The 71,690-nt window shown below is 40.7% G+C and overlaps 1 protein-coding gene and 12 non-coding genes across 16 annotated transcripts; 1 reads left to right on the plus strand and 12 right to left on the minus strand.

Moving 5' to 3' along the window:
- Positions 1–1,680: 1,680 nt before the first annotated feature.
- On the plus strand, positions 1,681–34,848 carry LOC117251677 (alsin-like). Of its 4 annotated transcripts, none has more exons than XM_078174403.1 (41): positions 1,681–1,875; positions 2,991–3,143; positions 4,689–4,849; positions 5,229–5,453; positions 5,672–5,862; positions 6,114–6,146; positions 6,244–6,438; positions 6,639–6,766; positions 6,954–7,168; positions 7,480–7,567; positions 7,816–7,991; positions 10,028–10,196; positions 10,771–10,867; positions 11,065–11,142; positions 11,637–11,864; positions 13,316–13,487; positions 13,701–13,896; positions 14,651–14,716; positions 15,137–15,296; positions 16,151–16,282; positions 16,743–16,871; positions 17,198–17,221; positions 18,779–18,849; positions 19,831–19,897; positions 22,084–22,262; positions 22,951–23,016; positions 23,291–23,389; positions 23,669–23,833; positions 24,135–24,246; positions 24,873–24,950; positions 25,269–25,405; positions 25,716–25,871; positions 25,990–26,104; positions 27,695–27,852; positions 27,990–28,088; positions 28,845–29,027; positions 29,176–29,221; positions 29,345–29,406; positions 29,997–30,146; positions 30,402–30,498; positions 31,165–34,848. In XM_078174403.1, the coding sequence occupies exons 2-41, from the start codon at positions 3,124–3,126 to the stop codon at positions 31,201–31,203; spliced, it is 4,962 nt and encodes a 1,653-aa protein (XP_078030529.1). In that variant the 5' UTR covers positions 1,681–1,875; positions 2,991–3,123; the 3' UTR covers positions 31,204–34,848. The 4 variants fall into 4 exon arrangements, with proteins under 4 accessions (XP_078030529.1, XP_078030530.1, XP_033474066.2 ...); XM_078174404.1 differs by having other exon boundaries at positions 25,719–25,871; XM_033618175.2 differs by having other exon boundaries at positions 6,639–6,691.
- Positions 34,849–35,865: 1,017 nt separating this feature from the next.
- Positions 35,866–35,937, minus strand: trnaa-cgc (transfer RNA alanine (anticodon CGC)). The gene has a single exon. It is a non-coding gene; the product is annotated as a tRNA-Ala (tRNA).
- A 469-nt stretch (positions 35,938–36,406) lies between these two features.
- Positions 36,407–36,478, minus strand: trnaa-cgc (transfer RNA alanine (anticodon CGC)). The gene has a single exon. It is a non-coding gene; the product is annotated as a tRNA-Ala (tRNA).
- Positions 36,479–38,240: 1,762 nt separating this feature from the next.
- On the minus strand, positions 38,241–38,312 carry trnaa-cgc (transfer RNA alanine (anticodon CGC)). Its single transcript has one exon. It is a non-coding gene; the product is annotated as a tRNA-Ala (tRNA).
- A 461-nt stretch (positions 38,313–38,773) lies between these two features.
- Positions 38,774–38,845, minus strand: trnaa-cgc (transfer RNA alanine (anticodon CGC)). Its single transcript has one exon. It is a non-coding gene; the product is annotated as a tRNA-Ala (tRNA).
- Positions 38,846–39,097: 252 nt separating this feature from the next.
- trnaa-cgc (transfer RNA alanine (anticodon CGC)) lies at positions 39,098–39,169 on the minus strand. The gene has a single exon. It is a non-coding gene; the product is annotated as a tRNA-Ala (tRNA).
- Positions 39,170–39,568: 399 nt separating this feature from the next.
- Positions 39,569–39,640, minus strand: trnal-uag (transfer RNA leucine (anticodon UAG)). Its single transcript has one exon. It is a non-coding gene; the product is annotated as a tRNA-Val (tRNA).
- Positions 39,641–40,877: 1,237 nt separating this feature from the next.
- On the minus strand, positions 40,878–40,949 carry trnaa-cgc (transfer RNA alanine (anticodon CGC)). The gene has a single exon. It is a non-coding gene; the product is annotated as a tRNA-Ala (tRNA).
- A 475-nt stretch (positions 40,950–41,424) lies between these two features.
- Positions 41,425–41,496, minus strand: trnaa-ugc (transfer RNA alanine (anticodon UGC)). The gene has a single exon. It is a non-coding gene; the product is annotated as a tRNA-Ala (tRNA).
- Positions 41,497–41,755: 259 nt separating this feature from the next.
- Positions 41,756–41,827, minus strand: trnaa-cgc (transfer RNA alanine (anticodon CGC)). The gene has a single exon. It is a non-coding gene; the product is annotated as a tRNA-Ala (tRNA).
- Positions 41,828–42,435: 608 nt separating this feature from the next.
- On the minus strand, positions 42,436–42,507 carry trnaa-ugc (transfer RNA alanine (anticodon UGC)). The gene has a single exon. It is a non-coding gene; the product is annotated as a tRNA-Ala (tRNA).
- Positions 42,508–42,769: 262 nt separating this feature from the next.
- On the minus strand, positions 42,770–42,841 carry trnaa-ugc (transfer RNA alanine (anticodon UGC)). Its single transcript has one exon. It is a non-coding gene; the product is annotated as a tRNA-Ala (tRNA).
- A 164-nt stretch (positions 42,842–43,005) lies between these two features.
- On the minus strand, positions 43,006–43,077 carry trnaa-cgc (transfer RNA alanine (anticodon CGC)). The gene has a single exon. It is a non-coding gene; the product is annotated as a tRNA-Ala (tRNA).
- Positions 43,078–71,690: the final 28,613 nt, after the last annotated feature.

The raw sequence follows: 71,690 nt of genomic DNA on the forward strand, positions 1-71,690 counted from the left end.
TGACTGCTGTACACTGTTCAGAGGCAGCTGCAGAGTGGCCCGTGTTCAGAGGAGCAACCAGACGGCAGATTCAAGCATGGTTATTGGAGTGAGTTTGCCAACAGATAAGTCCAAGTAAAAAGTGTAAAGACAGTGTGACAAAAAAATAAGAGATAGATAAATGAAATCAGACAAAATGTTTGTAGCTATTAATACCTCACAAATTCAAATTCAGGACTATTAAGTTACTTTTTCGGCCTAATATTTATAAAGTTTAAGACATTTTAAAATGTTTTAAGGGCCTGCAGACACCCTAATGTATAATAGTTCCACCCTCCCAGTGGAACCTTTACAAACTTGTGAGCTCATGACTAAAATTAATACACCAAAAGTTCACTCTTAAACTTGCAATTAGCAGTTTGACAAAATAATCTTACATCAAGGTTCCTGAGCAAGTAGATGAAAACTACAAAAGAAGCTAAAATAAAATAAAACAAAGTAAAATAAATAGAATAAAATAAATTGAAATGAAATAAAATAAAGATAATAACAACAATAATAATGAGAATAACAAAAGTTGTCAAACAATATTATAACATCATTTTAACAAACACATTTGCAATTTACATGTAATAATGTATTAATAATAAAATGATTTTGCTGGAATTTTGGAGAATTATTAAATATCTATTTTTAAAAAGTCAATTTTGAGTGTTACAGTTAATGTTTCTCTGTTTTTTTGTTTGTTTGTTTTTAACAGTAAAATGTGTTATGGCTTTTAGTATCACATTAAAACAAGTCAATAGTAATTTGGGACACTTTTTGGTAGATTACTAAGAAATCCACCTAAAAGAGACTACTCCCTTGAATAGTACTTTTATAACTTGTTATGTATCACTGCTATATTTCTATAAAGGAAATATCTTGCAGAGTAAAATAATTTAGAAATTTGGGACCTTCAAACACATCAAGAACCCCTTCCTGATTCCGATGACATGGTCAGGTAAAATGGGACAGCTGGTAAGGTAAATTAGGACAGTCATATTTGTTTATTCTTTAAATGGTGAAACGCATTCTATGCTTTCCCTGTTCTTTGCAGCTTGTTTCCCTGGTGCCATATTGTGGATGTGTGTGTAACAATTCTGGCTAATTCTGGACTCCCTGTTTCATCTTTAATATAATAGTGACAAAAATAGCTACTAAAAATGGCTGTAATATTACAGGTGGACACACAATAGCATAAATAATGATTTTATGGTTCCTGGTAGCATGGAAACATGCTGGTTCCACTTAAGAAAAATGTCCCATTTTAGCTTCAATCACGAAGTACTCACCCACCCAGCATCTCACTACCGCTTTTCTTATTAAACCCTCATTGTTTGAGCTGCAACTCTTATTTCTAAACAGAGAAAAGTCTTTCTTTGCATGTTCTCAGAGCAGTAGCCTATTTTTTAGTATTAGGTGTGCCCACCCTATTTGTCACAGACCAATCAAAATGATTGTTTCACGTAAAGCACATTTATAATAATAATGCAATAACATGTTTAGCGACTGGCTGCTATAATTTATAGAGTTCAATGTCTAACTATTTAAAATAGTGACAGAGTGGAACATCTTTATTTCACTGTCGCCTCTGTGACATACCGAGCAGCAACAGGTGTGGCACAGCCGCAGCATTTGTCCCTGCCCGGCTGCCATCGGAGAGGTGCCTCCCATCAACAACACAGAAGTGTCAGAGACAACTTCTGCTTTCACTGCGCTGCACTGATTGAGACATTAAAAAATGTCATAGCTCAGTGTTTCTGATGTGACAGCTTCACACAGTTATCCGGACTCATTCAGAGTTGCCGCAACACAAACCTCCGCGGCGATATCCCGACCTCAGAGCGGCAGTTGGTAAGTTTAGTTAGCTTCTTTAGCAGCGGTAGCATTAAGCTAACCAACTTTAGTTTATTAGCTTTACCTTCTCTTAGCTTCACTGATAATACACGGCCTTCATGCAGTGTTTCAGAGCAAAGTAAACTTCGCTAACGTTGTATGTTAAAAAGCTGGCAAACGTGTAACGTTACTTGACAGAAAGTTACAGCTGTATCTTTACTCGGTGACAGAACATGTCTGCTGTTTATCAACGTTAGCTAATCTGTGTGTACGTAAATGGCTTTATCGGCACAACGATTAACGTCAGGAGCTCTGTGTTGGTTTAATGTGTGTTTAAAGAGATGTAGTTAATGTGAAGCACGTATGGAGCGTGGAGCTACACTGACACCACTCGCAAATAGTTTTACTGGTAATGGAGGTGTTGAGACCTGTCAGCATGCCATCATAGATCATAAGCATCCACTAAAGATCAAAAGAAACCACTCCTAGCGAGCTCATAATTAAAATTAATAACGTTACCCTGAAAATTCATTCTTGAGCTTGCAATTGGTAGTTTGACAGAATAATTTACCTCAAGGTTTCTGAACAAACAGATGAAGACCATAAAATAGCTAAGATAAAATAAAATAAAATGATAGAAACAGCAACAATAACAACAATCACAATAATATTATTAATAATAATAATGAGTATTATAATAGAAGTTTGGTCAAACAACATGATGACATCATTTTAACAAATGTAATTGCAATTTACATGTATTAATGTATTAGTAATAAAGTGACTTCACTATGATGGATTAATTTTTAGGTTTAACTGAGAAACTTGGATCATAGGCTCCCTCCAGCAATGCAGTTTAAGTAGGTATAATAATAATAATAATAGTAATAATCAAACACAAGAATATAACAGGAATGTGAGATGGTATATATATATATATACATATACATATATATATATATATATATATATATATATTTATGTTCATGCTTAGCAAGATTATTAGAGTTAGAGTTTGGTGTTGATTTTCATAGCACATTAAAATGAAATGAAAGTTTCTATAAGCATCAATAACTGCAACTATGATGAAGAATATTACTTTTATCCTTTTTTGGGGGGGGGGGGATAAACAGGTGTTTTACAGAGGACAAGCACGTGGAGCCAGATGAACCTAAAAAATGATTTATTGTTGAGCACGAACAGAACACCAGAAGAAATGTTAATAAAGATGCCTGCACTGTCCTGTGGAATGGAGAGTCTAAAGTGATGGAGAGCAGAGAGGAAAGGTAAACACACACACACACACACACACACACACATTCTTGAGCTGTCCCTGTCCTGATTATATCTCTCCAGTTATCTCATGGTGTTAAATGTGATGCAGACGAGATGTGAATTAAGATTGACTGATGATCTCCTAATCTGTCAGTTAAACTTTACATTGTTTATATTAGGGATGTAAGGGTACACAAAATTCACGGTTCAATAAAGCAAAAATTTATCTGTGCCAGAAAAGTTACTTTAATTTTTATCATTTTTAATTTATAAAATCTGACATCATAAAGTATGATGTGAGCAATGATGGAGCTATAGGCCTACCTGAGTGACCCATCTTCTGAGGTGTCTTCTTAGCAGCAGCATGTAAAACAAAAACAGATCCTTATAAAATGTAAAATTTAGTTTTGTAGTTACAAACACAAACAAAATAAGTTATTCCACATCTGAAATACCAGAGAAATGTCCTTGTTTTTGAAAATCATAATTTGGGATTACGGTTTGCTCATGAAGGAATATGTTACATATCTGTGGCTTTAAATGTTATGTTGTCGTCATCGTGGTGATTTCTTTTTCCCTGTTTAAATCAGTTAGGAATGGCTGCCTCACCGCTGTGGGGATAACGTTAGGTTGTAGCTTGTGTTGCTCCTTGTTTTCATCTAATTCTACTGATTGACACACTGAGGTGATGTCTGTAAAAATAAGTTGACATGTTTGAAGTATTCCCACTGATGAGTCTCACTGGTTTGGGGGTGGGAGGGTCAGACAGCATGTGACACTGAGTGAGAACATTATGTTAAACACAATTAAAGTTGTGTTTTATTCTCCAAATGTAACAGCATAGTTAAATGCATCGTTTGGCTTGTAATGCACATTGAACTTAAAGCCTTGTACCGAACAGCTCAATACAAATATACATGTAGTTACACCCTCAGTGTATATAGCAACTTTTATACTTTTATTTCAGTTCAAAGTGGGTTACAAGAGACTGATTAGCTCAATTTAATTACTAGTTGTTATGTGTTAAAAAATGTCTGTATTACTATTAGTCCGACTTTACTGTACAAAAGTTTTGATGAAAACCTCAAGTGAAACAGATCGTCTGGATTTATTACTAACTGGCTTCACCTTACGTATTCTGAGGGGCTGTTGCTGAGACATGCAGCAATGAGAACCACATCAAAAGAGTGTCTGGCCAGTGTTTGCACCTCTGCATTGCAGTTCTGCAATATACTTATGGCCAGTTCAGTGTGAGCGAGTTATTTACAGATGTTGCTCTCCTCCCTCAAAGCACGTCAGGGTCTGCAGATGCTCAACAAACAAGTCATGGTCGGCGGATGATTGAGCTGGAATTCAGTGAGCCTTTTTTTTGTGTGTGTGTGTGTGTGTCTTACAGCTAATTCCAAAATTAGAAATCTGCAGTGGTTTCAGGACCTGGCTGGTGTTCAGCTGGTTTGGGTTTGGACAAGATGTGTTTTAGCTGAGGTCAGGTTATGTCTATCTTTAAGGCCCATTTCAGGCCAACGTTAGTGATTTATTTGCATGCATTGTGGCAGCCCTGCAGATGAGCGGGCCCCCACACCTCCAGAGCGAGGACTGCTCCACATCTGGCAGTCAGCAGGCCCCACTGCACAGCAATGTCCAGAGAGAGTGCTGTTGTCCAGGCCTGTCCTGCAGGCTGCCCTAGGAGAACACCATGGACTTCTGCTGACACAGGGTGAGTGTGTGTGTTTGGTTTAACACACAATACATAATCATATTGTGAATTAAAATTCTCATTCTCAGCCTAGTGAGTATAAGATGTTGTAATGATTAGCGTGATTTTATTCGTCCATATCGCCCCACCAGTATTGAAAAGAGAGACTTGTCTTCTGTGTGGATCTGTAGCTGGGGATTGTAAAAAAAAAAAAAAAAAAGTTGCTGCAGTAAGCTAGGCTGTGGTTGCCATGGTTACATTATTACATCTTCACCCACTATATTCCTCCCATACATTTTTAAACAAGTATATGTTTCTACCTTAAGATGCATCACCTATGTGAATTAGAGACATTAAAATTAAGATGACCTATTTCCACTGAGTTGTTGTTGTCCTCCAGGTGGACAGGTGTATTCCTTCGGAGAGCTGTTGTGGAGGGATCAGAGCATCCCGGTGTCTGCTCCAGTGCTGGAAGTGTCTCTGCAGGGGAGGACAGTGGTGCATGTTGCTGCGGGTGGTTTCCACTGTGGAGCACTGACTGAGCAGGGCAGTGTCTACATGTGGGGGGAGAACACTGCAGGACAGTGTGGGCTGACTGAGAGGGGTACCGTCACAAACATCACAGGTTGGTCAACACTTTATCTCCTTCCTTCCTTCTTTTCTTCCCATATTTCCCAAGTTGTTTGTTCATCCAACCCACTGCTTGCCGTCCTTTCATTTTCCTTACATCAGTGCCCCTCCCATATGTCTTTCTTTAATTTTTCCTTTCACTTATTGATGCATTTTTTTTATCAATGGATAAATGTTGAGGGAAGATAAGTTATGTAAAACATCCTGTGTCAGTTCCAGAGCCTTGCCCAGTCACTGTGGTGGACAGTGAGGTCATTCCTCCAGCAGTTGTACGGGTTGTGGATCTGGCTCTTGGACGGGAGCACAGCCTGGCTCTGTCGGCCCAGAATGAGCTGTGGGCGTGGGGCAGCGGTTGCCAGCTTGGCCTGGTCACTAGCGCTTTTCCTGTGTGGAGACCACAGAAGGTAATTTGCGTAAAGCTCAATGAATTTAAGCATTCAAAACTCAGTCACATGTCAGCAAGTCAAAATGAAAACCATTGACACAATCCTGCTGTGGATATTGATACTATTGTTGAATATTGAATCTTTTGTCTTTCAGCTGGTGAGAGAGAAAATAAGTCTAAAAGTATGCTGACTGATGGTGAATTGATGGTGTTTTTGCATGTGTGTAAGCACTTGACTAAACTGTATTATTATTTCTATCTCTGGCACAGGTGGAGCACTTGGCGGGAAGACATGTAATTCAGGTAGTTTCTCTTCCTGTTATCACCATTGCCACATCTAAATGACAAAAAATACAATGTGCTTTATCCAGAAATACCATCTCTATTTATTTCCCCACAGGTGGCTTGTGGTGCCTACCACAGCCTTGCTGTAGTTCGCACTTTGCCTCCACAGAATACCCAGAATCCTTCTGAGAAGAGGGAGCGTGGTCAGTCACCTCACTATTCGGTGACAGAGAGGGAGGAGCCGTCTACGGTTGATGGTGGCCAGTACTGTCCGCTGGGGGTGGAACTGACTGAAGTCATGACTAGCGAGGTAACTATACACCAAGAAGTAGAAATTAGAGGAAAGAGATATGTGTTTGGGCAGCCCTAATACCCTGTTGCAACCAAAGAGCTATACAATTACAGAATCTAAAGGCTGTAAAAAGTGTTTTAGATCAAGTGTCTGTGCTCATTTAAGAGGCTCAGCTTTTTCAGCACTGGTTGATGCACTTCTGTGGTTTGCATTCTCAGCAAACCTCTCCCAGAAGAAGAGGCCACAGACGAAGGTTTCACCCTGGGGGAAGGTCAGTTGGTGGCAGTCCTGGCTCTGCAGCCGCTTCATGCCCATTTTCTGAGGATGGCAAATCTAACACTAAACAGTACAGTATTACGTAACTTATGCTTTGAAAGCTTGGGTCCATTTTTCTTTTTTACGTCACTGCTTTTTGCTAACTGCTGATCGAGCATTTCCATTTGAAAAAGATGGACCTGCCCTTTCAGTTGATTTCTATTTCAGTTTTTCTTTGCCTTCTCTCTTTTTCCATTCCCTCCTTTGCAAAACTTCAGGACGAATCCTCCAACTGGGCACACTCACCCTCTCACTGAGACAGATGGCAGCCCCAAGTCTTACCCATTGTCAGGCTGGAGAGCCAATAAGAACCCTGCTTTCCCTGATGAAACGCAGCTTCAGAACCTCCTACGTAAACTCTCTAGTCACTCACTGGAGATGCACCACACCACCGAGCCAGGAGATACCGACTCACTGAGCAGTTACACATCAGGTCGGTAATTCACCTCTTTTTTTCTGCCGCTGTTTTGAAGTTTGTTGTTCTTTTGTGTGTAACTTCATTCACATGTTTTATCCCTTTTTTGTTCCTAAACTTGTTTATGCTTTTTCATTAGTTTCTTTGTTTGTTCATAGCTGTTAACACCTTGATAATGTTGTTGTTCATTGCTTTGTTTGTTCCATTGTGTTTCATTCAGTTGTTGTTTTGTTCGTTTCATTGTTTGTTACTTTGTTCTTTAGTATTTGATCTATTTTCTTTCTCCCAAAACGTTTTAATTCCTTCCCTCCTGCCATTGTTCTCTCCAGATGACAGCTGTGTTTCCTCAACTCCTTCCATGGATCTGTTGACTTCCAGTTACAAAGAAGAATCGCCAATTAAGAGTCAAACCAACAAGTAAGACCAAGTTAACAGTAGTTGATGATGAGGCACTTTGTGTGATCAAGAATGTAAAGTATAGTGCAATTGATCATTCTTTCAATAGTCTCCAGTTGTCACACACATTTAGAATATTAAAGGGGATTTTCAACTAATGCAGACACACCATGAAAACTCAATTACACTGCAGTGACCACATACCAAGATGATTCTCATCTACAGTGTATTAGCTGCCTGACCATTGACCTTCTTTCCTTCGATAACAGTGGAGGGACTGTGGCGTACTCCTCCTCCCCTGTGTGCTTGGATGAAGTTCGGCTTTGTGTGGAGGCGGAGAAGCAGACACTGCAGGGGCAGAAGAGCTCCAGTCTCACAAATATAAACCAGAAGGGGAAAGCAGCCACAAGCAGGAGACGCTCCCTGCCTGGAACACCCAGCCGTGGTAGGAATGGAAGGGTGTGAACTTTACAGCATGTTCGGGAAATATTTACTGTCTTGCCAAGGGTTAGATGAGAAGATTGATACCCAAAGCCCTATATATGGAACCAGGAGGCTATTAGCTTAGCGTAGCATGAAGGCTGGAAGAAGCTGTCCCCCCAAGAAGTATTTAGCCATAAGCTAATTAACATACTGTAGTTAGGTAGCTTAAGAGTTGCTGGTCGGAGTATTTTTGAATTTGGAAACAGTAGGGCTAGCTTTCCCCCTGTTTTTAGTTTTTGTGCGGAGCTAACTGTCCGCAGGCTTGAGCTTTATATCAAGTGTACAGGTATGAGATTGGTTTTATTGACTCCAAGTGTGCCACCATCGGCCGCACAAATGCCCTTCTCATACAGGATCTGGTGCCAGTGAATTAAACAACATCTGCAGAATCACTGAAATGTGTGCCTTTGTGAAGGTGCAGCCTGGCTAACAAGGAAGAATAGAAATGTTATCATCAACAGAGGCACACAATACTTCAGCCTGTGTTTGCCCTTCACTTTCACACACTGAACAATAATGGGTTCTCTGGATTTGGTGTTATCAGCTCAGATCACAGCACACACATGATCACATGATAGAGTTATCACTGATATCTTGGGATAACCTTATTTGCTTTCTTGAGATAACATAATCATTAACTAGTTTTCAGCAGAAAATGAAGATAACCAAGATTAAAAATCTGAAAGTTCCTTAGCCACAATATAACTTGTATTGTCTAAACACAATGAGACAATTATTGAGATGTAAAGACCCCTCTCATAGCTCAATTAACCATTCAGAGTCTCTGTACACTTTATATATCCACAGTGCCACAAAACACAGGCATGTTTGAACAGTTAGGAAAATTCTGATCAGCAGACGCAGTAGACCAACTTCTCGTTTTCTGGTTTGCCAAAAGTTTCAGGAGCATCAGAGTGAAAGTCAAAACAGACCTTAAAACCATGCAGCACATAGACTTTTTTCAGTTTTAGTAATCACCAAGTCTTCATGTATTTTTCACATATATAGATATGGAATAGCAGTAAATAATTTATTACCTGTGTGGCTTAGAGCTTTGAATCTCTGCCCAAACCCGATTGGGCCCAACACTACCTGCGGGGTTTGGGCCGGGCGGGGCTATACTTTCTCAACATTCAGTCCAATTTTCCAGTGTTTTTTTGTCTTCCTGAATCCTTTTTTCTCATCAGAAAAGAGAAATGTTACACAATCTCTGTCTAATATTGACTGTTTGTTTTTTTTTTTGGAATTGCATTGGTTCACGTACACTGAAAAACATTTCAATGGGAAATACAAAGAGACCCACCTACAATATTTATGTTGTTAAGTTTGAGACAGCCTTAATAGGAAATATGGCTGAACGCAAGTTTGTGTAGAGGGTTTTCTGCCAGAAAGCCCTTTCACTCTCATTTTCTGTTTCTAAATCAATTTATTTTAACAGAAACCACAATTTATTTTTCCTATTGTTAACCAATAAATCCCTTAAAGCCCAAGCATAGCTCTAGTGTGGCTGAACAGTGGGGTTTATAACATCTCCACTATCTTCCACGCAACTTATCTCATGTTGATATTCTTCATTTTGACTTAAGTTACTGTGTGTTTCTTTTAGTTCAACCTGCTTTCCTCTGCTGTTGTCGCTACATTGATATCCTGCTCTGTGCCTGCTTACCTCAGCTCAACAGATTCACACAGCTCACTGCTGACTATTTTGAGGATTCAAGGTTTTACAAGTTTGTTGCAGGAAAGGTTACTAAGTCACTAGGGCAAGTCACTAGGGCGTGTTTATACCAAAATTTTTTTCTGTTCGTGTCTTATACCTCCTTTATTGCAGTATCATCATCATCTGCTTCCTCTGTTTGTAGTGGCTGTTGTTAGGTATGACAGATGAAGTGAATTCACAGTCTTGACAGATGCTCAAATGTTACTAGCAGGTGATGGTTCAGTTGGTTCGAACAACACTGTTACCAGGACTTTACATTAGATCATGTGTTCTTCTTTCAGGGTCTCCACGGCGACGGCGGCCTTGTGCCTGCAGGCCACCCTCTGCTGGTCGGACCCAGGTTGCAGCACCGGAGGAGGCTGGAGACGGGCTGCCATCTCTGGAGACAGAAGTGTGGAGCTGGGGCCGCGGGTCTGAGGGACAACTGGGTCATGGAGATCAGCTCGCCAGGTGTGGACACATAAACACACACATAGAAAAAAATATGAGAAAATAATATGACGTATGCTGTCGTTATCACAGTTTGTCCTGCAACCAGTTTGGAGGTTCAGTCTTTAATGCCCAATCTGAAAACTCCATGATGTTACAGTCATGTCAGCACTTTGGGTTAAGGGCTTTAAAGGCCCAAAAGGTTTTTGCAAAGAAAACAGGATAGTGATTCTCATAGTATTGCAGCTATATAACGGTATAGGGGTCACATCGCAATCGGGATGATTGAAATTCTTGTAATTGAACAGATACTGTATGAAGTGTGTTCATATGTCAGTGCTTGTTTGACAGGAGGGGTTTAGGACAGAGTTAGTTAGTTACATGCGTTAACCCAAAGCATAAAAATACACTTTAGGTTGCATTTATGTTTATATAGTAGGAGTGAAACCCAAGCGTTACATGGCCTGTACAGACGTGCCTCTCAGATGGACAACTTAAAAACGGGGCTGAAACGCCACCAGTGTAGATAAGCTGTCACAGTGTGTGTGTGTGTGTGTGTGTGTGTTTGTGTGTTTGTGTGTGTGTATGTGTCCAGACTCCAGCCTCTGTGTATCAAGTCTTTGACAGGCGAGGAGGTGATCAAAGTCGCCGCAGGGTCACACCATTCACTGGCTCTCACCGCTCACTGCCAGGTAACAGAAACACACACACGCACAGGAGATTGTATGAGAACTCTCACTGACATAATATGCTCCCAAGCCCCTGACACTATTCCTTAACCATCACAACTACATGCTTTACCCTGACCTAAGTGTAACCTTGAGCTTTAAATCAAGTCTCAAGAGCACACACACATTTGCACCAGCTAACTTACCTCGGTTTTTTATAGGTGTTCTCATGGGGCAGCAACATGTGTGGACAGCTCGGTCATGTCAACAGTCCTGTCACTGTACCTCAACAGGCAAAGGTACGGCAGCCTGTCGGTCAGGCATGTCTGTTCTTTCATTCATTCAGTGCTCAACCACTTTCAGACTGTATTTTACATGTTCACTCATATATTATTTATTTCTTGAAATGCTTATTTCTTCTTTGCTTATTCACTGGTATAACTTCATTCACAGAGCCAGTTAGTCAATAGATCAATAAATGTATGCCATATCCTGTCAGCATATTACACAGAAATGTATGACTGGAAAGTATAAATGAGCATATCAGTGTAATCACTAGGTGGGTGAAGATCATATTGTAAAAACATACTCGAGGTCATATGAATATTTATGCACATATGTAGGAATCACAGGGAGAGATAAGGAAAGAGTTAGTCTACAGTATACTGTATGCCAGGTAACAGGTAAAAATATACAGTAGATCAATCATGTTGTAGTCACACTAACAGATCTACAACAAACCAGTAAATCTCCTAATAGCAGTCTGTGTTTTGTCCCTGGCTGGCCACTGTAGCTCTCTGATGGTCTTCGGGTTTGGGACGTGTCCGCCGGTCAGAGCCACTCCCTTCTCCTAGCTGATGGAGAATGTGTCCAGCCGGTCCTGTTGTACTGCGGCCAGCAGCAAGAGCCAACGTCAGCGCAGACTGAGAGGTCAAAACAGAGTCAAAGGTCAAGCCAGAGGTCACCCAGCAGAGCAGAGAGTTATACAGTCAGACCCACCCTGCTGCCCTCATGTATAGAGGTTTGTGTGTACAAAACACAAGTGCCTGTGGTTTTCTTTCAACAGGACTGATAGTAAAGGCCTTTACACACAGGGGCACATCAAAATTTTTCAATAACGGCAGTGATGTGACTTTGCTACAGTTGCAACACTTGTTCTACAGTTTCGCTTTGAGTGGATTTTAGTGCCTTCTGGTAAACTTTTACACAGTTTATATGTCTAGGGCTTTAATTGTGAAAGGTGAAAGAACAAAAGGAGCAGATCTGGTAAGTGCTGCTTTTGTCAAGGTTAAGAGGAATAATAATGTTTGCGGTCTTGGTTTGGACTACAGAGCCTTCATGCTGTTGTTTGGTGATGCTACTCCACACGTTGTCCTTGAGTTCGCTGTCTTTATAATATTTATGTCCTTTGCCATATAGTCTGAGTGGGTGGAAGTTCGCTGCAGAGATCAGCCTCTCATTGGGCGGAACGAGCCACCCGCTGAAGTCCCGCCTTACCACCTCCGGTTGCAGTTTTCAACACGTCCTTTACTGACTTTTGAGGTGTTTGATCTTGCGGGGATGTAGCCATTTTTCTGCCATGGTTTGCGTCCTGTAAGCGATATTTTTGTGGGCGTGTTACACCAAAACCTGTTTCCCCCCGGCAATATTTTTGCAAGCGCACCGTTGCTGTGGCACCGCCAAGAACGATTGTGATTGGTTTAAAGAAATACAAGCAGCCGGGGCGGTTTTTTCTCCAATCTTAAAGTGAGAGTCAACCCAGCCAGACCTTTGTTTTCTTGAGAAAGGTCTGGTGAGCGAGACTATTTGCCATATGATACATGGTGCTGAGAAACACAAAAGATCAACAGGTCTGCCACTGTCATGACATTGAGATATGACATCTGCTTTACACAACATGATTAGTTGATGCCTTTATTCATGGTGCAAAATCTAAAAAAAAAAAATTACCTTGTTCTAAAAAAAATTGTCTTTCTTTGGCAATATAATATTCATGTTCTGTGTGAAAGTACTCAAAACAAAAATCACAGCTCAAAAATATATATTGACATGCAAATTAATCACACAAAAAATCACCCTCAATGTGTAAAGGCCTTAAGGAAGATGATGAGCAGAGCACTTTTCCAACTGCAACACTGGAGCGTATTTATTTGTACATATTTCTCATATTTCAGAATGATTAAGGTTAAAAAATATGACAAAAAAGATCATGTTTGGTATTGGCAGGAGTCTTTGTCTGACAACAGATATGTACATCACACAGGGACAGTAATTCTTCACAGGTGCCATTTTAAAATATTGTGGACACACATTTAACAAAGGGAGAACGTCAAGAGAAATCTGAGAAACATTTCAAAACATTAAAAACAACAGAGAGGATCCTCAAAATACTGGAGTGACAGAAAACTTCACAAAAACATTATCATGCTGTTATTATATGTCTGACATTTATTTCTGTGTGTGTGTGCGTAGATGGGTTACATCAGTACTGTGCGCAGCGGTGGTCAGACCTGTGTGGTGTTGGCAGACCAGAATATGATGGGTTTTATCTCGGCTATCCATGAGCTGGCCTCCAGAGAGAGACAGTTCTACTGCTGGTTGAGCAGCGTCAAGAAGCTTCTCCTCACACCGCTACGCAATAGAGGTGAGAGCGTCTCTCAACTGGTTCCTTCTTTGTTGACTCTACATTTCCACCTCTGACCCCCTGAATGTCGTGGGTTTTAAATATTGGAATTTGAATGTTTTTTTTTTTATAGGTAAATGAGTCTTTGACATGCATGATTTTAGCATCTAATAAATGCAGTAATAGTAAATGCATTAACTTAAAATGTGTGTGTCAATGTGTTCTCCTTCACAGAGAGTGTGTCCCCGTCATTAGGTGAGCCATGCACTCACCTCTTCTTCTCACTCTGTGAGAGTTTTGTTCGTCTGAGCATCCTGATCGGTCGACACTCCACGTCACTTAGCTACCTCCTGCATGATGTGCAGGCCTGTGATGTCACTTCCCTTTCCCTGCTGACGCACACTGAGCACTTTCTGGACATTTATAAAGAGTAAGGTTCACCTTTTCATCACAGCACACAGAAAGCCCACTCTGCAATTATTAATTCAAACATCCTCAAAATGTTTATTATTGCAAATATACATTTTTATTCCAGTCTGCCTGCTCTTTGTTGAATCTTTTTTCTTTTAGTATGCATTTTATTCTTAGTGTAACTCTTTCTGTGTGCTTTAATCTTACTGTCATTTATGTCATTGCACTTCATTTCTCTTTGTGCCAGTTCATTACAAAGACTGTATTAAACTCTCATATAACCAGGCAGTCACTCTATAGGCAAATGCTGTGGCTCTAATTATTATAAAAATATAATTTATTATTATTATGATTAGCAGCTTATATTATTTGTCTCAAACTTAAAGCATAACTTTTTAATTATTCTTTTCCAGACTGTAGCCAAACAACGTTGTTTCCTCAGTTACAGTATTCTACTCTTTGGGCTTGTTTGAAAGAATCTGGAAAATCATTTACATGGGTTTAAGACTCAAACCAGGAAGGCGGCTCTGTTTTTTCAGAGCAAATAAAATCAAAGTGTACAGTTTCTGTTGACAGTAGATAGTGCAAGGAGTGGACGTGTTGTTGGAAAATATAAAGTAAGAATGCTGCTGATAATAAAATGGAGGGCACAAGTTGTTTTCACCAAGGACTTAGTAGTTTTTGAAGTTTTATATTGTATCCAGTAGTTGAATTGAGTCTAAAAACCAAATGAACATCTCTCCGTCTCTCTGTGTGTGTCTGTCTCTCTCCAGGTATTGTTCTTCAGTAGGTAACTTCCAGGTGATGGGTGGATTCCAATCACTCCATAAACTCTCACTGTGAGCTCCTTTATTTTTCTACACACATTTCACTTGCATATTACAGCACACTTCACTTGGCCTCGCCCAAAAAATGCACATTAATTACTAGGCCTGTGCAAGTGCCACTACGGAGGCCTCCAGCAACTGTGCACCTCTGGTCAAAAGACAATTTTAATGTAAGCACAGAAAACATTCACCACACATTCAGATGATCATGCTCATGCTAAATAACCAGCTCTTCTGTAGTTTTCCCCCTAAACATATAAGTTTAAAACACAGTAAGCGATTCTGTGCAGTCAGAAAGCAAGTTTTCATACAAGAAAATGGATTAGCTCCCATCAGCTGAAAACAAACACACATTTAGATGAAAATGCTGAAGATAATGAGTCCTAAAAGTGTCCTATATCTCTTTGTATCTCTCTGTGTGTTTCTGTCCAGCGAGTGTTTAGGCTCTAAGCAGACCACGCTGGCTCAGCTGTGTGTGTCAGACCAGTCTGCCAGTGGTGATGTTGACCTGGTGTCCTTGTTGTACTGGCCTCTGCAGCAGCTCCACCAGTACAGTCGAGTCCTGCTCAAACTGGCAGCCTGTTACGACGTGGTGCGGAGAGAAATGCTCTTTTGATCTTCCTCCTTTTTCTCCTTTCTTTCACTTTCTGTAAATGTCTTTGTTTCCCATGATTGAGTAACTTTGGACATACTGTAATGTATTACTGTCTTTGTATTGGCTCAAATGTAAGATGCTCCCCATTTTGCAACACCTGTTTTTAGATAAAGACTTGAAAGAGATATAGTAAGAATGATTAAACAAAACAAGTTTTAAGTGTATTGTTACAATTAAACAAAGTTCCTGTGGGTCAAATAATATAACATAAATACTCAACAACAATTATCACATAAGTATTAGAGGTATTTAGCCTTAAACAAAAGACTTTTTTTAAAATGACAAATAAAAGCTTAACAGTCATTTATTTCCTTGTTAACATATGAAGAGAATGAGCCTTAACTTCTGAATTGAGCAGTTAATAGATTATTTAATAGATTAATTGTTGTTCAGTCTCTTCAACATACTCATTGTTCCTTCAAGCTCTTGAGAGTGGATATTTTAGGAGCAATGTGACGTACTGTATACTATATTTTCTGCTATTACAAAAAGCACATTTTGAGAAGGTTTCCGTCTTGGCCGAGGTTTACGCTTTCTTGTGTACTTTGTTGTTATTTTAATGAAGTTAGTCCTCATCATATTTATTACAGCGGAGTAGAAATATCCCTCTCTATCTTCCTCATTTTGTGGGCAGAATTGAAATGGCAGATTTGTTGCAGTGGTCAGGCTGAACTCTGATCTGTTAACAGATGTACACTTTTGTAAGAGCTGGCCAGATGGACTCTCCTTTATGTCCTCACATTAAAAAAGTGAATAAATTTAAACCTCTTTCACTTTGTTTTCCCCTGCAGTTAACTACAGAATATCAGTGCCTGCAACAGGGTTGTAGTCAATATGACTCCCTGTCCATGTCGCTGCTGAGGAAGAAGAAGGAGGCTGAGACAACCTTCCTCTTCTGGAAGACCCACTCTGGAAAAACTACTGTGAGCACAACTCTGTGTTATTTAAATCTGCTATCATTCTTCCTGATTGAACTGTGGTGAGAAGACATTTAGAGTTGCCAAACATTGCCAAACTACGATAAACAAAAGACGAAGAGAATATACCCTTAAAATGATCTCTGAGGTCTCAAACCAATTCACTAAGCAGATATGTTAAATAGAGGGGTGCTCAGATGGAAACCAAATGACAGCCTTCGTGGAACTTTAGTTGAAGGTCACCAAAAAGTGAAGGATTTCAGCTGACTGCATTGATATGCAGATTAAAGCTACAAATGTAATGATGTAGATTTTCTTTGACTAGTTTTCTGAGTGGTACAGAAAGTCTCAACAAGTGTCTAATTCATAAGTACAGAATGCCCCTCTACTAAATCTACTCTGAAGTGTAACGCACAGTTGTTTTGTTTGATTTGAATCAGCAAACATATGTGTGTTTGTTCATCAGGAGGTCCTGCGTCTCCCGCAGCGTCGTGTGGTGTGTGAAAGCAGCAACAGAACTCTGACTCTGCAAAACGCCGGGCGGTTCTCCAACCACTGGTTCATACTGTTCAATGACACACTGGTGCACACGCAGGTACACACACATGCAACACAGAAAACCTGTACAAAAAGGCTAAATGATGGTATTTTTTCTTCTACTTGGTGCGATGGACACCAGTAAATCTCTACAAAGAGAAGTTGATACAAAAATATGATTTGCTAACAGTGTCCACAGCAGGGCGGAGTGAGCACAATGGACCCATCTGTTAAGAAATATTTTTAAATTAACCTCACAATCCACAGGCTCTGTGTTAGTCTTGTTCAGATGAGACACTGGATCGGTTTTCTGGTGTTTCTGGACATCTGCCATGTTTTGCAGATAATGTTTATATTTGTACACTGTATCTTTCATTCACTCAGGGTGCCATTCCCTCTCAAAACCTTGTAAGTATATCTGACACCAGTTTACCCAGTTTAACCACACTGAGCTTTGTGCTGCAGCAGCATGGGTTGGCTGGCCTCTGTTCAGTGCTTACACTCTGACAGGTTCACATGGGATTAGTAAGCAAATAAATGAATGCTAACACAGGACTATATGTGATGTTAAAGAAACTGTTCATACAAAACCCAACACATTTTTCAGGTGCCAGTTTAGTAGGCGCATCTGCCCTAACTAAATCGTACTTTCATGAATAGTTAAAATGTTAATTTTATGTTTTACTGGAATAATTTATTGAAAGTAAGTGTTGTGTTATTTGTTAATACTTTGTCCACCTCACTGAGGGTAGACTAACTGAATAAACATCTGGCTTTGTAATACTGCATACCGTAGCATTGCAGATATCCTGTGTTAACATTTATTTTGTACATACTGCCCTGATTACTGGTTCTTAGCTTCAGCCGCTACCAAACAGGCTGCAGTGTGAGTGTGTGGATTTTAGTTTAGAGGTGTTTGCAACAGTAACGTTCATCAGTTAGTGGTGAAAATAGATTAGGTCATAGTTGCAGTAGCTCCTTCTGGTGTGAAAGGATGCAACTCACCACTGCATTGTAGCTTTCAACAGCATGTGATGCAAGAGACAACAACCTCACTGATGAGTCCACACGACAACTTGGAGGACAATATATTTACTGTTGACTTGTGCTGTGTGTATAAACCAGTTTGCTACTGATCCCTGACTAATAGTTTGCCTTCCTATGTGTTTGGTGTGGGCCGGTGTGTTAATAGACAGCAGATGATGGTGAAACCTGTCCTGTTTCTCTCCCTGTGGTGTTGGGTTCATGTCCTGTGTTGTGTAGTAGACCTTTGACATTGTGTTAATTCTGCATTGCACATTTATAAGCAGCTTGCCTCATGAATTTGATAGTTGACCACCACTTTTTTGAGTTAAACCGGACAAAGTTAAACTGAAAGGATCAGTGTTTGTCACATTCAGCACGTTATCAATGAATCACATATACTAGCCACTGATGCTAATCATTCCCTAAGCACACTGTACATTTTTAGATTCCGGATTGAAACTTACTTGAGATTAGTTAATCAACAAACCTAATGTATGCTTTGGGAAGTATACGTTTGGTTTAGTGTGTTCTGGTTTAGTTAAATTAACTTAACAAAACAGAAGTTATGTGGAAACATTAATGAAATAAGTCCATGGAGGAAACTATTGACAAATATGTGATTTTTGTAATAGAGTCAGGACGTGGTGTTCAGTGACATCTCAATCAACATTCCTCACATGCACATAAAAGTGAAAGTGAAATAACATTTGTGATGTTTTGTGTAACTTCCCTAATTCACTAGAAAATGCATCACTACTATGAGACACACGAAGAAGAATCTATTGGTCATTTCTCTCTCACTCACACACACAATCTGGATTTGGTAATTTCCAAAACACTGATTTGGTAGTCTCAGATAATGTGAAAACTATCAGTGTTTCCCACCTGCAGAAAGATGATGATAAAAAAGCTTAACCACTGCTCTGTCTCTCTCTGCAGTTCTCCACTCATCACGTCTACCCTCTGAGCTGTCTGTGGGTGAAACCAGTCACTGATGACAGCAGTGGACTGTGAGTCTTTTTTGTGTTTTTTCTGTTAATCCAGACAATGAATGTCAACATAACATGACTAATGCTGATAAAAAGTAGTGGATGTTACAGTAAAATCAGTGAGACATCAGTGTTTATGATGATGAGTAATGAACACAGGACATCTTACTCACGTCCACATGTATGGTAGTGTTACACTAAAGCCCCACCATGGTTTGGACACAGTGTGATGTCAGCCAGGTCTGAAGGGATTTTTTTAAAATCTTGGATTTTGAATTTACCACCCAGAAAATCCCTATCAGGTCATTGGTTTGAATGGAGCAGAAGCTGGTCAAGTAACAGGCAAACATTATGGCTGTCAACTAAAATAAACTTGGCATGAAACATACCTCTCTGTAAACCATATCCAGGTAACCATTTCCTCAGAGACACATATCGGAGGAAGTTAAATTAGTCCTCTTCACTGACTTTTTAATAACTCAGTTTGTGGGATTTAGCGTCTAGTGGTTAGTAGATGAACTGCAATATAAGGGACTTCAGTGCTCTGTGGTGGCTTGCTGCATCACTGATATCTGGATCTGTCCCTGGAACTACATCATATACAGTAGTTAAGGCTGATGCCTGTGTCATAGATTGAAAAATGATTTTTAGCTGGCTTACAGCAGCTGGATCTTGATTGTACCTGACGCAGGTTGAGTCTAAGCCCAGATATCAACATGCTTCAAATTAGATTCTGACTTGTTATATCCATCTATTTTGTCAGATTTTTTTTAATTCCCCAAAACTAGTAAAAACAGGTATCGTACATTTTTGTTCCAAATGACAACATCTCACACTATTTAGCTTACTGTGTTATCAACCCCAATTTAATATATTCAGTTCTCTTTGTACTTTGATTTTTTTCCCCTTGCATTATCTCACCTTGTAAAACATTTTGTGGCATTTTTTAAGAACTTTGATACAGATGACGTTTATTACTGCCCTTGTGTTGTGTGTCTTCAGCTATGCCATCAAAATCACATGTCCGGAGGAGAGTTTCACTGTAGTGGCCTCGACACCACAAGAGAAGGTACATTTATAGTTTATACACTTAATACCCACTTATCACAGCTTGGTGTGTCATTCATAAAGTTTTATTGCAAACTGTGTTTTGCAAATGATGCTCCAAATTTAGGAAAAAAATCAATATTATGAACAAAATATTGTAGCTAGCTGCTTGATGTAGAATAATATTGTCATTGTTTTTTCAATATTAATAAGTATTAAGAAATTTTGTGATAATAGTGATGGGACTTGGGTTTTGTATTGCTAATAGCTTTTTGTATTTTATTTGGTCATCTGCTGCAAGCATCATATTCAACAGCTGACAACAAAACAACTTTGCTAATACGCGGATAAATACTTTTAGTTTTTTATCTCAGAGATATTCAAGCTTCAGTGATAGATAGGGTTGGGTACCGAAACTCGGTACTTTTTGTACTTGGTACCGATTCACGTCGGTACTACAGAGTACCGATTCACTTAAAATGAAACGGTTCCAAATTTCGGTACCTGAGGTGGAGGCGGAGCGAGAGCGCATGACTCGCACCTCAGACTCAGCAACAATGGCGACAAAAACAATGTGCAGACAAAAGTTAACGTGCAGCACTGTTCCTAAATGTTCTCAATAAAATGTTGAAACTGAGAAGTTTAGACTATGGGCCCGAACGACGCATAGTGCGTCCAAATTCACACCCGTTCTTCTCTGTGGATTTTCTCCGCGACCGTGCGTCCTAGCGAGAAGCCATGCATATCAGCGGAAACAGCAGAATTGTAGCTTTCCGACAAGGCCAAGCACTTGTCGGTAATCCAATGTTTTCACAGCGAAAAATTACAATAAAATGATCTATAACAGAGTTTTTATACAGCTTTGCACACACATTACTCTTGGATGGATTACTCGCGAACACAGGCTCGCACAGAAATGCCACGCATATCACATGAAAGCGCAGGACCACACACATCATTGTGCTGTCATCCCATCACGCTATAAATCCAGATCAATTGTCTACAACATAAAAACCTGACGAATTTCTTTACAATCCATTATACAGATCTTGTTGTCAGTCACTTCATATAGTGAGGAATATCGTATCTTACCACGTCTTAGGCTTGCGTGTGTTTCTCCCTGTCTATCCACATTTGTAGTCCAGCTTTCAAGATGCAAACATCTCCACATTGTCCAGTTGACACTCCATCAAACTTTGTATGACAAGACCAGCCACTTCACCTTTGCGCACCCAGACAACTGCAGCCTAATTATGCATGCTGACAGGGCAGTAGTCACCATTTACATTGAGGGGGACATGTGTGTCCCTCCACCAATGCCCAAAATGTCTCCCCAATATATAACTGAAACTGAAAAACAAATATTATCTTGGAGGACATCATTGCACTTGGTTGACTATTTTTCTATGATCTTAGATGTAAATTTTGCATGTTTCGTTCAGATAAAACACATTTTTGACTTGTGAATGAGTCAATGGAATTTCTTGCAATAATGAAAAAATACTGGCAATCATGTCCGCCTGGCACAAACCACATGTTTTGGACAGCTGTGAAGTGACAGAATGTCCCAGCATCATGGTTCTTATATTGCCAGATTCCAGAGAGTCTCCTCTCTTCATATATGGCAGAATATGTCAACTTCCAACTTGCCATGGTGAGATACATGTAAAAATGTAAGATTTTAGGCACACAGATTTGTTTTTTTCATTGATATAAAATTAATATAAAATACAGGCACATAGAAGGACATGAAATGATGGCAAATCTGGTTAGCCCAGATTGTCCTGAAAAAACAAGATATAGCGTGTGTATGTAGTCTTTATAATGACTGTGATATGAGCTTAAAAGTAAAGGTAGTAAAAAATACCCCCAAAAAAGGCCTAGGGCCCATAGGGTTAAAAAGTACCGAAATAAGGTACCGTTTGGTACCGGTACTGAATTGAGACACACCAATTATCTGCATCTGATTTTCTTTTCTTAAACATCTGATTGAATTACTTGTATGAAACTGGCACCATTGGAAATGCAAATATGACCAGCAAATTTTTGTGACTTTAGTCAGGAGGCACTGAAATTTCTGTCTACGCATAATGATTAATATTTAAGATGTTACCATCTGTAATTCAGATTTCCCTGCTGTTTTCTGCCTGTTTTTCATGCGGCCATTCTTTCTGAAAAACTTCCCTTTTGTGTTCTGTCTCTCTTCAGAACAAGTGGCTACGGTCTCTTAACCAGGCGGTGGATCAGGTGCTGGGTGGTGCAGGTCAGGGGTCGTCGCCGGGGGTGACAGCAATGTCTCGCACAGCCTCCTACTCGTTCACTGGAGAGGGTCGGTTTAAAGACGCCAAGTACACCGGGGGCTGGCTGGCAGGACGAGTTCATGGCAGGTTAGAGAGCATGTTTGTTTCTCTGTGTGTATATGTGTGTGTGTGTGTTTGTGTGTATGTAAGTGTGCCTATCTCATCTCCATCTCTGCAGCTACAGTGTGTACTGAATAATGTTTGCATATGGGTGTGTTCATGACATGTATTTTCAAGTTTGTTCATTGTTTTTGTCAGCCCAATAGAACATACTGGACATCGGAGTGTCCTTGAATGCACCATGAGGAAGAATACACTTTAAAAACAGGCATTTTAATAACACATTGTTGTTGTCTGATTTTTATTTGATATGTATTTTTATACTTTCGCACTGTGTGGATTGTGGTGCACCAAAATCACCAAGTCAGATTGCTTGTGTGTGCAAACCTACTTACAATAAACCATTTCTGACTCTGATTCTGCTCCCAGCTCATACCTAGTAGGATAACAGTAATGCAAAACCACAGGTGGGGTACCATAAGATGGTTTCAGGGGCAAATAGAACAGTGTGACAGTGAATGAATGATCAGTCACAGAATGTGCAGGGAGTAAATGAAGTCAAATTTGGACTGTGAACAATGTCCCAGCATTGCTGAATACAGACTTTGTTAAAATAAAGAATCCAGTTTATTCTACCTTGAAGTAGCTAATTAAATGGCCACAGAGTGTAAAACTTGCTTTGTGCATAGATAGTTAAATGTATTTGCCTTTACAGAGGCACCATGAAGTGGCCGGATGGACGGACCTACAGCGGAAACTTCAAGAATGGACAGGAGGATGGGTAAGTACACATTAAACTGTTGAAGTACTAAAGAGCTGGTTAATGTTGTTCATTTCCAATATGACACAGAGACCTGTGATCAGAGAATATAATATGAAAATACTTGCAGCAACAGAAAATAGTGGAGGTGACCAGCTTTAATTTTTAATCCTGTTACGTTCAAACATCTAGAATGCCTGAAATAGTGAAACCAGATGTTGGTTGTTGTTACTCATATCTGTGTGATTAACTGCTGTTTCAACATTTCTGAACAATTGTTCTTTCTTTTTCTCAGCTATGGAGAGTGTATAATACCTAACAAAGCTCTGAACAAGGCAGACAGCTATCAAGGACACTGGAGAGATGGCAAGATCCATGGTTTCGGCAAGTACAAGTCAGTACACTGTTTTTTTACTGTCTTTGTAGTAACATAGAGAGAAGCTTGGGACAAAAGGCCTGTGTACGAATTGTGAATAACTGAGTCACAGGGGTCATGTCTGGTGTTAAGAAGCAGGACTTGACCCCAAGCAGGTGTGTTAAAGCAATATTAAGTCTTTGGTCATCATTCTGACTCCCACACCCACAAGCCTGTCAGCCTTAGTGGTTTCCTCCTCTTACATTAACATACAGTCGTCCACTATCTGTGTGTGTATACATGTCGTCTTCTGCTTAGGTATGCCAATGGTGAGGTGTACGAGGGCTGTTTCTGTGATGGGCAGCGGCACGGTTACGGCATGCTCAGCTCCGGTAAGCTGGCTAAGAAGTCCTCCAGTGTTTTCATCGGCCACTGGGTCCACGGCAGGAAGACAGGATATGGAGTGTGTGATGACATCACCAGGTCTGATTAATGGTTTTGACTCCTGTGACTCTTAGGAATGTTGCTCAATCTTGAGAAAAACAGCTATTTAAGAAAAAAAGACTATTTTCAATTTTAGGAGAACATGTGCATTTCCTAACATAACCTGAAAAATGTATTTGACAGCTGGTGAATTATTAGCACAGTTTGCTCTTATTATTAAATGTAAGTGTAAAGTCCTCTCTGCAAACACACGGTTTCCTGTCTCTACTGAATGTGCAATGACTGAATAACAACAACTCAATAACTGTCACCACTCATTGCTGTCATGTGCTCTTCCCAGAGGTGAGAAGTACATGGGACTGTGGTTGGACGAGCAGCGGCATGGCAACGCTGTGGTTGTTACCCAGTGCGGTGTGTACTTTGAAGGCTCCTTCAGAGACAACAAGATGTGTGTAAGTTCACCGTAAAGTACAGACTTCTGGATGTAAAGAGATACAAATGCACACAACAATTAATGACATTTGTCTGAGGAGCTTTAAACCTGGATCACCTGTAGATTTTGGTCCAGAAAATAGTGTTTATGATATAAGATAATCTAGATAGGTTTGCTGTTTTTATCATGTCATATTTATTATCTTTAATTCTATTTTAAGACACAAACCTATTAAATATATTAAGAAATAAAAGCAGGTGGATAATTTGTATGAGGATGCTTTGATGTGTAGTGCCACTTAAAGACAGGGGGTGGCGCCACTGAGTTTTGATTTTCTCACATGAGCTGTAGGTACCAGATGACTTCAGGCAAAAATCCACCCAAAAAATAAATTGAGCGGGGCGTCGGTGGCTTAGTGGTAGAGCAGGCGCCCCATGTACAAGGCTGTTGTTGCAGCGGCCCGGGTTCGACTCCAGCCTGTGGCCCTTTGCTGCATGTCACTCCCCCTCTCTCTCCCCTTCACACGTGTCTGTCCTATCAAATAAAGGCTAAAAATGCCCCAAAAAATATCTTTAAAAAAATAAATAAATAAAAAATGAATAAATTGAGCATGTAATTGTTCATTTATTTATTGTTTTCTATCAGGGTCCAGGTCTGTTGGTGTCAGATGATGACACGGCTTTACATGGGGAGTTTTCTGATGACTGGACTGTCAATGGGAAGGTAGGAATCATCTCTGTCACTTTTTATCTGTGTGTTGAGGCTATGTATGTCCATAACAGTATCTTGTCCATGTCTAATGATTTTTACAACTTTGTAATGTAACTTGGTTTCCTCGTTTAGGACACGAGTAATTGGGAACTAAGTTACTTGTCTTTTAGACTTAATCCCAACTTAAAATCTCACAGTTATCAAAGCAAAATGGTTTACGTCATTAGCAAGAGGTCCTATTCAGTAACCAAAAAAACTTGACTTCTACAACTGCAAAACGTTGAACATAACTTCCAACACAATCATTTCTCCTCTTCCCTTCTTGCTCAGGGTGTTTTGTCCCTGGCTAACGGTGACTGTCTGGAGGGCTTGTTCAGTGGAGAGTGGACTGCAGGGCTGAAGGTGGTTGGAACGTACATCAAACCAGCCGTAGATGAGCCAGAGAACAAAGAGAGAAACAGCCTGCTGTGAGTATTACTTTGTACTTTTCTTAAAAAACAACATGCATCCTGAGCTGATGTTTTTTTACAAATGTAATGTGAAGCACTTGTGTTGCGCTGCTAGTCCTGTGGTCTGTGAGCTGTTTATGTGTAGTCATCTCTGTGCCTTTTCTTTGTGCGAATTTTAATGTGTGTTGTGTTTATCTATTGTGAAAATTATTGTCAGGCTGGTGGGTGTTTCTGGAAACAAGATATTCAAGCCTAAGACAGGGTTTGTGTAATCTAGTGCTCGTGTTGTGTTTGGCATTTTAAAAAGGTTTAATGTGTGCGTGTGCAGCAGGACAGGTCAGTACGTGGTGCCAGCAGGTCAGAGGTGGCTCTGTGTGTTTGATGAATGCTGGAGTCGACTGGGCTGTGATGCTGCTGGGAGAGGAGAGAGGACTGCAGCCTGGGACAACATCGCTGTCACTATAGCAACTGCACGACGGCACAGGTAGATAAAGCAACACACACACACGCAGAAGGAAATGTAAATGGTGTCATACCATTCTTAAATATACAGCTGTATATCAGATTTGGTGAGTATATGTTTGCGTGTGTGTGTTTTGCAGCCCAGATCTTAGCAGGTCTCAGAGTAAAGTATTGGAGGGTTTGGAGTTTATTCCTCAGCATGGAGAACCAGTGACCACTGCAAACTATGACAACATACGGAGATACCTCATCAAGGTACATGTGGCTTTGTACATAAAAATTCTGTCTCCATAATAATCTGTGCATTGATTTGTAAGGTAGAAAGCATGAAATGCAGCCTGATACAACAGCCCTGAAGGAAATTTACTCGAACAAGAGGTGCTTCTACTGTTTTGTCCTCCCTTATTGTTATAACTTGGTGGACAAAATATTAGAAATACCTCTTAATATATCATAAAACAATTCAGCAGCACCACAAACTAGTTAAATCAACACCTTTAAACATATTGAGCAAAACTGAACATGGTAACCTTCATGAGGGTTTGATTTATTGCAGGACTGTTACATTGGACTGCATTAATTTTAGCTGGGTGTACTAAACTAATAAACTGTCAAGTAGATATTCTATTTTGCTTCATCTGATGAGAATAAGTGAAGAGGGAACCTTTGTAAGGAGTAGACATAAGGAAATGTACTTTTTGCAGAAGTATGTTCAAAGTACCTCAAAAGAAAACTTAAGTATTTTCAAACCTGGAACATATATTCCCATGTTTTTTGTGGCTCAGTAACTAATAGGCACAACAGTTTTTAATGCGACGTTACAGTAATTTGGCCTTCATCAAGGTTTTTTTGTTGTTGTTTTTTCGCCTGATGAAGGTCTAGTTACCGAAACATTGCATTAAAATCATTATTTTTGCAAGTTAAGCTTAAAACACACCGACACCACCGCAGCATGCCACATCATGTGACGCGTCAAGTGCCTCTAGCACACATTGGATGCATAGCACTGCAGCTTGTTAACAGATGACCACACAAAGTTATTACTGCTTTTACTGAAGATCTGTACCTCTTCCACCTCTGCGTTAGCTTAAAATCATGTGTGGAGAGCCCCTGATAAAAGTTGATTTTTCACCTGAAGAGTCGATCTCGAGGAGCTATGACTCGCCAGGCAATATCTACTTGGCCACCATCTTTATAATGACGGGATTGTGGGTCGTTTAGCTCAGAATATTTCTGGACCTCAACAAGTCGCTTGTCATCCAGTCTTTGACACCTGAGACAGCAACAGCAACAGTTCTTTTTATGCATCCATGGTGAGGAGAGGAGTCGAGTTGTCACAGGAGCAGAGGAGAAGATCTACTACCGGAGCTGGTATTAGCAGAGAGTGAGTGGGGGAAAAATGCATTTAATTCCAGGGTCAGCTAGGCTGGAAATAGGACAGTGGGGCAAAGTGCCGCTGGGTGGCACATCCAGGAGCACCAACGCATAATTTTTGACATGCAGCATTTGCTGCTGGTGTGTTTTGGCCTTTAGACAGTGTGGTGGGGTTTCTTTTTCTGCTCGTCCCTCTCCTACGTACCTGTTTGGGAATAGATGTGCGAAGTATTCTTTTTTTTTTGTGACAACAGTTTTGAAATTGGTCCAGTATTGACCATTGTCCCAAAAACATGGGGGGGAAAAAAGTCCAGGTTGAAAAATACTGAGGTTACCCTTTAAGAAGGGTCAGTACAGTACTGCCTTAGTCTCAGACAAAGGAAAACACCATTTGTTCTTTTGTCTGTTGTTTTGTTGCTGTAATACTTAAGTGTGCATGTCTCTGTTTGTATGACCATGATTATGTATCAGGCATGTGAGACCCCTCACCACCCTCTGGGCTGGCTGGTGGAGACTTTGGTGACAGTCTACAGGATGACTTACGTTGGTGTGGGATCCAACCGCAGGCTGCTCAGGCAGGCTGTCCAGGAAGTTCTGGCCTACCTCACACATTTCTACAGCATCGTCAGGTAGATTCAAGCTCTCTGTTTGAGTCTTAACTGTTCAGCCCACAGCCGTCTGTACACATGCATCTAATGTACTTTACATGGTCTATTTAAAAATTATTTCAGACACTTTACTTAAAAGCACTTATTGTTGCCTGTAGGTTTCTGTTCCCAGGGTTACCAGAAGATGGCGGCATCATCCCAGACCCTCCTGCCTCTCCATCAAAAAGCAGACGCAACTCTAACAAAGCAGAGCAATGGTGAGTGTAAAGACTCATTTATGCTCAACGTTAAATACGGATCCGGATACGGACGGAGCCTTCTGTCTGTGTTCCGCGTTCATTTCGTCCGTATTTCTGCACGTTTCCATAAAGCTAAACGGAGCAGTACCACCGGGAACCGTGGGGGCAGTGTTGCTGTCACTACCTGATACGTAGCTCTAGTGAGACACGAAGAAGAAATAACAATTCAATTTCTTTCATCGGCAGTACTAGAGAAAAGAATTCTCCGTCCTCCAGTCGCGATGTATTTAACGGCCTCACCGACCACCGCCTCCTCTGTTTTTGTCTTTTATGCAAGAGGTACATTATCAATATCTCCTCCACAGTCGCCATGTTTGTTTTTGAGTTTGTTGTTGTCATAAACTTTTGACTCTGGGCTGCCTCCTGGTGGATATATTGGTTAACATCCATGCCAACGTAAAGGGCGCATGGAAGTATGTGGGCAGTAACAGTAACATCGTTTGAAACGGACGTATACATTTTCATGTGTAAAGGGAGCATAAATGAGCCCTAAGAATACACACAGACATACATGAACACACACACATATGAAAATAGACCTAGAGGCAGTGATGATATCTGAGCAGATACAATGGTTATACTCAGTCAGAAGGATCCCTATTAAAATGTGTCACCTTGTCTCAGTGTTACCAAAATAAACAGGTTGTATTACTTAAAACCTTTATCTCCCTTTCTCTCCTCCTCCTCCTCCTCTTTCTCCACCATGTCCTCCAGTGGCGTTCTGGTGGTGAGCTGCTCCTCTCTGCTCCTCCCTCAGCTGCTCCCTAGACTCTACCCTCCTCTCTTTACGCTGTACTGCCTGCAGGAGGAGCAGGAGGAGGCCCAGTACTGGGAGCGCATCCTCCGACTCAACAAACACCCCGACCAGTCACTGCTCAGCTTTCTGGGAGTGCAGGAGTGAGTGTGTACATTCACACATAGACACACACATTTATTTGTACACCCACAAACGCTGTCTCGAAATGACATTGACATTAACAATGTAGCCCTGCATAGTTAAAATACCAGCTGAGAGCTGTGTGCTTACTTTTTGTTTGTCTTGTAGGAAGTTCTGGCCGCTGTGGATGTCAATTCTGGGGGAGAAAAAGCAGGTCAGTTAATAAATGTACTATTTTCTCCTCATGCTGCAGCTTTGATTCCTACACAGGGTTAAAGTGTGCTGTTGCATCTGTGGTGTTGTCGTCTATAACAGGTTATCTTTGCTCTTATGACAGATTGTGTCCAGCAGTAAAGACGCCTGCTTTGTTTCTGCTGTAGAGACACTCCAACAAATCAGGTAGCTGCCACGTGACCTGACATAACTTAAGTAGTGATGTCATTAAATGTGACATGACCTAATACAAGCAGGAAATCATTCAGACCCATGGAGCTTGTGTTCATGTCCAACATGTCACTTAATTCCTACTTTAATACAGCAGAATTTGTTGGTGGTGTTTAGATATTCTTTGCCCTGGCCGAAGCCTGTTAGGGACTGCTTGCTCCCAGGCCATGAACCACTCCCAACAAACTCCAAAAGTAAAAGTTTTAGTTGATGGTTAGACATGGCACAGTTCAGTTACAGTGTTTGAAACAGTTTGCATAATTAGTGGATCTTGTGATATATAGCCTGGAGTGTTTTTTTTCTGCATCAATCAAAACTTCATTTGGAAATGTGTGGTAAAACTTGCATGCAATATATGCCATCTTTTTTGTAGGAATATTGTGTTTCGACAAACTTGCAGATAATGATTTAAGTCTCATTCTTAAAGTTTTACCAGCAGCACTGAAAACAAAACTAGTTACACATATCCCCTCATCTGATGTGCCAAAATGTAAAGTGCATTCTCTTGTGTATAAATAATAATGTACGTCTTCCTACACATGCAGCACCACCTTCACTCCATCAGACAAACTCCTCGTCATCCAGAAAACGTTTGAGGAATTGACCCAGGAAGTCAAACCTATGCTGGATGGCAGCTTCCTGTGGTGCATGGATGACCTGCTCCCTCTTTTTCTCTATGTGGTGCTCAGGGCAAGGTGTGTTACCATATATATACATACACACACACTTTATTTATTGTTTACTGTCATTCAGTTAAAACACTGTATGCAGTTAATGTAGCCAAGTTGTAGCTAACTAGATTGTTGATCAGTGTGGTCAGTGTTACGGACACACTTTAAACAAGAGGCTTTAGTATTACGACAGTGTGTTGTGTTTCAAACATGGAGTGATGAGCAGACGTTGCAGGCTGCTGATATAACATGTTGTGTTTGTGCCGTTCTGCTCCGCAGGATCAGAAACTTGGGAGCTGAGGTCAGTCTGATAGAAGATTTAATGGATCCCAACATTCAGCACGGAGAGATGGGACTGATGTTTACCACACTGAAGGTGAGGAGCCTCAGCACACACACTCACATACACAGATGATTCTGAGTGTCTACAAAGCTTTTTTCTAAGCACCACTTTCTTTTTTCCAATTGCTCCCATTAAGGAAATGTGTAAAAGCACCACACCCACTATTTTCAGAGTGGTCCAGTCTTTTTGTGCATCCACTTTAAGCGCACTTCAACCATCTGCTAACGTATGTCAAATGCAGTAGGCCAAAAATACCAGGATGTTTCACTACATCTGGTACGATTTTGCAGTATGCAGGCCAGCATGCTTTTCTGGCTGTTCTGGCCCACAATCCTCTGCACAGCGGACGATATGTTACATCGACTGAGCTGCAAATAAACGCTTTAACCAGCTGATAATCATTCTCTATCTCTTGAAGGTAGTCCACAGTTGGAAACAAATTTAGAAGACACTTAGTCTTTTCAATTTTGATGGTATTGTGCCTGTAGTTGGTGCTAAAGCAACATGCTGATTGTAACTTGCCTTTGCCAAGTGCTCATAGGACCAACACTTTAATATGATTACAATATTTTTTAATTCAGTAAGTAAACAAAGTGGATGGTGCAGCCTTACAGAGCTTCTTTGTTTATATGATATAGTCATTATCATCAGTCGTTTGTCCTTCATCATTTAATCTTCAGTTTAATGACTCTGCTGCAGGCCTGCTACATCCAGATCCAGCAGGAGTCATCCATGTAGGAGCGGACAGAAAGACGCCATACAGTCAACAAACAGCAATGAAAGCACTGCCAGGAGAGACACAGTGCTTCACACACACGAGCTGCCAGAACAAAACCAGTCAAACCATCAGCGTCCACTGGGAAGCTGCGCTGACACATGGAGGGAGGGGAGAGCGTTACTCCTTCACCTGCTGTCAAACAGGAAAATGATGTCTGACACCTGTTTACTGTTGATCCTTTCAGTTTGTCACAGCACGCCAGAGTTCTGTCTTTTCTGTGGAGGGCAGTTTACACAGGAAAGTATCACACCGCCCTCTTCTGGACGTGTTAGAGAACTGCATTATCATCTTCGTAACATCTGGTAAGACGTAGATTTTCAGTTGTACAATAATACATCAATAATTCAATAGTATTCATCAGAAGTATTTATTGAAAGTCACAGTGGTAGAGGTGTCACAACAACAGTGCAGTTTTTATTACTTTACAGTGTTTTTTGATTTACAGTTTTCCCCTTAAAGGGTTATTCATTAGTATATACAGTAATGTCGCTGTGAGGTATCAAACTGCTCATTACTCAAGGCAAAGGGAACTGATGAACCACATGAAGTCTGATGATGATCAGATTTTAAAGTGAACAGTGTTCTCAATACTGTTTTAATGACCTCAAAGAAAACCTTACAGGTGTGATATCTGTCTTTACACATGTTTAATTCACCAGTAAAGCTCCACCCACAGTAGATGTACAGTTGAAAATATCAAAACTTAATGAAGACTATGGTGCAGGTACCTGCTGATGTGCTTATGATCTGGTGCTGGCTTTGTAAAACTGCACTCGTAGAATTGACAGAGTATTGTGAGTGCCGTTTTTTTATTACTTTTGACTGGTCCCAGGGCAACAGCAGGAGACACAGGTGGAGTTAATACAGCAGGGTCACACTGCCTCGGTTCACCAGTACGCAGCTGAAGAGCAGCCTGGATGAAAGGTTTTGCTTTTCTAACAAGATACAACTTAAAATTCACAAAGTTGGTGAGTTTTACTGTCTGTGTGAAAACAGAGCAATCAGCTGAAGCCACTTAGCCGTGGTTTGATATTTCTTCCTCAGAAGCCAAACCAAAATCACCAGGTCAGAAAGCTCAGTTTTTCATGTAACCTTGTTCTCCTGCGAACATAAATGAGATGCAAATCGCTTTACTTTGTTTGCATATGGATCAGATATGCACCATTTCAGTAGCATCCCTAAAACTAATTTAGACCCTTTTATATCTTTTGAATGCAGAAGAGTCAGTTCAAAACATCACACTAAACAGACTGTGTGAGACTGTTAATACATTATTTTTATTTATTGTTTTAACACTTGTACTCTCCCGTAGTACAAAAGCAACCTGTGCATGCTCCTGCACACTGAAACTAACTGTGGAGCAGTTTGTCTCAGGTCTCATAACTGTTAAACAGGAAGCTGAGCTGTAGGACAGAAACATGTCACTACAGAGGGAAAATATTTTTTACTTTACTTAAGATAATTAATGAGGGAACGCTGATTAGCTATGCATCGAGAATATATTCACGCCTGTATGGATACTCTATTCAGTCTGTTGTTCTGTGGAGTGTGTTTGTGTGAGTGTGTGTGAGAGTGAGCATGTATGAACAAGTCTGAGGAGGAACGCTTTTAATGGTGCACTGACAGTTTTTAAATTTAGATCAACAAACAGCCAGGAGAGTGTTTGAAGATAGATTAAAATGACAGCTGTTGAGTTCAAGATACCTTAAAGAAGAAATATTCCAGGATTTATTCTGACATCCATCAGTCATGTTAGTCTCTGAGCAAGGTTTGTTTAAAACTTGTCACAGATTGGAGTTATATTTGGTGGAAGGTTGACCCTGAAAAAGTGATGACTACTTTGTGTCCATCTGATATATTTTTAAAGATTAATTCACATTGCAAGATAAGACATTTTAAACATTGTCACTATTTTCTTATGAACTACTGCACTTACTTAAAGGGACAGTTCACCCCAAAATCAAATGTAAATGTTTTTCCCCTTACCTCCGTACAGTTGGCGGGTGTAGTTTGGTAAAAAGAAAATAGTTCCTACATGAAACTGCTCACAGCAAAGGCTGTGGATTATCTTGAGTAAGCAGGTCTTGATTTTTGGAAAGAGACATTGCTGTTGGGTTTTAAATGTATTTTTTGGCACTTTGAGCACCACAAGCTGAGTGCCATCTAGTTCCATTATATTGGAGAGAAGGCAGACATCTCTACGGCTGACATCTCCAACACTCAGCAACTCACTCCAAAACAATATGGATTGATAAATAGAACTACAGATAAGAGGGAAATATATATATATTTTGTTTGGGGGTGAACTGTCCCTTTAAATGAAAAAATATGACATAAGTATTCCATGTCAGTCTATCACTGTCTGTTTTAATGTTACAAAAAAACATCAAGGTACTTAAATGTTTTTTCTATCAGTCTGTTTTGATCCTTTGAATCCATCTGTATGTTATAAATGACTGTATTTTTAGATCCAGGTCCTTCGGGACATCAAACTAATAATTTTCAGTACTTTCCTTAATCTGCAAAAGAAAAAGTTGATGGTCACTATCTGGCATGTCCCAGAATTTCCACGACCCCAGCAGCCGCCATGTGTGTTTGAGCACAGGGAGGGAGCTTCAGATCACTTCTAACGGAATATAACTTAATTAATTTATTAATAGAAGTAATATAGATTATTTATTTGAGATATATATATTCAAAGTATAAATCCTATGCCAGAAAATTTCCTACAGCCCTCACTCATGGGGTCAAACTTTAAGATTCCATCTAAAATTCATAGGAACAAATATGTGTGTTTAAGGCGACCTGTTGTCATGTTACTGACTGTAAATGATGTTAGCTTGTTGTTATGTTTTCAGGAATGAAACAAAACTGCAGAAAGCTCAGACTGAGCTGTAGAGTTCAACAACACCAACAAAAAAAACTTGCCAAAATGACAGGAAAGCAGCTGATTATTCTCTCTCTTTCAGCGTTACTGAAATGTGTTTGTACTGTATTTATTGTTACTCAAGCTGTTGCAGAATGTAGACATGTATATGTTGGGATAGGTTTATGTCTTTATGCTATTAAACCACTGCAGTGTGTGTAGTGTGTAGATGTAACAACAAGGGATGTTTGGGACAGTTGACCTCTCTGCCTCCGTTAATACCAGGTTAGAGGACAGTACAGATGTTTTACATGTCTCAGCTCAGTATCAACAAAACCACCTGCAGTATCACATATAGAATTCCATTATGGTGTTATTGTGCTGAAAAAACTAAACTAATGACTCAGAAAATGTAGTCATGATTTATAAGTGATTAAAGAGAACATTTCTTCTTCATGGGTTCAGACATGTAAAAAAACATGTTGTGGTCTTCTGTAAAAAACCTGCATTTCTTAGAGTTTTCTCACCATGAGGTTATAACCTGACTGAATTTATGACTTGAGTTTTATTATTTTTCTAACTAAGTGTATATTTTTGTAACTTCATACATTTATAGACAGAGATGATTCGGGGAATAGATCGAAGAATGTTTGATTAGTTTTGATGGGAAAATGCAGTGAAATGGAAAATGTGTGTTTACTCAGAAAAGGGCAATAAATTTGGTTTAATTCTGGAAAAATGGCTGCTGATGAATTGTTTTTACTTGATCACTATTGTTTCTTAATTTAACAGATTCACTGAGCACGGTTACATGCGCACAATAATCAGATAACTGGGAATAATCAGGTAATTGTAATAATCCGATTTGACACATTTACATGCACTTCAATAATCTGATAATCAGAAAAACCTGGTTTACATGATTCAGTCCTTCAGTTGGATTTCTCCCAAAGTACATGACATGAAACTCAAACTTCCTGTTACAGTAGGTACTCATCCTTGGAAAAACCTCGAAAAGTATGCAAGTCATATATTTGCAAAATAAAGCACTCATCATGCTGACAGCTTATATTCTTACAGTACTGTTTGTTTTTATCATTAACAAATACATGTGAAAGCATTCTAATGTGTAGTTTATCAATGTGGAGCCAATTTTACATACTTTGGGTAGATTCGGAGTAAAAGTACTGCAAAGTGCAATATACAAGTGTATTGTATATAAACTTGTCACACAGTGCATAACATGTAAGTAAGATAAAATAAAAGTGACAATTTAAACACTGAGAATATAAAAATATATTATTTTATGTAAAATCAAACAAAAACTGTCAGATTAACGTAGTGGAGTAGAAAGTACAATATTTCCCTCTAAAATGTAGTGGAGTGGGAGTATAAAATAGCAAAACCTGAAAGAAACCAGATTAAAGGGTATACATGCACCGAATAATATGACTATTGGGGAAAAAGCTAGATGTGTTTATCTGATTTCTCATAATCAGATAATGGCTTTTGTCTGATAAAGCACATCGGATTATGCTGTTTACACGACCACTTGAATAATCAGGTAACTCCAGAAATCAGATAATGATCGGTTTATTAGTGTGTATGTAAACGTGCTCATTGATAGGTTGACATATTAATTTGCTTTAATAGCAGACTGAATCTGCCCTGACTGTCTCTATACAGTGTTAATAAGTGTCTGACTGCTGTGTATCAGGCCCCTTGTAGTAGTGTTAAAGGAGTCAGTCAGTCATGATGGAGATGCTGGGGATTGATCCCAGGACCTTGTACATGCGAAGCACACGCTCTCCCACTGAGCTACATCCCCCATGTATGGTTTTGAGGCTGCCTGATAATTTATTCTTTTTTTAAGGCCCAGTGTGCACGTGAGCAGTGAGCATCTGTTGGCAGACATGGTATATAATATTCATAACTGTGTTTTCATTACCTTAAAAAACCTGTTAGTATATCTACATACAGAGCAGGTCCTCTTGCATGGAGAACACCATGTTCTTCTACAGTAGCCCAGAACAGACAAATTAAACACCTCTAGTTTGTCATGTTTTCATGTCGGCCACTATAGCTCTTGTGCATGCCTGGTACACAGGAGAAGTTTTAGCTCTGCAACCTCACTGCTAGATGCTGCTAAATCCTATACATGGGACTTTTAAGTGTTTTAGTTGTTCAATTAATAAATCACTAGTAAGAGCCCTTCCTCCTTGTAAACACAGTTGTAACTGGGATTAATCTGTGTTAGCTGCATAGATTGATAAAGGAAGTCATGACTTGTCACATGATGGAGATGCTGGGGATTGATCCCAGGACCTTGTACATGCGAAGCACACGCTCTACCACTGAGCTACATCCCCACTATGTGAGTGATTGAAAATCCCTTTCAGACTGGACATGCTGTTGCAGGTTCAAGGACAGCTCTGGCACAAGAATCCGGGGATTTACAGGCTGCATGTCTGGCCCTTGGACGGGAGCCGCCCTGCGGCTTGAGTCCTGCCGTTATGGCTACCCTGCAGGCAGCTAGGGCTCCCTCTACCAGGGTTCTTTATGCTGGCAGATGGAAAGGTTTTGCCAGTGGTGTGCAGAGAAAGGCTGGAACCCGGTCTCTTGTGGGACACAAGGGGTCCTCTTGTTTTTGCAGTCTCTGTTGGAGAGAGGGCTGACTGAATCCACCTTGAGGGGCTATGTGGCGGCCATATCTGACCGTCACATCCCTATTGAGGATGGGACGATGGGCTCGCAGCCCCTTCTTGGCCAGTTTTTGAAGGGGGCTAGGTGTATCCAGCCATCACGGTCCCCCATGGTCCCGTCATGGGATTTGCAGTTGGTGTTGCAGGCTCTGTCAGAGTCTCCTTTAGAGCCTTTGTCCTGTTTGGGGCTGGAGCTTCTGTCCCTCAAAACGGCTTATCTTCTTGCCGTGTCCTCAGCGAAGCGTGCCTCTGAACTGCATGCCCTGTCTGTGCATCCATCCTGTTTGAGGTTGGGGGAGGAGGGCTCTGCCATCTCTCTCCTTCCAAATCCAGCCTTCTTACCTAAGGTGCACCCTCGATCTTTCGTGGTGTGGCCCTTGGTTCTGGAGCCCTTTCATCCTCCACCACATGACTTGGTGGAGGCAGCACGGTTACACTTGCTCTGTCCAGTTCGGTCCCTGAGGGTGTACATCGCCCGTACGGCCCCGGTTAGACAGACTAACCAGGTCTTTGTCTGCTATGGGGGAGCCAGGCTGGGCCACGCTCTGTCCAAGCAGCGGTTGGCCCGCTGGGTTGTCCAGGCCATAGCTCTGGCCTATGATAGTACTGGAGTCCCTCCCCCTGGCAGGGGGGGAGGGGGTGGCCACCTCGTGGCCGCTCTTCAAGGGGGCTCCCTTGGAGCCGGTTGGGCCTCTTCTGGGACCTTTGCAAGGTTCTACAGGCTAAATGTTGGCTCGTCAATATCCTCTGCTGTCCTGCAAGCAAGACAGTGAGGTGTGTGGTCCCTGCTATGCTGGGCCTTTTTCTGTCCATAAAAATGGGAACAGAAAAGGTGGATGGTGTTTTCTTTTGCAGTAGGTGACCTTCATCGGTCTTGGCTGTAGTGCCCCAAGGCTTTATTTTTCTTCAATAAAAAAATGTGTTCTGATCAGTTAACTGTTGTCCTGAGTGTTTTTAGCCTCACTACACCTCCTGCCTGACCTTATTTGCTATTCAGCTGACCCATACGGTGGCGTGTTGACCTGATATGAAATAGAACGGATGGTTACAGAAGGTAACTGTGGTTCTATGAATGAAGGTCAACATGCCAGCTTGCATTGTCTTTCAGTAGGCTGCTTTGGCCTCAGTTGGAGAAAAGAGACTGGGCAGGTGATCGCACAGCTGTATTAGTAAGCTCTGATTGTGCCCAAAGGGCAGAGGTGTTAATTTGCTAATTGTCTCCTGAAAAAGCTCACCCTCTGAGAGAGTGACCCATACGGTGGCGTGTTGACCTTCATTCACAGAACCACGATTACTTTCTGTAACCATCTGTTTTAGTTGTTCAATTAATAAATCACTAGTAAGAGCCCTTCCTCCTTGTAAACACAGTTGTAACTGGGATTAATCTGTGTTAACTGCATAGATTGATAAAGGAAGTCAACAGACCTGATGGAGATGCTGGGGATTGATCCCAGGACCTTGTACATGCGAAGCACACGCTCTACCACTGAGCTACATCCCCACTATGTAATTAATAGATTTATACTTTTTTAACGTTCAGTGTGTGGGGTTGAAGAGCATCTATAGGTATATATTGGTAGTATATAATATTAATAACTATGTTTTCATTATGTTAGCATAAGCTGTTAATATATCTACATACAGAGCAGGTCCTCTTATATGGAGTACACCATGTTCTTCTACAGTAGCCCAGAACAGACAAACAAAACACCTCCAGATATGGCCATTCATGTTTTCATGTCGGCCACTATAGCTCTCGTGCATGCCTGGTACACAGGAGAAGTTTCAGGTCTGCAAACTCACTGCTAGATGCCAGTAAATCGTACAAATGGGACTTTTAAGTGTTTTAGTTGTTCAATTAATAAATCACTAGTAAGAGCCCTTCCTCCTTGTAAACACAGTTGTAACTGGGATTAATCTGTGTTAGCTGCATAGATTGATAAAGGAAGTCAACAGACCTGATGGAGATGCTGGGGATTCATCCCAGGACCTTGTACATGCGAAGCACACGCTCTTCCACTGAGCTACATCCCCTTTGTTTGTGGCTTATCCAAAGATGTGCTCAGGCGAACATCTGATTTTCTGATTGCTGGAAAATAATCGTAAATGTCAACTAAATTGAAAATGTTTGTGTTGATAGTAAAAGACAAGACGAAGAGAGTTTTCCAAGGCACAAATATTGTTTCTCTACTGCATTTTACTGAAGAGAAGAGCAACAGTGCTCATATTTCATCCATTCAGACTGGGTGCTGAAAGGTGGCAGTCATGTATATTATCAAATTACAATGGAGATGCTGGGGATTGATCCCAGGACCTTGTACATGCGAAGCACACGCTCTACCACTGAGCTACATCCCCATATGTAACACTTAATACCACCTGATTAATTATATTAATTACTTTACTTTTTTAAGGTCCAGTGTGTAGGGTTGAGGAGCATCTATTGATAGAAATGGTATATAATATTCATAACTTTTCATTACCTTAGAATGAGCCGGTAATATATCTACATACAGAGCAGGTCCTCTTGCACGGAGTACACCATGTTCTTCTACAGTAGCCCAGAACAGACAAATTAAACACTTCTAGATATTACCATTCATGCTTGCACGTCGGCCACAGTAGCTCACCTGCATGGCTTATACACAAGAGAAGTTTCAGTTCTGCAAACTCACTGCTAGATGCCAGTAGATCCTACACATGGGACTTTTAAGTGTTTTAGCTGCATAGATTGATAACGGAAGTCAACAGACCTGATAGAGATGCTGGGGATTGATCCCAGGAACTTGTACATGTAATGCACATGCTCTACCACTGAGCTACATCCCCACAGGCAAATGTGTCATTCTAATACTCAATTTATTAATACCCCCTTTACCCCCTGGACAGCCTGCATTCTCGATGGAATGGATTTAACAAGGTGATGGAAACATTCCTCTGAGATTCTGCTCCATGTTGACAATGATAACGTCATTCAGCTGGTTTGAGACTGTTGAGGCCACTGGAGTTCACTGAACCAGTTTATTGACTGAATCATTTGTTTCTTAGTTCATTAATTTATTTATCCTTACCTGAAATTGCTCAATCAATAATCAAGATTGAATTGATTGGATTGGATTGGATTAACTTTAATAATCCCCGTGGGGAAACTGGATTGCCACCATGGTCAACATACAGTACAACAATAAGACATAGACAAAATATACATATACAATAACGTCACCTAGGAGTGCAGTGGTCCAATACAATAATAGCAAAATAACCAGAAAAAAAATAAAAAATAAAAAAAAATAAAGATTAAAAAGAATAAAAACAGTACAATTGCAGTTTAAAAGTGCAATGTACAAGGACGAGTATAGCAGCAGGTTATAACAGCAAGAGAGTATAGCTGCAATTTAAAGTGCAATGTACAAGCAAATATAGCAGCAAGTTATAACAGCAAGAAAGTGTCGCTGCAATTTAAAGTGCAATGTACAAGGACTAGTATAGCAGCAAGACATGACAGCAGCAATCCAAATTAAAAAGCCTGGTTGCTGCAGGAACAAAGGACTTCCTCAATCTTTCTGTGGAGCATCTGGGCAAAAGAAGCCGCTTACTTCTGCCACTTCTAACAAAAGTGCTATGCAGGGGGTGATCATCCTGAGACAAGATAGCTCTAAGCTTCCTCCTAGTCCTCTGCTCTGTTATGACCTCCAGAGAAGCAGGGCTCATACCAATAACAGATCCCGCCTTTCTAATAAGTTTGTTGATCCTGTTCCTGTTCCTCCAATGTTAGGCTGGCACCCCAACAACCAACCACATAAAAAAGGACACTTGCTAAAATACCATTATAAAAAACATTTAGAAGAGATCTGCTGATGTCAAATGATCTGAGTTTCCTCAAGAAAAATAATCTGGACTGGGCCTTCTTAAAAATAGCATTTAAGTTCTTCTTCCAGTCCACATGCACACCCAGATATTTTATGAGGATACAATCTCTACAGGAGATTGTCTTAGGAGCTCTTATTTGCCACTGTACAAAGAAGTCCCCTTGGTGTTTTTTAGTAAAGGAAGTTATCAGACATAATGGAGATGCTGGGGATTGATCCCAGGACCTTGTACATGCGAAGCACACACTCTACCACTGAGCTACATCCCCTTTATTTGTTTAATACCCAAAGTTGTGTGTTGATAGTAAAAGGCAAGTCCGGGAGAGTTTTTAGTAAGGCACAAATATTGTTTCTCTACTGCATTTTACTGAAGAGCAACAGTTCCTCATCAGCTCAGACTGGATGCTGAAAGGCGGCAGACATGAAAGCAGTTATGCATATTATCAAATTACAGCGGAGATCCCCACTTCTAAATGTATTATTCTAATATTCCATTCATTAGGACCCCCTTTACCTCCTGAACAGCCTGCATTCTCAGTGGCATGGATTTAACAAGGTGCTGGGGACAATAAGCTGCTCCGTGTTGACGATAATAACGTTATTCAGCTGGTTTGGGACTGTGGAGGACCCTGGACTTCACTCAACCAGTTTATTGAAATTGTTCAGTTTATAAACAAGATTCTTTTAAGAGCTGTTATTGCCACTGCACAAACAACTGCTCGTTAGGTGTAGTAGTAATTACATTGGAGATGCTGGGGATTGATCCCAGGACCTTGTACATGCAAAGCACACGCTCTACCACTGAGCTACATCCCCTTTGTTTGTAGTGTACCCAAGGATATGAGCTCCGACAGACGAGCATATGATTAACTTCTGGAAAATAATCTGAACTGTCAACTGAATTGAAAACTTTTGTGTTGATAGTAAAAGTCAAGCCAAAGAGAGTTTTGCAAAGGAAGGTGCAAGGCACCAACACTGTCTTTACTGTATTATACAGAAGAGCAGCAGTGTCCACATTTCATCCATTCAGACTGGGTGCTGAAAGGTGGCAGTCATGTATATTATCAAATTATAATGGAGATGCTGGGGATTGATCCCAGGACCTTGTACATGCGAAGCACACGCTCTACCACTGAGCTACATCCCCATATGTAACACTTAATACCACCTGATTAATTATATTAATTACTTTACTTTTTTAAGGTCCAGTGTGTAGGGTTGAGGAGCATCTATTGATAGAAATGGTATATAATATTCATAACTTTTCATTACCTTAGAATGAGCCGGTAATATATCTACATACAGAGCAGGTCCTCTTGCACGGAGTACACCATGTTCTTCTACAGTAGCCCAGAACAGACAAATTAAACACCTCTAGATATTACCATTCATGCTTGCACGTCGGCCACAGTAGCTCAACTGCATGGCTTATACACAAGAGAAGTTTCAGTTCTGCAAACTCACTGCTAGATGCCAGTAGATCCTACACATGGGACTTTTAAGTGTTTTAGCTGCATAGATTGATAAAGGAAGTCAACAGACCTGATAGAGATGCTGGGGACTGACCCCAGGACCTTGTACATGTAAAGCACACGCTCTACCACTGAGCTACAAACCCTTTAATTGGAGGTTACCCAAAGATATGAGCTCAGACAAACAAACATCTGATTATCTGTAGGAAAACAGTCTGAACTGTCAGCTAAATTGAAAATTTTTGTGCTGATAGTCGCAGTTGTATATAATAGCAGTTTATAATGGACATGCTGGGGATTGATCCCAGGACCTTGTACATGCAAAGTACACACTCTACCACTGAGCTACATCCCCACTGTCAAATGTATTTGGCACTTAAGGATTCTGCTCCATTCTGACAATGATAACGTCATTCAGCTGGTTTGAGACTGTTGAGGCCACTGGAGTTCACTGAACCAGTTTATTGACTGAGTCATTTGTTTGTTTGATGATTTTTTTATTTATTCTTACCTGACATTACTCAATCAATAATCAAGATTCTCTTAGGAACTCTTATTTGCCGCTGTACAAAGAAGTCCCCTTGGTGTTTATTAGTAAAGGAAGTTACCAGACATAATGGAGATGCTGGGGATTGATCCCAGGACCTTGTACATGCAAAGCACACGCTGTACCATTAAGCTACATCCCCTTTATTTGTATAAAACCCAAAGTTGTGTGTTGATAGAAAGAGGTAAACCCAGGAGAGTTTTTAGCAAGGCACAAATATTGTTTCTCTACTGCATTTTACAGAAGAGCAGTATTTGTTTCTCAGTTCAGACTGGGTGCTGAAAGGTGACAGTTATCAAAGTACAATGGACATGCTGGGGATTGATCCCAGGACCTTGTACATGCGAAGCACACGCTCTACCACTGAGCTACATCCCCCTACCTTTGTATACTGTTCTAATACTAGTTTTATTAGGACTTAACAGCCTGAATTCTTGGCAGTATGGATTTCAGAATGTGCTGGAAACATGACTCAGATTCAGCTCCATGCTGACAATGATAACGTCATTCAGCTAGTTTAAGACTGTGGAGGACCCTGGAGTTCACTGAACCAGTTTATTGACTGAATCTGTGAGTTTGTAAAATAAATAAATAAATGATTAATTACATTTGTAAGAGCAAAATATGTCATTTCTCTTACCAGGCATTCATTGTATTTAGCATGTGTGAACACTGGGTGGCGTTAAATTGGTATTTTGGCTTAGTGAATAAAGGGAGGAAGGACACTGCAGCCGTCAGGTGTTTGACCCTGGAGGGGCAAATGGTTTTTGAACACTGTGGCGTGAAACATTGTGTGACATGCTGTAAGTTGTGTGTGTGTGTGTGTGTTGGATGAAAAATGAAGAAATTGACATTTAGTCAACCTTATGCATGCCACTATGAATAAATATGATGATCATTCTGCAACTGGAGCCTACAGGTCATTTTCTGAACACAACACAACCAAGGAAAGCTGTGGTGTCAATTTCTATGTTGAAAAACAAAAAAGTCATTGAATATTGAAATGGGTCGTATTGCACTTTTAGGACGATCCCTAACAACACCCATAGTCACAGGTGCGTTGGACAGACATTCAGTGGTCACAAGTGGTTTAACACGTAGAGAATAACTCTTATTATACTTGTACCCACTATACTGTTGTGCTCTCAACTGCATCATCACTTTTGATTATTTCTAGTTGACTAAAACTGAAATATCTGCCTAAATTAGCTTTCCAACATACCCAAAAACTGTGAGAAATCGAGGCTTTGATGGCATATTATTGAGCAGCTGATGTTGTGTCTTTCACACATATTGCACCCTCTTATGTGGATGTTAGTGTGCACATAATCCAAAATCAGCAACCTGAAGACACACATCCTCAACTCCTTTAACAAGAAGGTCTCAGACTAAACGTTTGATGATTTGACTTTATTGTTACAGTAAACATAGTAGTACAGAAAGTGAGGGGTGAAAGGTGACCCTGAAATCCTTAAACTCAGATATTTTAGTGACACAACCACATCTCAACTCAGCAAAACGCTGCAGGTCAGATAATGGCAAAATGTCCACAAGAGGGAGCCATTTGCCTTTATTAACGTGGAACACAGTGATGTGTACAGTGGCACAGTATCCAGAGAGATACACATTTGGCAGAGCAGTGACACCAAAACATGATATATTTTTCTAGCCTGGGTCTACAACATGGGGTCCTCAAAGTTACTGCTTGATCATTTAAGTTTTAATGTGTCTGAAAGAACACATTATTATGTATCCAACATATTATTGGCAAAGAAAAAAAATTACAGTACACAACATTAATGACATATTAACTGTTACCCATGAATCCATGTGCACTCATGTTCACCAGCTAACACTAAATTACTGTGTGGCACCTGTACATGACAGTGAGGCAAATGATAGCGAATTACAATTACATACTATTGAAATATATTGGCCAGTTGGCTTAATACCATGTCAAGTGTATGGACATCCCTGTGAGCTACAATGGGTCGTTTCTTAACTTTTCAAGCAGAGACTCTGAAATACCGTCCACTTCAGACACAAATATGATGTATAAAATATATGATTCTGCCAAAAATAATAATTAATAGCTTAGTATTGTGTGCACCATTAATGGTGTCTTTATACGTGGCATTTTGGCTGCCTTATACATTATTATAGGCCCAGTTTAAAATTCAACTCAACTTTATGCAATATATGTAGTAGGAGGTCCCTGCAGGGGTCTGCAACTTTAACTTCAACTTTTTATAAAATAACCATTTTTGGCTAAAAAAAATAAATAAATAAAATGCCTGGAGCCACAAAATTATCAAATATTTGAGCCTTATAATGAAGGCAACACAGCCTATTAAGTCTAAATTAGCCAATAGATCTAAATGAACATTCATTAATATGTTGAAGTGATCTTTGATAATGAGTGTTTGGTTCTTTAACTTTGCAGTGTTGGTGGTGAAAGCAAATGAATCTGTCCTCACACTATCAAATTCTCAATTTTTTTCTCCTTTTGGATTTATGATTCATAGCTAGCTTAGCGAGGGAGACTCAAGGCCGGCCATTGAGATTGAGGTTTGACAAAGTTTAGATGAAAAGGCACCAGGCTTTTACATTTTAGAATTTAAGAATCACTTTCGCCCACCACAGTGATGAATGAAAATTAAAACCTTAAAAATAACATTATTCATTTCCATGTGTTTTTTTCAAGTCTCAGGGAGCCGCTGGAGAGGGGCCACAAAGCCACATGCGGCTCTGGAGCTGCAGGTTGCTTACTCCTGAGCTAAAGAGCCAATGGCCTAAAGAATGCTCTATAGTCACTATGTGCAAGTCCTTTTCACTTAACACAAACTCATTTGATTCAAAGTTAATTTAAGAAATACTAATTGATACAAGTTAAGTTTTTCAGTAAATCTGCTCCACCACTGATCCTGTTGTTGAAAGTTTGAGTAACACAAATACAGGCCAGTAAAATAGTGTCTTTCCTTACTGAGTAGTATGATGATTGACTGAGATGCTGATGTACTGGAATATTTGAACTTATCAGCTCGGCTTGGAGAAAGTAGTTATAGTCTTACTCTTGACCCGCAGGTTGTTGTTTTTTTTTTTACAGTAATGCTATAATTTAGATTGACTGGTGACTCTAAATTGTCCGTAGGTGTGAATGTGAGCATGAATGGTTGTCTGTCTCTATGTGTCAGTCCTGTGATAGTCTGCCGACCTGTCCAGGGTGTACCCTGCCTCTCGCCCAACGTCAGCTGGGATAGGCTCCAGCCTACCACGACCCTCAAGACAATACGCAGTTACAGATAATGAATAATAAATGAATAACGCTTACCATGTCAGTGTCACAGAATGCACATTATTATACATCATGAAATCGTTTCAGGTTTTTGTCTTTGCTTAACTCTCATGGACCGTCTGCAGTGTTCCTGTCATAGATCACTGTGTTTGACTGCAGCTCTAACCAGTGTTGATTCAGATCTGTTCCACTTATACAACAGATGCTGTCAGTGCCACTGAACCCTGTGTAACCTACATGTCACGCCTGCCTGTGGAGTCTGATCCTGGATCAGCACCTGTGCTGTAACAAGAGCTTTTTCATTATTAATTCATGCTGCAGTTACTCACTTAATGACATCATTTGCGTGTGAAAGACAGTGTGTGTGTGTGTGTGTGTGTGTGTGTGTGTGTGTGTGTGTGTGTGTGTGTGTCCCTTCATTTCAAGGCTGGATCTCTTATGATACCAAAGACTTCTTAAGCATATTTGCGTCAGCTGGGTGTCTGAGCAGCATATTAAGTGAATCTAATACTGCACATTTTAATTTTAGGTCAGGAGGTTTCTTTGCTGGTGGTTAGATTTGATTAAAGTCATCAGTGAAGGAACATTGAGTTAGATGCTGACGCTGTATTATTCTATGAAATCACAAGTCATTGCACTCCGCACAGAGAAACTTCCAAGTATTGATTATACTAAGGGTAGGATTTAATTTGGGTGAATCTGCTGAGTCTCAGCGAGGAGCGGAAGAAGTTGTTCCCATCTCTCGACTGTTAGTTGGTGGCCTTTCACAAGACAGAGAACAGACACATAACAGCTTTCATCTGTGCTCCTACAACATTTTTATTTTTGTATATTGCTTTATTTTTAAGTGTTTACTGTCCAGTTGAAACGCGCTGAGAGGTAATTTCTGCAAGAGCAGAGGGATGTTAATATAGCACTTGAATGAAACAACATGTGGGATTGTTATAACTTAAAGAGAACTTTTTTTTAAATTTCACAAACTCTGTAGTAAAAGCTCAAGTTCAAAATCCATGACAAAGTAGTTTATGTAAACTTACCTCAAACATACTATAGATTAATATAACGTTTGCAAGTGACTTAAAAAGAACAACAGTAACCCAATTTTAAGCTCTGCTGCAATTAAAAATGGCCATTTCTGTGCATGTGACAGCACTCTCTTCCCACTGTCAGTGGCCTGCAGCTGGGTGTCAAAGCCTGCAGTTACTCATGGGGAACAGGAACTGCAGAGTGTTTAAAAAATATCAAACCTGCTGGTTTGTGTTTTGGAAAGACAGAGGCAAAAGAGACAGTGGAAACTGTTTTTAGTAGATGTGGAAACAGGCAGGGTGACCTTTAGGAGCTAAAGCCTGAATTTCAGAAAAAAATGTTGGCAAATATGTTGGTTAACGTGTGATTAAGTTTAGACACAAAAACACTTGGTTATAGTTAAGAAAATTCATGTTTTGGCTTAAAATACCCGCTTTTAATCCCTGCAAGAAAGCGGCAATGTGTCTGTAAAGAACAATCACTTTTTGTGGCACTATTCTACCAACAGGTTGCTACTAAACATCCTTGTTTTGAGCCTTAAAAGCTGCTAGAAAAACAGCAATTGTTGTCTCAAACAATGGTCTGCAGGTATCTCGCCTAGGTTACACACCATCCACCATCTCCTCCACCCCCTGATGACAAAGTCAGCTCATATACTACATCATATTAGAAGTGTTGATATGATATCTATGAAACGTGTAAATGTAAAGTATTCGTGGTTTGCAGAAAAATACAATGAGTATGTTTACAAGGTCTTTAGTATCCCGGTTTTGATTGGGTTTTTAAGTATCCCATTTTTGTGTTTGTGCATGTAAACACCATATCCCGAATTCAGAAACCGGGTTATGCCCTTTTCCCGTTTTCAAGAAACCGGGTTTTGCCACCTGGAGTCTTCCGATAGAAGCTGGGATACTGGAGCATGTATACGCCTTATCCCAGTCTCTGACGTCTGCCCGCCATGTGCACAGGCGCCAGAGTGACACACCAGATATACAAGCAACATAACAGCAACGAGAGCTTCCCATTTTTGGAGTGACGAAGAGACTGAATTTTGCCTGAAAATGATGAAAGAACTCAACCTAACTACGTGTTTAGACGGCAGAAGACACAGAAATGACAAGCTACGTGACACTGGTCACTGAATGTCAATGAATAACCGGGTTTCTCTGTGTTCCATGTAAACATCATATCCCAGATATGTTCAAAGCCGGGATAAGTCTCAAAACCGGGATACTAAAGACCTTGTAAACGCAGTCACTGTCAACATTTTCTTCTGGTGACTTGGCCAGTCAAACAGGCAGAACTGATTCTACCACATGTTATGATGTCATCTATCTCATCATCCTTCAAGATTTCTCCATGCTGTGTAGTGAGATGAACCTCTTGCACCTGGAAGTTGATCCACAGCAGGAACAGGACAGCACCTCACATCCCCAGCATCACACCAATCCTTATTCACCATAAAGCACATGCCTCTTCTCCTTCTTTCAACACAGTCCTCCGCTCTGTCGGATCGGCATGTAGAAAAAGAGTCATCTGGTTGAATGCTGCTGTCCAGGATTCAGGCAAGTTTCAGTGAATCCAAGGATATCACAGTTCCTGCACAGAGGTCGTCCAGTTTATTTCCGTCTGTACAGTGGCTAGCAGGATGGTAACTCAGTTGATGCCTATTCTTCTCCATCATGTTTACTGATGTTTAAATTTGAAAGCTAGACCTGGCTAGCAAGCAGCGAGCTGGGTAGAAGTCGGCATAAGGAAACTTCACAGACTGGTGAGTTCATCCTGATGTTGCAGCCAAACGCCACCACCGTCCAAAGCCAACCACAAAAAGCACCACCAAGACTTGCAAAATAGACAGGAGTGTAGATTTAGCACAAATTTAGTGGAGCTGACAGAGTGGCGACTAGAAGCATTTATGCCTATGTTATATGAAAAAGAACTCTCCAATGTTTATAGTATTGATTTTACAATTTCATAATTAAACTTAAAAATGGCCTCACTTTTTGGGTGTGAGAGAGCATCTTTATACCATTAAATCCTCTTATCTGGATCGAAGCAGACTTGACGTGACATTACAAAAGATCCTTCTCTCTGTTCTATACTGATTTTTCAGATGAGCTGGATGAGATCAGTGACGTAAAAAAGGATGTTGAAATCTCTGAAATTATGTTGAATAATTTTGTGATGCAGTATCTTGTCCTTTTCATGGTTTTAGTCCGTCTCACTAAGACATGTGGGTGTTGCCAGGTTTAATCAGTAAATTCAAACCCGTGGAGTTCATCTGCCATATCAAGTTTATGTAATATAATAATGTGTGCCAATATAACAAATGGACTTGTTTGTGTTTCTGGCTGTATCATACAGTGAGTGCTGACGTCCAACTCATCTGCAGAGAGGGAGAGCTGAGGGTCTGTCAAAGCTGCAGTTCAGCAGGTTCAGGTTGGCACAGCTTCTAACACACACACACACACACACACACACATTTTGGTGGTTTGCCCATACCTCAGCTGTGTTTGTCTGCGGAGAGGATGAGAGAAAGTAAAGCGGAAGAGAGACAGACAGGGAGAGCACACAAGAGAATACAAAGCAGGTGGAGAAAGAGGAAAGAGAGAGATATCAAGTCTAATCACGTTAACCCTCGTACTTCTCCTGCTGAAAATCTTCCTGCCAGCAGGAGCAGAATATATCTGTGACAGTGAGTATTTATCTAATGGAGAGATTAAAAAACAGGTGTTACTGTAGTCAAGGTTCAGACTGAAAATCTGAACACACCACAACCTCCTGTTTTAAAAGAAGAAGTCCAATATAATCTAATATCTTCACACATCAGCAGCTGCAGATGGCAGTGGAGCTTAATGTGCTGGAAAATGTTTATGTTTGTTTGAAGGACAGAACGGTTTGACATTACAGGGGACAGAAAGCTGTTAGAGTGGAAGCACGCACACAAACAAGAAATAAAGGGCCCTCAGCAGCACCGAGCTGCTGTTGGTGCGGGGGAGTCACTTTATACACAACAAAAGGCTAATTTGTCCTCTCCTCTTTCTCCGGCCCTGTGTCTTTCTCCTCAGGGTTGAAGGAGGACACGGGGGATTCATGATTACTGACCCACTTACCTGCTGTGACTAAATGCTGGCATGCCTGGAACACAGGCTTGGCCAAGCCATCCGGCCTGCAGTACATAACTCTGCCATCAACATTCATTCACCAATAAACACTTTCAACACTTTCCATCTCACTGAAATAAGTGGACATTAATGATGTGCCAGGGACATAAATTAACAGGAACTCACTGAACTCACGTGAGAAAATGCACCTCCAGGTAAATCTGTATGTGTTTCCAACGCCAGCATATTTTAAACTGAAGCTGCCAGTCAGGTCAGTTACATTCAAATATGTGCTCTTAACACCATCCATCATAGACAGGAATGCATGTTTTATTTTCTAAGGCTTAAAGGTACAATTTATCCGAAAAATGAAAATGCATAGTTCAGTCAGGAACACTTAAATCAAAGAAAACTTTATTTCCATTTGCAGGATTATATTTGGCAGTATGGCTCTGTTCTGGGGCCTACACAGAAAGCCTTTTCCAAGTGCCTTTGTGGAAAGCCTGAGGTAGAGAGAGCAAACCTCCCTGCCCTTCCATGTGCAAACAAGGAGAGCCTGGAGCAGAGAGAGCAAACCTCCCTGCCCTTCCATGCACCTACATGGAAAGACTAAGGCAGGGAGAGCAGCAGCAAAGACCCCCTGGAACAGAACAGAGCAGCATCAATGACAAACAGAAATGACATTGATAAGTCAGACACAACATGAAAAGGAGGAGCTGGGGTGGAGGCCAGTTTCAAAGCGACTTGCAGAGCAAGCAGCAACAGTAGGCAGGCCAGAGCAGCTTAAATAGGGCGCCCTGAATGAGAGTCACCAATTGGTTGCATAGAAAGGAATCATGTGATCTATCAGCTGACTCCCTTCCATCAGTCAGCCGGTTCATTAGATGATTGCACTGTTTGAGATCAGCTGATGTAGCTGGGATGTGAGCTGAGCTTGACATTGCATCCTAACAATATGCTCAATTTTTCCAATCTGATGTAGTGCTATTAATCAGTCTAGATTGTTCTGGTGTGAGTTGCTGAGTGTTGACGATATCGATCATAGAGATGTCTGCCTCCTAACTTATATGAGGGAACAAGATGGCACTCAGTTTGTGGTGCTAAAATTGCCAAAAAAATATATTTTAAAAAATCTCAAAAGCAATGTCTCTTTCCAGAAATCATGAATCGGTTACTCAAAATGATCAACAGGAAGCAGCCCACAGGAACAGCACCAAGCTTTGACGCCAATTTTACATAGTGGTCAAAAGTGAAATTACACTATCCAGATCCATCAGGTAATGCCATTGGGCTAAAAAAGACTTTTTGCCACAGATTTACACTGTGAAAGAGACGTCTATAAATCAGTGGATACATAATTTTGACTGTCACAACCCCTGTGGGATGACTTGTTTTACTATCAGGATTTGATCCATTTGGTTCGAGCCACACAATTAAATCATTTTAGGGTTTAACCAGAAGTCAGCCATTCAGCCGGCAGAAGTTGGCTGCTCAGCCGCATTCAGCTGCAGCCACAGAGTCTCCAGTGTGCTTGCTCTGTGGTTCCTTTAATGTGGAAGAACCGGGTAATTTCATACCATGAAAATTGAGCTTTCTTGGCTTCATGTTCCACTGATCAGCCTTTAGAGGAATGAATGGGGGCTGGCCTCCAAAGCTGTATCCAGTTGTCATTATACATCCATGCTATTCATGGACAAGAGGCTACTGCCAGTTCACCTAAGCTAGCTAACATTACCAGTCAGCCGAGGAGGACGCCATAGATATGTGTTTACATCTCATGCTGTCACAAGCAGGACCCTCTCGACCATGACCATGCACGCTTTCTTCTGCACGGTGAACAAGGTCTTTGGATTATCTTAAGTAACCAGGTTGTGAATTTCAAACGTATTTTTGGGGCATTTTGAGCACTACAAGTCAAGTGCCATCTAGTTCCATTATATTCAAAAGAAAGCAGACATCATTTCGGCAGGTATCTCCAACACTCACATCAAAACAATCTAAATTGGGGTGAACAGTCGCTTTAAATGTCTTAGTTTGTCTTTTCTTGCGTCTTTTTTAATTGCAATGAATTTTAGAGGGCGGCACCGACCCAATATGAATACTTCATATAGTGATCACATTTAAACTGGATTCATATTTAATTTATAGGTCATAAACACTGTGCTCCTCGTTGGCTTATCTCAATGTTACAGGGGAGAGTTTTAAATAACTGACCTATGGCTAAGCCACGCCCCCCTCCACTCACTTGGACAAACTATCAACATTCAGTGACCGGCGCTATGGCAGGTGTCACAGTACACGGCATTTCGCAGGAGGCAGTTGATGATTTTTGGGGACATAACGATCAGATGTCATTGAGAAGTAACCAAAAGGGCCTAAACTACGCATTGGAGGGATATATTAATCATTTTATTGTTGAGAAGGTCGATGAAAAGCTTAAATTACAAGCCGAAATTTACAGGTCACAGTGTAAGTGTGATAAACAGCATCTGGTTGCCATCACCATCAAAGACAACAAGTTAAAGTGCCACTGAAGTTAAAGTTTTTGGCTCAGAATATGAGAAAAGGATAATGACCTTTTCACCATCTTTACCAAGAGTGTCTCTCCGTTAGTTTGGTGCTACAGTATTTACATTGAATCATTCAGCATAACGTTTGCCAACCTTTGTTATCTCTGAGATTACAGATAAATTAATGAAGCTAAGCTCCAGAAGTTAACGTTAGCTTAACTAGAGCCCTTTGGACAACAGCTAACAATGATGTACGATCACCAAAGTACAAAACTAGAACAAAATAGGCTAATGAACTCCCAGCAAACAAGGTGACATGATGAACAACGCAGCTAGCAGCTAACGTTAGGCTAACTTTAGCTAACGTTAGCTAGAGATGTTAAAGATAACTTTATATTTCTTTCCAGCAAAGTGACAATATGTTGCCTCAAACACAATGTTGACTTACCTTAAAACAGATGTAGACATCATTGTTAATCTTATTCACGTTGAGTTGATGTTGTGGTCTAACGTTACCACACAACTTTATCCAAAGGAGACACTTTTCTCGGTTGAGATGTGGTTTAAAGTGTAAAAAATACACCTCGTCGCCCAGCCTCTCAGGATACCTTGTGTTGGAGTTGCATGTACCCCATGCACACTGTTTGACCATTTTTAAACTTCAAATCTCCGAAAAAGCTCATAAAACTGAATGAATCTGACTTTCTGTAATGCATTTCAATGAACGTCCAGGCAGAGAACGTGCGAGTGTATGGGAATGGCTATACGCACTGTGATTGGCTCATCACGTTTGAGGGTTAGATTTAGTCACTCTGTCCTCTGTGTGAAGAAATACAAAGTGAAAGAAAGTAAAACAAGTCACTGGATGAGAAAAGAAATGAGAAATGTCTCACCTCTGTTTGGAGAGAGTATGGCTCCAACATCAGTTTGTCCGTGTGTGTATTTATGTGTTTTTTTAGCCCTCTGTTGATCTCACCAGATACAGGGAGTGTATCGATTAGCTTAAGTGCAAAGTCATTGAGTGCATTAATCAGAAAAAATGCTTATGAATACTGACTGTATTATGGATTGGCTTTTGCACACGGTATTTTGCTATCAACCCACTTCACACATCTTAAAAAAGGGGTCAGGTTTTGCCCTTCTCTCTCAAGCTCTTTTTTTCCACACAACTACTTCATCACTTTTGTATATTCACAATGACTTTCTCTGAAGAGAGACTGTTTGAAAGTGTGCCCTCATCCCCATTTGTACGATTAATTGTTTATTTTGCGTACAGTGCAGTCTTGACACAGAGTTCTTGGAGAGTGATCAGGGAGGCAGTACTGTACATAGTCAGGAGGAGGTTATGACAGCAGACCTTTTGCCTTTGGCCTGCCTGTGGGTGTTAAAGGATAGGTTCTTAAAATAATACCCATATGCCCATATGAAAATGTTATTGGTGGCTGCAGTTGTTCCTTCGGTCCATACTGGCCATGAAGAAATCCCCTCCTCACACAATTCCAGTGTAAGAGATGGAAAATCCACGCTGAAATATACACAAACACATTCAGTTTGTATTAGTCACAATGATGCCTGCGGACACTACAGACAACATTTTCCATCAGGGCGGAAACAAGTCTTTGATCCTCCAAGCAAAGTTTGAACTACGACGTTTCACCCTTTCAGCCTCCACGAAGATTTTAAGTTTAAGTCAAACTTCACAACCGAATCCTGTAGGGACATTTGGTACATGTATTTTTTCCTCTTTCAACCCAAGCCTTGTGTAAATGTCACCATTAATCGCTCACGCATCTTGTGTTTCCGTGTGCACACATCCTGTATATCATATGCATTGGTATATTTGGAAGTGGTCTGAAGGAATGTGGGTTGTTGCTTGTGAAAGGTTAAGAGGAATGTTTCTGCACACAGATCCTAAACAGAGTATCTGTGTGTGTTTGTTTGAACAGTTTGGTCCAGTTCTATACTGTTACTCTGCTGGATGTGATTTTGTGATGGACAGTTTTATTCTGTTTTTTTGCAGACTGTGGGTCCACATGAAAACAGACACAGTTTCAAACATATCACACACATCACATCAACACATGCATACAAATGATCAAAATGAAAAAAAAATTGTCCCCATCACTTATTCTCAACATGGACAAACCACTGCATCATTATGTGGGGAATAGGGAAAAACTTTTGATTTTACTGTAAATCTAATGTTGTTACTGTTGTCCACCTGAAACAAAAGAAGAAAAATTTTCTAAACCAATTTATTCTCTCTCCGACCTCGTCACATATCGACGTTTGGTCATGGACTTTCCACGTCCAGATAAGACTTGTAAGGTACCCTGGGTGCATTGGTTGTTGATGTTCTGGGACATGCACTGCCTGTTCTTCTTTCAAAATACACTTCCGTTTTCAAAGGAAATTTAATGTTTCATACAGTCTCTTTCAAAATAAATGTACTACGTCAGTACAACACTGTGAATTGACTTTTTTTTTCCCCTTCAACATCAAACACACATGGTGGGTTTAGGCAACAAAAGCACATGGTTAGGTTTAGGAAAAAAGGACAGGGTTTGGCTTTAAAATCTTACGGAACGCGAACACTGCTCTCTCAGGTGAAGGTTGGTATTTGTTGGACCCATCCACCACCCCTCCTACCCGCCTTAGTTGGACTTTCACCGCCTTACTTTTCGCCCTTATGTTACCACATCACCAGATGTGTGTTTAGAAATCCCGATGGCATAATTTTTTAATATCGTCACAAATACAGAAACTGTTATGCTGGAGAGGCCATACTGAAGATGTTTAGCATGTCGTGCACATCAACTGCAAGTGGTGGGGATAACGCCACAGGACCGACTGTAAATAGCTGGTGGTGTCATGCCCACAACAGCAGAAATAGAGTACAGAGACCGCATGAAAAACAGCTTATGTTCACATCCAATTCAGTGAATTAAGGGTTTATTACAACCAAACCAGAGGCCGTGATTGTTTGAACAGTGGACTAACTAATTAAATGACTAACAAGACTAGCTAAGACAGTTTTGGTAAATTTTCCACCCAGTAGTTGTTCAAATTGCCTCATAGTGTAACTAGAGGAAAAGTCAGAGGATCACCATATTTAGTAGGGTTCATCCAAGCAGTAACCCCTGGGGCTGAAAAATAAAGCCAACTTGGAAGTGCCAAAAACTGCAGTTTTTTGACACTGACACTTGACACTCAAAGCTGACTCCTGAAGTCAATCAATCCCTACAGACCACCATGTTAAAATGCTCAACTCTACAGCAGAAATAAACATGTTTACAGCCTGGTACAAAAAACAGTTTTGGTCTCTATATCTAATATCCCCCTTCAACTGTGGGGAGGGTGAACTCACTCATTTACATTATATCAAGGCTTAAACTTACAAATATTTAAGAGTGGGCTGTCTGTCGAAAGAATCTCAGCTTCTCAGTCAGATCCGCCCCTTGCTCCTCCACAACTCCAGCCTCTCACCAAAATATGGCCACTTCTGGCTCAAAAAAAACCCAATATGGCAACAGCTGAAATGCCAGATGTGAGACTTCAAAGTGGGAGTCCATACACCAATGAGTGACATCATGGTAGCTACGTCCATTACTTTTACAGTCTATGGGTTCATCATCTGGGAAACAGTTCTGTCAGTACAATATTTCATGGCAGTCCATCACATAGTTGTTGAAATAGTTTAATACCATGCCACTTGCATGACTAAAAGTAAGTATGTAATATTTAGTGTATCAGTAATCTATGTAAGCTAACCTGGCAGTCCTATATAACATTAGAAGGTGGCATTAGCACTACAAAAAAGAAACATTTGAATACCCTGTCAAACAATAGTGAGTCCATCACTGTAATGCAACACTGGTCTGCAGTGCCTCAATGTGTTTCTGAGAACATGTAATTAAAACTAAATGTTTAGATTAAACATATTTGCTCCTGGTAGCTAAGACATGTCAAACATTTTTATTGGTATGTTTACACAACTCAAACACATGTCTAAGGGAGACACGAGATCATATTTTTGGGTACATATTAGACACTAATGTGAAGCACGAGATGGAACACAAGTCATGCACTTGTACACCAGACTATCCCCACTGTGACTTCACTGCAGTACGAGTACATAATGTTACTCCCTGCAAAGGAACAAAATGTTGCCAGTGAACGAAAATTAAGTTTAGATTAGGGACGGCAATTTCATTTAATGTTACTGACTTTATTTGAGTAACTTACACATTGCTAGGCTGAGGGAGAGAGCAAATGGGAGAGAGACACAGAGACGAACAGAATAAAAAACAAATACAATTAAAAGTTTATTTGACACAATATTTGCAGGTCTATGGTTTTAATGTGGATAATATATCGTTCAGCTCAATAAAAGATTGATGTATAATTCCACTGTTGATTATTAATTGCTCTATTTTTAACAACGTCAGTGTCGGCTCCAGCTGTATTCTCCTCACATGTCAGACTCCAGTAACTAAAAGAAAGGAATGAGAGACAAAGAGGGACTTTGGTCAGCTGGTCGGTGTGCATTAATTAGCTGTTCCCACGCCATGTGCTCATTACCTCTACTTTCAGTGATGACTGCAGGTGTCATATATCACTCCCACAAGACGCACACGCAAACACACACACCACAGCCATTTGAGCTACTGGATGAGAGCCAAGTTCGTGAGCAGTGTCATCTACACGACGGTCTGCAGCCACAATAGCTCTTTGTCTGCCCAAGTGAAACCAAAGCACCTAAACATCACACGAAAGACTTCGCCTGAGATGGCCCATGCAGAGCTCTGTATGTCTCTAGGTTGGTGATTGTTAGTGCAGTAGGAAGGATGTTGCTTTGCTCTAAGAAAACTTGTGACCCAAACATAGTTTTACAAGTTTGAGCCCCTCAGGTTTTTAAAAGCATAAATAGCATTCAAATTCTTGGAATAATTTCTGACTCTACAGGCAGCAAATAGTTTAAATTCTTTTGACCTTCCTGTGTTTGCAACATCTTAAGAATGGCTTACTGAAGCAGGTTTTTATCTTTATGATCAAAGAAATATTATAAGTAAAAGACATTTTTACACAGGGTACATCAACAATAAACAATGAAATTAAAGTGAGGAAAGTTTGGTGGCAACATTATTGTATCACAAATATTTCGGCCTACATTTACCATGATAGGAGCCAGCACCTGTGCACCTTCACCAGTGTTCGGCAGGAACAATTTAACTTTCCCCAGTAACAAGTAGTCTAACTAAGTGCTAAAAAAAAAATCAGTAATAATATTATAGTTAGCCCCAAAACAAATAATTCATTACAACCTTACTTTTATTGTCACCCCTTACTGATTTGAAATCCAAGTCATATTCATTTTCATAATTATCACACTGCTCCTTCAGCTGCTGGAAATATTCCCATTACATAAATTTTGTCTGGAGGATAGATATCAAAAACATTGTTGTTCCAGGTAGTGGTACTAAGACTTTTTCCACTGCCAGAAAGCTCAAAGACCTCAAACCTCCTGAAACACCAACTAAAAGAGCACACCTACGTGAAGCTTATGGATATACACCCCATCAAAGCTGAGCCCTCCTTCGCCGCAGAGGATGGATGTAGCCCTACACTGGATAAACAACCAAAACTGGATTTAAATCATAGCTGCAGGCTACAAGCAACAAATAACTAATGAAGCTTGTGGCTGGCAGCCCATTGTCACTCCCAACTTACTGTGTCAATATACTGACACTTTGTCAGTGATCTGCTCATCAGATATCGACTCACAAAGGCACCTTTCAAGGCAGTATGCTACAAAGCATACACAGCAACCAAACTCATCAAATACCGCTGCATTGTCAGTGAATGTGTGTAACCAAATGTCAATGGAGTTTTTTAAATAAGAACGCAGCATGCTACAGCAGTGAGGTTTGTCACATGACGTAGGTCACATCACGTGACACCACGTTAGTAAAAACTGTTATTTCTAAACCTACCCACGGACTTTGGTTGCCTAAACCTAAGGAAGTAAACCTAAGAAATTGAGACACTTTCCAAAACTGACACAGAAGGGTACCTAGTGTGTCATATTTTGGCATGTAGGTCCACTGACAAAGCGGTGGTATTTTGAGTTGTGATGAGAACAGGCTGTGGCTGGGTATGTGGTGGATGAAATGTTGCCTATCTCCACGGCTGACTCCATCTTTCAGACAGATCCTTGGGAAAATACTGGCCACAGGCAACAGAAGACCCCCAGGTAAAAAAATTGAAGCTATGTAGCTTAGCTGCACTAACCAGAGATTACCATTCAATTACAATTCAATTCAATTTTATTTATAAAGCCCAATATCACAAATCACAATTTGCCTCACGGGGCTTTACAGCATACGACATCCCTCTGTCCTTATGACCCTCGCAGCGGTTAAGGAAAAACTCCCCAAAAAACCCCTTTAACAGGGAAAAAAAACGGTAGAAACCTCAGGAAGAGCAACTGAGGAGGGATCCCTCTTCCAGGACGGACAGACGTGCAATAGATGTTGTACAGAACAGATCAGCATAATAAATTAACAGTAATCCATATGACACAATGAGACAGAGAGAGAGAGAGAGAGAGAGAGAGAGAGAGAGAGAGAGAGATGCAGGTAATAACAGTAGCTTACAACAACATTATTGAAAGTAATAATATTATAGTTATAGTTCTGGCTACTGTGGTACAATATGTTGAAGGTATGTATTAATATCTGGCAGTATACTTGTGTGACAATAGTCATATGTGTATAATAACAGTAGAAGTATGACTAATGACTAATGATGGCAGCAGCAGCAGGAGGCATCTGGCAGGACCACGGCAGCAGCACAACCACACACGTCACACCATCCAGACACCGCTGTGATATGAGTTAATCTGAGAGACAGTGGAGCACAAAGGCTCCGGAGAAGAAGCCGAGTTACTGACATCCAGAATGGCCGAGTTAGCAAGATGCAGTAATGGGATACAAGAGAGAGAGAGAGAGAGAGAGAGAGAGAGAGAAGGAGAGAAGGTGCCCGGTGTATTATAGGAGGTCCTCCGGCAGACTAGGCCTAAGTCAGCCTAACTAGGGGCTGGTACAGGGCAAGCCTGAGCCAGCCCTAACTATAAGCTTTGTCAAAGAGGAAAGTCTTAAGTCTAGTCTTAAATGTGGAGACGGTGTCTGCCTCCCAGACCGTAACAGGAAGATGATTCCACAGGAGAGGAGCCTGATAGCTGAAGGCTCTGGCTCCTGATCTACTTTTGGAGACTTTAGGGACCACGAGTAACCCTGCGTTCTCAGAGCGCAGTGTTCTGGTGGGATAATATGGCACTATGAGCTCTCTAAGATATGACGGAGCTTGACCATTTAGAGCTTTATAAGTTAACAGTAGGATTTTAAATTCAATTCTGGATTTTACAGGGAGCCAGTGCAGAGAAGCTAAAACAGGAGAAATATGATCACGTTTCTTAGTTCCTGTTAGTACACGTGCTGCTGCATTCTGAATTAGCTGGAGAGTTTTAAAGGACTTACTAGAGCTACCTGATAATAGAGAGTTACAGTAATCCAGCCTTGAGGTAACAAAAGGGTGGAGCAATTTTTCTGTATCTTTTCGGGTCAGGATAGGCCTAATTTTTGCAATATTACGCAGATGAAAAAATGCAGTCCGTGAGGTTTGTTTTAAATGAGAATTAAAAGACAAATCTTGATCAAATATTACTCCGAGGTTTCTTACGGTAGTGCTAGAGGCCAGAGCAATGCCATCTAGAGAAACTATGTCATCAGATAAAGAGTCTCTGAGTTGTTTGGGGCCAAGAACAATAACTTCATGACAGTCATGCAAAGTCTATATTTTAAGAAGAAAGGACGCAATTACCAATTTTGTGGGATCTAACTTAAAAGTAACGTAATGAGTAGTGTGTTAAATTTCTTTGGCATGGAGTAATAAGTAAAGAAGTAATTTTACTTTTCAAAAGTGTAACAAGTAGTAACTAATAAATGACTTTTTTGGGGGGGTATGGAGCCCAGCGCTGACCTAACTGAAGGTAACTGTGCCATAAAGCTGTTGCTATGTGTGACTGCTCTTCACTGGCTGAGTAAAATGTGACCTTGTATGCGCAAGTCTAAGTTAAAGGGCCTTCGACAAACTGAAGATGTTAGGGACGTTCATATTTTGTTCCATGTTACTTTATCATTGTGTGTCGGACGAAGCAATGGATGAATCAAACTCTCTTTACTATTCAACAGCTGACATTCACCACTCCCTGAACACACCTGAGGGAAGAGTTTCCAAATCAATCTCTGCTCACAGCTGGTTATTAACAAGGCAAAATAAAGACCGCTTTCCAAACTGTGATTACCTTTTACACTACTGTATGTATATATGTCAAGTTTCAAGTCTGTGCAGGAACCAACAGCTGGGTTTTATTAAAGAACGTAACAACAACAAGGTTAAAACTGATGTTTACGGTGACAACATGTTGTGTTGTTACAGTAAACCGTGAGTTTGTATGCACTTGTGCAATGTCGTTCTGACATTCTCGTTCCATCTGAATGCACCATTAGACATTTCATCACTTCCTGTACATATTGACCTGACCCACATCTCTGGTGCTGCCCAGGAGGGCCTTTTAAAGGGACAGTTCACCCTAAAGTGAAAAATATTTTTTTCCTCTTACCTGTAGTGCTATTTATCAATCTAGATTGTTTTAGTATGAGTTAGAGTATTGGAGATATCAAACAAGCAGGATTCATGAAAATAACGCATGTCCAACTGTTAAACACAGGGTGGATCGATCATGCTTTGGACTTGTGTAGCAGCCAGTGTCGCAGGGAACATTTCACAGGTAGAGGGAAGAATGGATTCAATTAAATTCCAGCAAATTCTAGAAGTAAACATTATACCATCTGCAAAAAAGCTGAAGATGACGAGGGGATGGCTTCTACAAAAGGAGAGTGATCCTAAACACATCTTGATATCCACAATGGACAACCTCAAAAGGAGCAAGCTGAAGGTTTTGCCATGGCCCTCACAGTCCCCCGACCTAAACATCATTTAAAATCTTTGGATACACCTCAAAAGAGCAGCGCATGCAAGACGGCCCAAGAATCACTTAGAAGCCTTTTGCAGGAAGAATGGGCAAAACAAGAACTGAGTGACCCCCAAATTCCACCAGATGCATGTTGGTTGCGTCTGCGCTCCGGAACGGCAGCAGAGCCGATATGTTTCAATGCTAATCAATGTGTGTGCTTCCACCGGCTGCGGCTGTGCTGCGTTCCGGCTCCGTCACAGCTGCAGCGGTCCGGAGCCCTCTGCAACAGATACGCAGGACTTCTATTTTTGCCGGACGCACAACACAGCAATTCAGCACAGAGCAGATCGTGCGGGGCAGGAAGTCATGCACAGAAACAAAATAAAACATCCGGTTAATTCTCAAAATAAAATACACAGTTTCCACGGCGGATCATATTTCCCTGCACTGCACCTTGAAAACTACATAATGGGCAGAGGCAGACCTGAAATCAACAAGTCAGAGGTTTTCAGATGTCATTTCACCCCGTTGACACCATGTACAAGGAGATGTTAATCATGGAGGTGCACCGAGATGTCTTCCTACTACTCCTCTGGTTTTGTGGTTCTGTTAATAGAAACTACATCTTGTTATATTGCGCGATTATGCGTGAATTTGCGAGATCTCCTGGGTCCTCGTGACTCCCGCTGCCCTGCAGAGCTGCACCGCTCCGTGCAGCAAACACAGCCGTTGGGTGTTGACGGACGGCGGAGCACGCAGCGGATAACCAGCGCTGCCGTTCCGCAACGGACACGCATCCAGTGGAATTCCGGTGTTAGTTGGTTACAAAAAGTGTTTAGAAGCTGTGATATTTGCCAAAGGGGTTGCTACTGAGTATTACCATGTAAGATGTTCAAACTTTTGCCTCAGGCCCTTTTTCTTTTTTGTTATTATGAAAATTGAGCATAGCATTAGTTTAGGCAGGATGCGATGTCAAGCTCAGCTCACATCCCAGCTACATCAGCTGACCTCAAGCAGCCCAATCAACTGATGGAGCAGCTGATTGATGGAAGGGAGTCAGCTGATAGATCACATGATTCCTTTCTATGCAACCAGTTGGTGAATCTCATTCAGGGCGCCATATTTAAACTGCTCTGGCCTGCCTACTGTTGCTGCTTCCTCTGCAAGCTGCTTTGCAACCCGCCTCCACCCCAGCTCCTCCTTTTCATCCTGTGTCTGACTTATCAATGTCATTTCTCTTTGTCATTGATGCTGCTCTGTTCTGTTCCAGGGGGTCTTTGCTGCTGCTCTCCCCGCCTTAGTCTTTCCATGTAGGTGCATGGAAGGGCAGGGAGGTTTGCTCTCTCTGCCTCAGGCTTTCCCCATTTGCGCGTGGAAGGGCAGGGAGGTGTACTCTCAGAACAGAGCCATACCACCAAATATAATACTGCAAATGGAAATAAAGTTTTCTTTGACTAAAGTGTTCCTGACTGAGCTGTAAAAGATTGCATTAAAACTTAACCCTTTTCGAAGTATGAAAGAAATGTGTCATCATTAACATTTTGCCTTTTGGAAATCAGGTCATCTTTTACTTGCTTAGCTATTTATAATAAACAAAATTTTGACCGGGGTGCCCAGAGTTTTGCATGCAACTGTATAAACATACACAAATATGCTCACAGTCATATTCAGGCAGTAATTAAACAATAAACCAAACTGATTTCCTCAGATGCCTGTACACAATCAGTGAAACAGCCAGGAATCTCTGCATTCAACAGCAATCTTGGTGTCTGCTTTCGGTGTGTGTGGACCAGGGACGTGCGCGCACATACACACCATGGGACCACAGTCACGCCAGAACATTGGACTGAAATATAAGGTAAATTTAGGCACAAAAAGGCAACAAAAATCAGCTACAGCGTCTTCAATATGCACCATATATGTGTCCACCAGACATGGAACGAAAAGCTCACAACAGCGGAAGAGAGCAAGCAAAGCTATGGGGGGTTATTTCTCCCTCAGCACGTGATTTGGGAAACAAGACCATTGGTTAAATTTCACTGCAGGGCATGTCGTACTAACCATCCAGTTACACTGTGGAAAACATGGCAGGAACAAGAACATTTGAAATGACTGCAACAACAAAAAGCGCATAGATTGCCTGTTGACAGAAATGGCAAATGACAAGAAGCCCTGATGTTTGAACTTTTGCTGTGTGTGTTGATGATGGTGGTCGAACACCTGGACGTTATGCTATTGCTGCACACACACTTTACTCTATTTGAGAGTCAGGTGATGTTTTTATAGGTAAAATTCGCAATGTCTGTGTGACAGAAAAGCCCTTTGCTCGACATTTTTTTTCTTCCTCTCATCTGTTTATAGGCACAGTCCTGCATCCAGCCAGTGAATTTCTGCAGTATGACTCATTTCACTTCCTCGAAAAGTGTCAAACGAGCACTTCCAGGGAGGCGTAACGCATCAGGCCAACGCTGATAAATTCATTATTCACGATTCTTTCTGTCGTGTTGAGGGATGACGAGAAACTGTTTCCTTAAACATCCACACAAAAGAAAAAGATACCATAAGAGGAGTTCCTTGAACTAACACCCACACGCCGCATCGCTCTTTCACATACAGATGAGAAATGTTTCATTGCCACCACACACAGACACAAATGACCAAGATAAACATTACCTCAGAGGTGCCACTGCTATCAATGTGCTGCTGATGACGGAGTCAGACAACTCAGGCTAATCGCAAATCTTACTCAGGCAAGAACATCACCTGAATTTGTGTCACTTTAGTTTCCATACATACTTAACATAACATCTAACACATCTTTATGAAGGTAACACTCATACATCATACACATATAGAATGATATAGGTTGATATATACTTCTTATTCCTGTTGCTGGGAGTCCCTCTGACGTTTGTCACATCAGGGTGAGAGTAAATGGAAGTGAGTTTGGCCGTCCTCATGCACCCAAACAGGAGGACAATGATGTCATCGGGACAAACACTATCCTCTGTGGTTTCTTACCAACTGTTCAACTTACGAAACACGCAAACAACGCGCACACACTGAGATTTCTTACCACATCATCATCTGCGAAAATAAAAGAAATAGAGTCACAACCTCCCACTCACTCTCTGTTGTATCTCCCTCGAAACTGGGCGTCGATTATCTTCCCACAGAGCATGTGCGTTGTTGTGGCTGTGGTCACAGAACAAAGACTTTGCTGATTGATGACAGGAGAATAATGAGCTACAGCAAACAATGCAGACAGTGAAGTATCTATTTAGTGTTTCTGGAAAGCGAGGCTTGTCTTGAGCCTCTACCACGAACTCTTGAATGAAGCTCAAAGGTGAACATTAATCAAGTCTAGAGGATTCATCTCAGCAGCTGCTGGAAGGATTTCCATGAAATTCACTGTGGGTTTTCAGGAAAATAAAAATAAAATGTTTACTTGCATGTTGTCAGTTGCCATGAGATTATTAAAGGGTCAATTTACACAAATTACAACATGACATTACCTGTAGAACCCAAACAGACAGTTTTAATATTACGTCCAAAGGTTTTAAGGTTTCTGCAGCTAACTCAACACAACAAACATGAATAAGATCACTTTTGTATCGCTCAAAGTCAGTGTAAAAACATGAAAAACTACAGCAACACATCATTTATGTTCAACATGGCTTATCCTGGTTATGATTATATTTGAGATATGGTGTTTACCAGCTGGAACACAAACAGCATACTTCATAAACCTGTTCATAAACGGCTTATTCATGTAAGTCATGTACTGAACAAGTAGAAAAAACACTTAAACAATTTAAAATTATAAATCTGAAAAACTAAAACAGACTTTAATGCAAAATTAACAATATGATTACCAGATCGTCATCATAATGGCTGCCAATTTAGAGAGAGAATTTTCTTCTTTTTTCTTATCGATATGATGATAACATCTCACACATTTAAAAAGTTTAAAAATATGAAAATGTTCTTGTGTGTGGCCCAATTTTTCTGGAAATCCAAGGTGCCTTTAAATAATAAATAAAAATCAAATGTAATTTTTCACAGGTCTGAGAAGCATAGATGAAATTAACCTCCACAACATTTGCGCAAGACCTCTGCACCTAAAACCAAAACTATCAGCATGGCAAATCACCACTAGAGGTGACTGGTGGTGAGAAAATATTTTTCATAATGTGGTTGAACTGATCCTTTAATGCTTGTGTTTTTCCTCTCTTGCACCACACCCAGAGCAAAACTTCAGGGTTGTTTTCCACTTGTCCATCACTTTTAAGTCGAGGGGCTACAAGTGGGGCTTTTACTTTTGTATAATTAGCTTCTTTTGTTTTGTTTTGTTTTGTTTTGTAGTTATTTTTTAGCTGAACTCTGCACCTGGTTCTTATCAAGTAACAGCTGTGTCAAGTGCATGAAATCATAGAACTCATAATGGAGGTCTCTGATCGCAATCACAGCCTTTTAATGCTGGCCACTTAACTTCCGTATTGGACACTCAGTGTGTGTGTGTGTGTGTGTGTGTGTGTGTTCTTGGCTTGCCAAATGCTGACCCAGTTTCTCTGCTGTGTGCTGGCATCACCTGTGAGCTGCACCTTGGATGCACAGAGAGTCATTCACACAACTGCAAACACACACAAACCAGAAAAGCAGCAACGTGATTGTGTTTGGAGCTGTGCATCCACGAGACCGAGGTGCCATAAAAACCTGTTATGAGCATTTTTCTTTTTGTTTGCAAGCGTGTGTGTGTGTGTGTGTGTGTGTGTGTGTGTGTGTGTGTGTGTGTGTGTTGTCCTTGGCTGACTGAAAGAGAGAGTCAGCGCTAAACTGTTTTGGACTGTCCTGTGGCACGCCTGTGTCGCCAGGAAGAGGCCATTTTCCAGCATATTTATCCAAAACACACACACAGATACTAAACTCCATTTCCCGTGACAAAAATAAGCATAAATCGGTGCTCTTCAGTCCTTGATGATGATTCAATTTGACTCTTGTTGAAGCGCTCCACACATGTATGTGGCCTGACTCATGGTTTTATCACTGTGTGTGTGTGTGTGTGTGTGTGTGTATTTACTGAGCATTTACATATTCATGGTTGAATTCCTTGAGGAGGAATATTCAAATGATGCAGGCAGATCAAGTAATAAAAGGGTTTTTTTATTCAACATTAAAATGCAGAATCAGACTTTAACTTTCCACAGAAGGTTCTCATCAGGGAGAAGGTTAACATGAGGGAGAAACCAGGTTGTGATGTTCATACATCGAGTGAGCTCCAATTAAAATGTTTAACCTGCTTGCAGTAAAAATTTCCATTCAGGTAGCAAGCTTCACAGCGGATAAGTAGATCTCATCATACCTATTATGCATCAATACCCATCCATCTCTGTTACAGTCATCTTTCTTTTTAAGGTTATGTGCCACTTAAGAACTTTGAAGACATCTTTAATTCCTTATATCGACTCTTACAATATCCCTTAACTAGTTTTAAAGATGCATTAAGTGAAATTTCTCTTAATTTAATGACTCCTAGTACTGACAATCCCCCTAAGAGTCAACACCCCGGTTTGCAGCTCTACACGGCTTTTAGCTGCTTTCAGCTGATTGTTTCAGTCCTCCAGACTCTCCAGAGAAAATGAAGCTTCACCTCTGGCTCTAATCAAATCTGATCTGATCAAATAAAGTCAAAACTGAAAATCTGGAGGAGATAGAATTTGGGAAACCAAGGCCACAGTTACCTGACATAATTCAAATTCTTTTGGTAATAAATTAGCGTGTCCTTAGTGTTTGTTTTGTGTGTTTTGAATCTGGTCAAATTGTATTCAAAAACTCTATTTAATATTCTGCAGTGATAGGCTCCCTACATAGTGTCATCCAGGGGATATCAGTTTTTGTTTCTGTCAGTAGGCTACTGGCTATGTGGTAAGAAATCTGAGAGCAGGCACTAAAAATCACTTCATTTCCAGGAGCCCAACAGTTAGCCAGCTAGTGAGTCTACATTTTTAGCCATTGCTAACTGCTATGTGTGATTTATTGGAGCACTCCCTACATAACTGTAACTCCATACATCACTCCTCGCTAGATTAAATGAGAAGTTAATGCACAGAGTGCTGAGGTTAGTGTTACGCCCTGTTGTGAGGTTGAACATTCACTTGTGGTCACCACCATCAAAGAGACCAGTAACACTAGTTACTGATCTGATGCTTTCCTATTAATAACCCTTCTAATTTCTATCATGTAAGACGAACACAACATTGAGTTTGTGGGAGCTTGATAATGACATTCAACAGGAGATTAAAATAGCATTAATGAAACATAATGGCATGAAAACAGTGCTAAAGTCAGCAGAGGATGGCTTAACCACTAACTGCTGATATAGTTATTAACACATATTAACACTGTGTGAGCTTGTTGACACAAAAGAAAGAACAAAAACGTTTAAAATGTTTATTGTTGCCTTCAAATGGGGTTGTGTTTTCTTCTGTGTGGAAGAGTCTGTGTGCACTCCCCCTTCTTTTGGTTTACATGACCTAGGAAGCGGAATTTTCTTGAAAGCTCTGAGTTCACGAGTTGACATGTTTGCTAACATTTTCAGAAATGGCTAAGGCCATGGATGTTCATTTTTGTAGTGGATGATAAGTTAATATTCTTTAATTTTAGTCGTAAAGTTTGTGTCTTCATAATTCTATTACATGTCTGAGGGAAATATTGATATTCCCAACAGCCTCATGTTTTTCCTTTGGCATTTGCCTTAGCATTTCATACATTAAGTGACCCGCTCTCTAGCTTGAAAAATTGTTAGCCTTAATAACTTCTGGACCACGGGTGGATAAAGAGAACTGGATACAGCATTGCAGGCGGGACCTGTTTATGAAAGTTGCTCATAATGCCAAGAATGTTCCACTGCTGCATATAAAATGACCCGCTTGATTGGCTGTACCTCTGCACTGTGTGGTCCAAAGAGCATGAATGGATGAAATGATTTAATTATGCAGCACTTATAGACTTTCCAAATGTTATCAGACTGAATGGACCAAATTCTATTGCGAAACAAGTCATTTCATAGGGGTTGTGACTCTAAAAAAAAGTATCTTTTGATTTACAGACGTCTCTTTCACAATGTAAATCTACGGGGAAAAGTATTTTCTGGCCCAGTGAGATCACATGACGGACCTGGATGGTGAAATTCCACTTTTTGCCTTGATGTATAATGGCTGGAAACTCTGGGGGCTTGATTAGTAGATGCACATTTCCTTCTTCACACTGCTTCTTGTTGATTTTTTCAAGTAACCGGGTCATTATTTCTGGAAAGAGACGCTGCTGTTGATTTTTTTAAATGTATTTTTTTGGCGCTTTGAGCACCACAAGCCAAGAACAATCTAAATCCATAACATTCTTGAGAAGAAAGACATCTCTATGGCCGATATCTCCAACACTCAACAACAAAATGATTTAATCGTGCGGCTCCTCTAGACTTTTCAAATGTTACATGACCAAAGGGATCCAATGCTGATAGTGAAACAAGTCATTTTGCGGGGATAATGACACTCAACAAAATGTATCCACTGATTTACAGACGCCTCTTTCTCACATGATGGACTCAGAAGTTGTAATTCCTCTGTTTGGCCAATACAAAAATTGGCTTCAAAGCCCAGCGCACTTCCTGGCATTTGTTCAAGTCACCAACAGTCGCTGTTGCCTAGCAGCAGTGTTCTCACAACTTAACCACTTGAACGCCGAGCATGATGTGAACAGGACTTCCCATGTCATAACCACAAGCTCACGAGTTCCACCTGAAGGCAACATATCACATGCAGAGATTGACTGTGTGTGTCTCCTAGCAACACTAGCTCTCAAATGTCAGTGCCATTGGAAACGCCCCCACAGAGGCATGAATTTCACTGTCTCCAGTGATATGTCAAAACAGATTTTCACCTGTCTAGACAATCTGCATTTTGTAATAAAGGAGTCACTACTACATCTTGCAGTGATGAAACCCATCATTTCACATATATGAACATCATACTGTAGTCCAGCATTATGAAGCATATCACTCGGTCCACCTTTATGAAGGTGAACATGTGAATGACCCTCACATGTCTTAGAAACTGTGTGTCCCTGTAGGGGATGAACGCCCGGACAAAATATGACTCTGATGAACAGGTTTGGTTGTTAAAGTAATTCTAGGTTACACTGTTTAATCTAAATGGCATGTAGTAAAACTTTAGAGTCTGTGAATTCTGTGCATGGCGTGACTCTGCGGTAGAAGAATGAGAGGAATGGGGAGAGAAATCTGCTGAATATGTAGAAAACAGGAGGAAAAAAATGCAGGTAGAACATTCATCTTTCCATTCATTCATTCACTAAAACAACGTGAAGCACAGCGTTGTGCTGATAGCAGTTGCTCGGAGCGCCAAAAAATGCTGCCAACGGGTGCATCTCATACCTCCACTAATGAGTGCCTCGGAGTGGCGGTATCTGACGCCAACAGCTGCTGACCAAGCATCGGTATTTGACAAGTTAGGATTGACACTGGGTTGGGCACACACACTACATGACTCATTTTACTCTGCATTTCTGCTGTATTTACCCCACGTGTCGAGTGCATGTGCATGTGAGATGTGTGCGTACATCTTTGCCTGTACAAACATACTGCAAGAGTGTGTGTGTGTGTGTGTTTCTGCCCTTTGCCCCTTGTTCTTGCGTTCTCTCGGGTTTTCAGGCTTAGCGTCATTGTGCGTCTTTTGTCCGCGGCTGCTTTGTGTAACAAGTGGTTGGTCAGTAAAACAGCAGCGGACGGCTGCTAAACCACTGGTTTTGTGTCTCAACACAGCAGCATAAAATGAAGCGAGCTGGAGTTACATAACTGCCAGAAGACCCAAACAAAGAAGTGTTCGGAGCACTAATCGTCAGGACAAAGAGAGGTGAGCCAACACACCATCAACACAGAGCTGAACCCAGCTCCTGGCCCCTGCAGGAGATGGATGCTCCCTAAGAGAGATATTTCAGACTGATAAGCTTTACTTTTAAACCATTCTGATAATTCATGTATTTAAATCCTTATGAATGATATGATTGTTGTGATGCGTTCTTGTTTTTAGGATATGCATTGTTAGTGTTAAAAACCTTGACCTCCACCCTGTGTCCCTTCACTTGACTCTGTCACTATCTGAGATGCATCTCTACTTGGGTGTGGTCTGTTTACACCTGTGTGAATGTAGGTCACTTTCTTGGTTCTTGGATGCTTTGTAATATGAGTCACTTGCTGTTGATCACATCCTGATGAAAAATTCGTCAGGTCAGCAAGATTTGAAACCATTGTAAATTCACTGCATACAATAAAATACAAAACAACACATCATAAATGATGCAAACGTGTATGTTTTCCTTTGATACTGGTTTATTCTGATAGTGTCTGATAGTCACAGAGGAGCACTATTGCCTCATCACAGAGCTCCTGCTGTTTGGAGAGAATATTTAGGTGCAGCTTTCAGTTGGGAAAAGACCATCATAAACTAGCTAAAAAATACTGCCAGAGTTTTTTGGTAAAACGTCACATTAGCGTATGAAATCAGCCCCTAGATTTTAGCCCTGTTTAGACGACAACGGGTTCTCTAAAAGCGGAAAAGTCTGTCCTTTGCGTTTTAAAAAACTTCTGCGTTTATATGACGACGTTATTGAAATGATCCCCCTTCATACGGAACTGCAAAATCTACTGGAAATGCTGTAGTATGCACGCCAGGCCAATGGGTGGCAGTGTAAATTTGCAGAGCAAGACGACGCCATGCACCTGCGCTGAAGCGCCTTCCTCTACAACGCGGTGATTACAAACCAAAACAAAGAAAACACAATGGCGAAAGCACGCACAGTTAACTTTGTCTGGATGGACGACGAGGTGGAGTTGCTACAGTAACAGATCTACACTTCACTTCAAATCAACAGGGTGAGCAGCACAAACAGAGCTCGGCATTGTTGTGATGGTTGACTTTCTCGCGCATGCCTAGTGACTGGAACCG

Source organism: Epinephelus lanceolatus, chromosome 14 (assembly GCF_041903045.1).
Source record: "Epinephelus lanceolatus isolate andai-2023 chromosome 14, ASM4190304v1, whole genome shotgun sequence".
Taxonomy (NCBI): Eukaryota; Metazoa; Chordata; class Actinopteri; order Perciformes; family Serranidae; genus Epinephelus; species Epinephelus lanceolatus.

Bases quoted from the DNA above. Each gene is read 5' to 3' on its own strand.
- LOC117251677 (XM_078174403.1), top strand. From the start codon at position 3,124: ATGGAGAGCAGAGAGGAAAG. The intron at 16,872-17,197 runs GTACACACACAT...TCATTCACTCAG, and splicing joins ACACACTGGTGCACACGCAG to GGTGCCATTCCCTCTCAAAA. The intron at 29,407-29,996 runs GTAGCTGCCACG...CTACACATGCAG, and splicing joins GAGACACTCCAACAAATCAG to CACCACCTTCACTCCATCAG.